This window comes from Mercenaria mercenaria, chromosome 4 (assembly GCF_021730395.1).
Source record: "Mercenaria mercenaria strain notata chromosome 4, MADL_Memer_1, whole genome shotgun sequence".
NCBI lineage: Eukaryota > Metazoa > Mollusca > Bivalvia > Venerida > Veneridae > Mercenaria > Mercenaria mercenaria.
In genome coordinates, this window is record NC_069364.1 from 100,089,190 (window position 1) to 100,153,958 (window position 64,769).

Consider the following 64,769-nt stretch of genomic DNA (forward strand, 5'->3'; position numbering starts at 1 on the left):
AAAATCAAGCATACGGGCCTATATTTTTTATTTGCATAATTTTCTAAGTATATTCTAAAGTTCTAAAAATTGGAGTTAAATCAAAATCTACATTCAAACATGCAAAATGGCCTTAAAGGTTTATTAGTATATCAGATTTTGTTTAGTCTTTAAAGTGATCACTGCAATGTCTGGGGTACAAGGTTTTAATACTGATATTGGGAGATCAGTCCAAGAATTCAGCTTTTTCATTGGTCCATTTGAAGTCTTAGCTCAAAATCAACCAATCAGTTGCTGGAGTTTTCAGACTACCCGGTAGTCTCCAAGAATTGTTTCATTGTTGGGTTAACATCATACTAATACAATTATTCAACATAAAGTGACTTTCCAGGTTTTGATGGTGGATGAAGACCCCACATGTCCATCCAGGCAATATTTCAGGCAGGAGTCGATACCAGAGTAGAACAACCATTCTTCAGTGAAACCAGACGGAGCAAAATTCTACTTCCCAAGCAAATTTCAAGTGGTGAGAGACACGTGCTTCAGTCAATGACCTTAACCTTTCAGCTCACGGAGGCCTCCAGTTTTATATTCTCCGACGAACTTTCTGTGAGAAAACTTCTGTTTATTGACTTTTAGCATACTGCAAAACACCGATCACTCATGGTTCCAAGGGAATGCACTTAATGTTACAGTTACCTATGTGTTTCACATGGTCCAAAGATAGGAAATAAACTTTTGTCTGAAAAACAGTCTGCCATTATATTTTTATCACTGAATTTAGATTTCTTTTTAGCTATTTTGGTACAGAGTACGTATATGGTTAGTTTCCACTTCAGTGATGACATTTAAGTCATTGTTACAGGAAAGACTGATGCTATTATTATTATTATTATACCAGATTTATATAGCGCCCTTTTCATGATCAATTTCACGTTCAAAGGCGCTTTACATAGTTCAAATGCAGCCACACAGGGCGCATAATTCATCCTCTACTAGTACAGACACAGAGCGATCTGACCAGAGGGACAGAGTGAGACAAAGCCCCCACGACAGAGAGATCAGAAATCAGATACAGGCTTGTCCGGCTAACTTAGCCTAGCTCGTTGCGAATAGACAGCCTGGTTCTTTAACGTGCCCAGTGTATAGCACTGATACACGCAAGGATTGATATAATTGCTCTGAATCTTACATACTTGTAAGTTAATGTCCAGTTCCTTTTTAGCTCACCTGAGCAATGCTCAGGTGAGTTTTTATTAATCGCTCGATGTCCGGCGTCTGTCTGTCAACATTTAGCTTGTGTATGCGATAGAGGCTGTATTTTTCAATTAATCTTCATGAATATTGGTCAGAATGATAACCTTGATGAAATCTAGGCCGAGTTCGAAAATGGGTCATCTCGGGTCAAAAACTAGGTCACTAGGTCAAATCAAAGAAAAACCTTATGTTTGCGATAGAGGCTGTATTTTTCAATTGATCTTTATGAATACTGGTCAGAATGATTGCCTTGATGAAATCTAGGCCGAGTTCGAAAATGGGTCATCTCGGGTCAAAAACTAGGTCACTAGGTCAATTCAAAGAAAAACCTTGTGTATGCGATAGAGGCGATATTTTCCAATTAATCTTCATGAATATTGGTCAGAATGATAACCTTGATGAAATCTAGGCCGAGTTCGAAAATGGGTCATCTCGGGTCAAAAACTAGGTCACTAGGTCAAATCAAAGAAAAACCTTGTGTATGCGATAGAGGCTGTATTTTTCAATTCTTCTGCATGAATATTGGTCAGAATGATTGCCTTGATGAAATCTAGGCCGAGTTAGAAAATGGGTCATCTCGGGTCAGAATCTAGGTCACTAGGTCAAATCAAAGAAAAACCTTGTGTATGTGATAGAGGGGGTAGTTTTCAATTGATCTTCATGAATTTTGGTCAGACTGATAACCTTGATGATATCTAGGCCGAGTTCGAAAATGGGTCATCTGGGGTCAAAAACTAGGTCAAATCAAAGAAAAACCTTGTGTATGCAATAGAGGCTGTATTTTTCAACTGATCTTCATGAAATTTAGCCAGAATGATTACCTTGATAAAATCTAGGCCGAGTTCGAAAATGGATCATCTGGGGTCAAAAACTAGGTCACTAGGTCAAATCGAAGAAAAACATTGTGTATGTGATAGAGACTGTTTTTTTCAATTGATTTTTATGAAATTTGGTCAGGATGATTGCCTTAATGAAATCTAGGTCGAATTTGAATATAGGTCATCTGAGGTCAAACACTAGGTCACTTGGTCAAATCAAAGAAAAAACTTGTGTATGTGATAGAGGCTGTATTTTTCAATTGATCTTCATGAATTTTGGTCAGAATGACTGCCTTGATAAAATGTAGGTCGAGTTTGAACATGGGTCATCTAGGGTCAAAAACTAGGTCATATCTAAGAAAATGCTTGTTTTATCGCAAGAGACCAATTTTTTGGTCCAATCTTAATGAAAATTGGTCAGAATATTTGTTTCAATGAAATCACTAGGTCAAACATGTTTTACACTGTTATGGAGTGTTTCTTAGGTGAGCGGCCTAGGGCCATCTTGGCCCTCTTGTTTAAATAGAGTCAAAAATCGTAATGAATGTCTTTGCACTTAAAATGTTACTATTTTGAATCAAGACAAGGGTTATTTACTGATAAAATTATGTACAGATACAATGGAAGAAAAGGTCATAATGTGATTACACATAACATCTGTCATAACTTCTTAAGACCAGGTTTAGTAATATACATGTACTTTTATCTTATCTTAACAGGTGGTAAGCTACACAGTCATTGACACAAAGATGTTGTTAAAAATTCAATCACTTTTTGCACCAAGGTGACGACTTATGGATTCATCAATTTGTTTGTATTCAAATTCATTTACAGTCATCACAAGATGCATAAGTGCCACTCCTTCAGAAGAACATTAGCGACTTTAGTTGGAGTAAAGAATAAAATACAAAAGATGTCCCAATTCCAGAAGCTTCTGTGGTTCTTTATTGTACCAGATGAAAAATACCCATACATAGGACTCAGTTTTTTACTTTAGTTTGAGTAGGGGGTTAAACTCATGAGCCCTGGTTTCATAGTCTTGCATCGTACCACAGGGCCGCTGTCCATTCTCAGATTCTTAAGTATCAAACTAATGTAATTAACATAGTTTTTTTTTTTTCAAACATTTACAGATTAAATTTTTTTGCAAAGAAGTTTAGTCTATGTACTGGTACTCTCGGACTTTTCTGTAAAATATCCTTGAACTGGCTAACATTTCAGCTCAAACTCAAAATTATGTAATATTTCAAGAACAACAGATTAAATTGTGAAATTCTCAAGTATATTATCACAGAACATTTCACACTATATACAAATCGTATCTTACAGCACATATCATACAAAATAAATACAATGAACACATCTGAAAAACGGGGTGCTTAACCTTCTGTACCAAGTTTCGGAATAATCATGTAAAAATACTTAGTTTCTTCAGCTGTATTAATGTATTTAATTAGTTTTTTCCCCCGTGGAAACTTTAAGCATTTAATAACATCTTTATATATATAAAGATACAAGTGAAATATGGAAGAACCATTACCTCATCACTTCAAGTAGGTCCAACAAGCGTCACATTAGCATATATCATTATAAAAATACACATGTCACATTATCTAGAAATAAGTCCTGGTTTTGATAATAACTAGAACATTACCCTAGACTTGTACAGTACAAGCCTCCCAATATATCTTGTGACTTACTTAACAAAACGTTTTGTACTAAACATTTGTATCAATATCAGATCTATTATCAAGACAGGATTCCACTTTTATAGTGAAATCACTTATGCAATATGCTGTTTATCAACACCCTTATCTGTGCAGCAGGTTTTTGTGAATGGAAGAACTTCTGACTATTTGGCTATGTTCATTTTTCTGGCTTAAATTTTTTGCAACAAAAGCAATGTTGATCCAAGTGAATTTGGCACGTTTCCTTTTATATTACAAACAATTTCATCTTCATGTAACTGTGTTTCATCAACTGCCAGATCCGGAATGTGAAGATGACCCGTATCTTCCCAGATGTTTTCCGGGCACATAGCGTACATTCTCTGGTCGTGATGTGGTGAATGATGTTGTTGGCCAGGAACCAGTTGACCCTGAAAACAAATAAACAGTATTATTCAAAATTCACATATACTTTTCAAATGAACTTGTATATTTAATAGCTGTCAAAATCATTTTGAAATTAATAATTATGAGACACAAATTTTCACTGATTTTGTGGTTGCATCAAGCCATGAAATTGAAATCCCAAAGAACAATAAATTCTTTCTATCTTTTCTTCGAATTATCAAATCCAGGAAATCATTCAGTTTGGATATCTCTTTATCATTCATTTAAATGGAAACTTTTGTATAAATTTTGTATAGACAAAACATAAGTAAGCATTTTTTAATCTGGAAGAAATAACCAATGCTTAAAATCATTTTTCTTAGGTTTTAAGCCACACCAACACAGTTCAGGTCATACACTGACTGTCTATCTTCAAACACAGTTCAGGTCATACGCTGACTGTCTATCTTCAAACACAGTTCAGGTCATACGCTGACTGTCTATCTTCAAACACAGTTCAGGTCATACGCTGACTGTCTATCTTCAAACACAGTTCAGGTCATACACTGACTGTATATCTTCAAACACAGTTCAGGTCATACGCTGACTGTCTATCTTCAAACACAGTTCAGGTCATACACTGACTGTATATCTTCAAACACAGTTCAGGTCATATGATGACTTTCTACCTTCAATGGTTCGAGGTGGGCACCCAGGTTAAACTGCTAAACCTTCGCAAGTCAGATTTCTCTCATAATTACTTAAGGATGGATTGAACCCAGAGGTTAGAGGCAAGTGATTTAGTCAACAACTTTTACCACTTGGCCACTGAGGTCTCTCTTAAAAACAACAATAGTTTTCAGATATCAAAAAGATAATGGAGCAGCAAAATCTGTATAACATCAATTTATATCTTAATTTCAACCATGAAAAACAAAGGTAGCGAGATGTAGTTTGTAAAACAAGAGCTGTCACTAACGGTGACAAATGCCCCCGCAGTGCCTTGACCTTTGACCTGGTGACCCCAAAGTCAGTAGGGGTCGTGTACTCAATAAGTACTATCAGCATGTGAAGTTTGAAGGTCCTGGGTGCAGTGGTTCGCGAGTAAAGTGCCTTCATGCAAAAAGTTAACAAACGAACGAACGGACGGACAGTTGAAAACTAATATGCCTCCCTTCGGGGGCATAATACACAAGGCAACATGCAATATTAATAAAAATTGTTGATCAAGTTGAACACTGAACTCTGACTACTCTAGAAGCAACAAACTAAACAAACATGCAACTACACAGATTTCTATATATCTAATCACAACCAAAGCTGAATGCAAACATGAGTTATTAAAAAGATCTACATTTCTGTATTCAACTGTCATAAGAAACTGAAGAAACTAAAGCAAACCTGCACCCCCATACTGTTCCTTGTCAATGAAAACATTTATTTTGTGGATTAAACCTCTATACATGTATTTTAAATGAGTTTAGTTCGATTTTGAAAGAATTTTGCTAAATTACTGCCTTTTTTGTTCCATGGAAAATTGCCTGTTGTTTTATTCACATGCAAAATTCTGGATAATGCAGGTTCCACTAGACCAAAAAGTTAATTTATTTTAAAGCACTGTCTCTAGCAATAACCTTTCAGCTGCAAACAATATATTATGTCTATACGAGCTTTTTCTCACAATTTAAACCAGCTAAGTAAGTTAACAAGTTACAAAACCATATCCAACCTAGATTTTAGTGAACTATAAAAGTAACTCCTTAAACATTTTCAACTATTACCTAGCACAAAGATCTAGCCTGAAATTTCAAACATAATGGATACAAAATTAAGTTGTAATGATTATGTATGACTTATTTGCTAAATATTATTAATATATGACTCACTTATTAACCTTTACCCTGCTAAATTCCTAAAATGGACTGGTCCATCCTTCAATTTGGACAATACCATTTATTATTAGAAGGGGTGTTCACTGAAAATTTACAGACTGAATAGCAAACAGTGCAGACCATGATCAGCCTGCACGACCAATCTTGGTCTGCACTGGTCGCAAAGGCAGAATCACTTGCCCGCAGTCGGCTGAAATTTAACTGATTTACACCATTTACAACAGAATTTCTGTTAGGCAATAGTGGATTCCTGGATTCTGTACCATTACTGAGGCAAACCTTAAAAATATCTTTGTTTCCCCTATCACAACCCTTACCATTTGAGGCCTGGTAGGTAGCTAGGGAGTATAATTTATTATATTTAGTTCTTTTTTAATTATTAATATAAACAGACTCATTTACAATAAAATACTGTTTATAAAATCAGACTTGGCCCCATACCCTGTATTTCAATAATAACAGCACTTTTTCAGTCATCAACATTCATATATTATGTTATAAACAGTTTGATTATAAAGGTAAAGGGAAGGAAAACAAAGAATATTTAGTTTTAGGCTTGACTTGTTCTCCACACATAACAATGAAAATACATGACGAAGAGGTGGAGGGCAACAAACTTCAGACACAATGTCCTCTGTTAAGGAGAATATACATAGTGACTGGAGATAGGGCTGTCATTGATTGGATCTTAGGCGTATCGACGATACCAATATATTAGAAGACAAATATCGACGATACATCGATATATTGATTATTAAGTTAGATTAACGACCTATTTGTTCATATGCATACTATATACCTTCCTGTGAATAATATTTTAAGTTTTATTGCCTACTTTCCATATTTCTGTTTGATTGTGTTGTATTTGTATTTATGAAATAAAAGAAATACATAAAAATTAATAACATCTTTCATTTTTATTTTGCCTTCACTCCTTTTTTGCATTTATCCAAATTTACAACTTTGTGAACTTTATTTGTTTTTTAGGGTCTGAGTGTTTATTTGGGTAGTTTTTTCTCTCTGTAAAATATCGATTTTTGAAAATAGGAATCGATAATCGATCGACAAAAAAATATCGTTGATACATCGATATTGTTTCTATCGATGACAGCCCTAACTGTAGATGAAACTCACAACCTCTTTTGCACTTATGACCTAGTGGGCTAACAAGGCCGCACTTTATATATCTGTATCCATTACCATAAAACAGATTTTTCATGCTATCATTTTTTAATGTTACCAGTAATGCAGAACCTGGCATATACCAGTCTATTTACATTTAATAAGAAACTTAACTAGAACTGTGTCCATTGGACAAAGATGCCCCCACATACTGTGCCATCCTCTAAATAGCAAAGTTTTTATTAAGACCATCATTACATGACGATGAAGGATGTTTGACTAAAAGTTTAAAGGTTGTGCATCTGAGCAACTTTAAATCCATTCCTGCAAAATAGTGTATGAGGAGTTGAACACACCAAATTTTTTCACTATGGCTTATTTAGTGCCAGAATTCTAGAAAATAACAGCCACAGAAAAAGTCCATTATTCATGGTCATTTTCACATGAAGGTCCCTCATCTGTGAAATTTTCAAGCATATCCTTTCATTAGTGTTTGAGGAGTTGGACAGACAAGATTTTTCTTTATGTTCTATATGGCAAAACTGTCAAAGGGCCATAACAGCAGTAAAAATAGTGACAGCAAAAGTTCCTTCCTTAATGGTCATCTGCACATCAAGCTTGTTCATATGTAGAAGTTTGAGGCAAATCAGGCTAATAGTGTGGGAGGAGTTGGACACACAAGATTTTTCTCTATATTCTATATAGCAAAACAATCAAGGCAAAAATAATCATAGAAAAAAATTCTTTCCTTTAAGGTCATATGCACATCAAGCTTGTTCATCTTTGAAAGTTTAAAGCAAATCAGGCTCAGTGTGGGAGGAGTTGGACATATAAGATTTCGGGGTGTACATATGGACATACAGACAGCAGCAACGCTATATGCCCCTAACGCTAACAGAACAGTTTTCCTATGTGCAAACAAGCTTAACGAGAATATAACTCCTAGGAAGACGGCTTCATTTTAGTGCTCATTCTTTAAGGATATCAAGTAATCTCATTATTTATATAAAGTGTACCAAAATTTCATGCAGTTACCCTACAAGTTATCTAATATTTTAGCTTTTACAGATAATCCTGCCAATATATGATGGGAGTGGATCATACTTATATACAGGAAGAATTATTACCTGATTCAGAACTATGAGAGGAGGTATCCAGGGCAGCCTTCTCTGCAGACAGTGCCTCTAACTTCTCTGTGTAAAACCCATTAAAATCCAGTCTGAAAATGACAAATAGTCTGACAGTGTAAAACCCATTAAAATTCAGCCTGAAAATGACAAAACGTCAGTGTAAAACCCATTAAAATCTATCCTGAAAATTAACAAGTAGTCTGTGTGAATTTCATTAAAATCCAGTCTGACATAGACAAGTGGTTAGCATAAAACCCATTAAAATCCACCTAAAATTGAAAAACAATTGAAAAACATAAGGCAAAAAGTAATTATGCCAGTAAAAACATCAAGAAGTGTTTTATTACAACTTGCTTTGTTACTTTCTTCTTAAACTGTCTACAGAAACGATAAAATGACTTTATTTTGAACATTCAATACCAATGTACGAAGATAAAAATTTAGTTAGCACAAGATCTTTTTGATTTAACCACCAGTATTAAAATGTGTATCTTATTTTGTGAAAAAATAAGAAGACAAAAAAACATATTAGAATATGTGAAAGCACAATTTCAAATTGGTGACAAAATGTTACAAGATGCAAAAAAAAACATTTTAATTTCTTACAGCTGACAGCAAATCTACATATATAAATGAATCTCACCTATAGAGAATATTTAGAAGTTTAACTTCAACATTACTGGTGGAGAACTCCATAATTTTCTCCAGTAGTTCCAGAAGAAGACGGGAGAAATTTGTATCAAAATTGCCTATTGTACGTTCAAAGTTCTCATTCCGCAACAGTTCATCAACATGCTCAGCAACAACCTGTAACAATATCAAAATTTGAAAACTTGAGATGTTAGCTGTATTACTTAATTTGGAAAGAAATAAATGAACTAAAAATTTGTGGCCAAACTATTGGAAACTAGAGCTATCACTAAAGGTGATGAATGTACCCCCCGCATGCACTGACACAGTACATTGCAATTTGATGCACACAAGATTGCATAATTATGTGGACTGTATGTATATAGACTGTATGTATACAGTATAGTAACAAAAAACAAAGTCCCATAACTATGCAGAATATTTATCTAAAAGAATGTAACATGCACCATGCACAACTAGGGTTGGTACTGATCACTTGTGTGAAGTTTCATTAAATTGTGTGCAAGGGTTTGGTAGATTAGGCACGCACAAGATTGCATATGCAGACTGTATGTACATAGTATGTTAACAAGAAACAAAGTCCCATAACTGTGCAATTTTTGTCGCTGAAAGAACCTAATATGCCCCATGCACAACTACTGTTGTTACTGATCACTTGTGTGAAGTTTCATTAAATTGTGTGAAGGGGATGAGGAGAGATGGTGCGCACAAGATTGTGTCTATGTATATAGTATAGTATAGTAACAAAAAAAACAAAGTCCCATAACTCTGCAATTTTTTTTTCTAAAAGAACCTAACATGCCCCATGCACAACTACTGTTGGTACTGATCACTTGTGTGAAGTTTCATTAAACTGTGTCAAGGGGATGAGGAGAGATGGTGCGAACAAGATTGTGTCTATGTATATAGTATAGTAACAAAAAAACAAAGTCCCATAACTCTGCAAATTTTTTTTCTAAAAGAACCTAACATGCCCCATGCACAACTACTGTTGGTACTGATCACTTGTGTGAAGTTTCATTAAATTGTGTCAAGGGGATGAGGAGAGATGGTGCACACAAGATTGTGTCTATATATATAGTATAGTAACAAAAAAACAAAGTCCCATAACTCTGCAATTTTTTTTTCTAAAAGAACCTAACATGCCCCATGCACAACTACTGTTGGTACTGATCACTTGTGTGAAGTTTCATTAAGTTCTGTCAAGGGGATAAGGAGAGATGGTGAGCACAAGATTGCGTCTACGGACAGACGGACAGACAGACAGACAGACAACCTGAAACCAGTATACCCCCCCTTACAACTTTGTTGTCGGGGGGTACAAATATATCAAGCTCAAAGAAATAAATTAAAATCATAATTATTCATATTTGTATTGTTTACCATAGATGCCAGCCCTATGAACTAGAAATGAAAAAGATATTGAAATACTAGAAATAAACATGCAACATCAGTATTAACAAGAGCTGTCCATAAGACAGCGCGCTCCACTATTCGGCGATTTGACAGTAAAATGAATTTAGCAATAGTAACAAAGGAAGAATCAAATGTGACTGGAGACATAGGCTTGATGTTAGCAAGATGGGCACTCTAAGATGATGTACAATGTTGCTTGTGTACATTTTTACCCTATACTTTGACTAATGGCTGAGAGAAAGAAGGAACAACTTTCCACATGACTGAAGTAATCTATCATCAGTTTCTCATAGCAGGTTTTCAGACTTCTTTTCACAACATGTACACTACATTTTCAGGGTTTCCACAAATTAACAAATACAAAATTTCCCATCTGTCATTATTTTTCAGAAACATTTCTGAATGTTTGGCTTTATCTATAGCAAAGCTTTTCAGTAGGCTGACCACTGCTGACCAGATATAACAAAATTCTAAAATTCAGAATGTCCCTGACAATTTTACAAATGCCTAAAATTTATTCACTTTCAATTTTCCCCGACTTTTCAGACACATGTGACCCCTGTTAAGTAAAATGAAGTTAGATAAATTCCATCCATTTTTTTTCCCGCAGTTGAAAAATACAAACGGACATTTTTTTGCCAATGCAACATGAATTATTAACTTTGGTCTAATAAAATACCTTAGTTTTCATTTTGTTTTTGTCTGCAATGTGAGATCTGTCAGACGCTCCACGACCTTTGGAATCCAAGATATCACTCATCTGCACCTCAGTTGTGTATCCCAATCTCTGTAAATATAGTAAGATCCTTATATATTTGCTAGTCACATACCCTTGACTAAAGATGGAGATCATGACAATGAACAGTTGTTCAGTGTTCAAAGCCACAATCATGTCAAATAGTTCTGACATAACATTGGCTTGTACAAAAACTGAACCAATTTCCAAGTCCAAAAAGGGACATAATTCAGCAAAAATACTTGACAGAGTTATGTACTCTTGCCTACAGATAGAGACTGTTATAATAAACAAGTGTTCAAAGTTTCAAAGCCACATGTCAAATAGTTTTGACAAAACATGGACTTATACCTGCCCACTATCTGTGAGCTGCACTGTTCATGAATATTTGAGAGAGGTACTGTGTGTATTAATTTCCCATTTTACAGCATATAAAAATCTGTCTGATATAGAGATAATTTTCATAGGCTATTAGCTTTGTATCGAGAAATATGCATGAGTTTTGCTGCGGAAATCTTGCACCCCATTAATGGACTAAAGAATGAAGCCAACAATTTCTTCATTACATACATATTTATACATACCGGTATCAATAGTATGAAAAAAATACTGAAGTTTTCAGCTCCACTGTAATTTAACAGAGCGTAAATAGGAATATGTAATAATAGGGCATATGGTGACTTTCCAGCTTTTGGAGAGGAAAACTTAAGTTGCCCGTCCAGGCACTCCTTCAGGTATGGGCCGGCACATGGGTATAACAACCAACTTTCCGTAAGCAAACTGGGTGGCTTCCTCACAGAGAATTCTACAATTCAAACCTACAGCAGTGAGGGGCAAGGGATTTAAAGTCAACTACCATCACACCTTGGCCAAACAGACCCTTATTATCAGTCTTATAAACTTTTGTGAAAACAAGTTCACACACTGAGGATAACTTACCATAATAAAGTTGGAGAAGGTCACACAGACCATCATAAGTTTGTGGACAATCTTCAGCAGTTGCGGGTTTGTCAACATGCAGTCCTTGAGACAGTTGTTGAGAAAATCTGTGTGGTATGCCAAAACATCATCTACATTAGATACCTGATAAACAGAAAATTGGTGAAAAAATCTGTGTGGTATGCAAAACATATGTCATGTTAGATAATTAATAGACTGTGTGTATCTGTGTCCATTCAGAAATACTTCTTCAAACACATAGATATAACTGATACAGTTGTATTTCATGTATTAAAGATTTCAAGTATATACATACTTTTCTTAGAATTATTTTAACACAGACTGTCTTTACCCAGTGCCGTTTTCATGGGCAGGTAACTCTTTTTCAATACTGGTGACCTATGACTTCTATTGCATATCTTTGTTTCTTAGATGACTGTCCTTCAATATCTAAAGTTTGAAGAAATTATATTATTGGGAAAAATTTCGCCCAGCTCATATAAAAAGACTCTAGCATACACCTTCAAAATTGGCTAACAGTTCCTCTATTACAACTCAAAAGCAGTTCATTCTACTTACAGACAGCATGTTGGTCTCAAAAACATTCCAGCTTGGATCCACAACTTCAAACATCATATAGTATTCAAAGTTCTGTACAAAGTTCAACATGCGTTGTCTGAGAGCAAATGCTGCAGAGTACCATTTAGATGACTGGAGACTGTACATCTTTGCTGACTTATTTCCTACCCACACACTGTAAAATAAAGTGTTATATACACTCAGAAAAAACCTACGTAATTTAAAACAAGCAAAACCTGTACTGTCAAGCAATACACTGTCACCTCTTCAAATCTGACTTTGAAGAGTAAATATGAGTAATGAAAACTGTCTGCATGATCTTTTTAAAATCACTCAATGCTTAAAGTATTTATTCATGAAACATACACTTTTGTCTGTCAGGTTTGAAGTTGGACTGACACAGTTCCAGGCAACTTCCCAGATTAACAGGGAAGGGAGACCAACGGTACCCCTCCAGCCATTATTTCAGGTATCAGCAGTCACCTTGGTAGAACCAATAGTCTTCCAAAAACCAACTGGGTGGTTTCCTCTTATGAAGATTTGGGTATGACTTGTGGCCATATAGGGGCAAGTGATTCAGTCAGGAACTTCAACAAAACAATCACACAGGCCCCAAACACAGAAAAAGCTTTTTTGAGTATATATATGATCCTCTGCATGTGACTTTAACTTCAAAGTTACTGGATTTGGAAGTAAAGGACCCTGGCAAAATGTCAATTATTGGAAGGCAAGTATTGTCACACAGACAAAATTGGAAACTACAACTTTCTACATCTTTTTTATTAAAACAAGGCAATTGCAGGGAAAAAATGTCAGTCAATAGTTACTCATGTCAGCTTACAGTATCAAATGTAATTAAATTTAAAGCATTAAGTAATTTTGTCTGCTTCAGGCTTTTTAGTTAAAGATCAAGTACACTCTGAGAAGGAAAGTATCCAAACTAAGAAATGGAACCAAATATAAAACTTATCTCTAAACTCTGAAACCAACCTATGACAATGCTAAAAATTTAACACTGACAAGGATGCAGACTTACCTGCAAAGTTGTCTTTCAACATGTTTTGTGTAAAACAAGTGTCTAAATAACATCTGGTATCTGGTTAATGCCTGAAAGATCAGAAACAGAAAATGTAAGTCAAGACTGGTAAGACAAACTCCTAACACATGTACACTGATTTTTAATCTCTACTCCAGTCCTAGAAAATGTCAATAACTTTACAATCTCTTGTGTCTATTTTATACCATGTACAATCAGTGTTTTTCGTGGGGGAAAATGTTAGTGGATTCTGTGACTGCATTAATCAACACATAAATTCCCAACAACTAAAAAATGTAACTGACTTTTACCTTTAAAATGAGAAAGCCCCAAAATCTTTGTCACAAAATAAATGTTTTGTTCCAAACCACAAAATTTTATGCCAGACTACATCTTATTGTCTATTCAATTAAAAACAAATTCTCCCCTGAAAAACATTTTTTCTTTTCTTCTGCTGTCATTTCTTGATGAAATCACAATGCATATCCATAACTGACATTTTAGTGTCATTTTCATTTTGAAATAAATGTAAGAAATTCATTAAAACTAGAATCTGGCCTCAATTTAAAAGCTTATTTTACATTGTGCCTGTGTGATGAAAATTCTATTTTCTTGTTTCAAGCATGATCCTGTTTAGAATTGATGCTGAACTTTTAAGTAAAATGAGTTAATTCTAAATATTTCATATAGAATAAAGGTCAGCAATTTAGTGCTGTACCCCTTAAACACCTGAACACCCTTTCAGCTGTGCATGATTCATAAATGGTTTACTCTAGCTATTAATTTTTTGTGTTAACACTGCTTTTCATCAGTTTATGACTCCAAAACATACTTACTTTCCTGTTTAAAACTAGAGAAACTGGCCACTTGACAACATAATCAAATGAGAAAGATTCTAGACCAGATAAATGTAAATCTGTAGGGTCACTACGGAACTTTTTATAATCTGGAAAAAAAAAACAGACTACTGTTTATTTGTGTGGTTAAACATCACAGTTATGTACATGTCACATATGCAGCAGTGATCTAATAAAATATTCCTAATATTGGCTTTCTACTGTACATTTTCAAAAGTAACCAACTTTCACCACTTGAGAGAAAGAAATAGAGAAATATCTAAGTCACAATGTACAGATATATTTTACTGATTTATTGTTAATTCTTTCAAAGGTTGAAACAGCCAATTCTTGAAAAATGGCCAATCTAAAAGTGAGCAAAGTGAAAGAATCAACCAAACAGATGCTCAAGCTCAGACTGCCCTTCACACTCAGCTGTATAACCTGGCATCAAATTCTGAGGTCTTGTGTATAGTTTTGATCACACCATGGTTCAATCCAGCAACCACTAGGGTGAATGGCAGCAACTTTATCCCCATATACTTCTGTCACATGAGTTAATCACTTTTTTTCAATGACCATTTTTACAAAGAAAAAACAATATAACAGTGAGTGAACTATTCCTACCTCCTTCCATACTGGTCTCTATTGACAATATTTTAAACATCTGTGTTATCAGGTCATACTGTAACAGATCCACTCTGTAATGTATAAATCATAACATTCAATTTTGTACTATGAAATTATCAATATGTGCGGGGGCCTAATTTCTATGGAATTTGTGGCTGCTTTTACAAAACTTGATCCCCACAATTAAATAAGATTCCCATCTATTGTATCATACACAAACAAAATAAATGAATTCATATTGCCCGTATGTTGCTATTTTTCTTAAAACTCAAATTTTAATGCCATCAAATTTAAATGATTTCAAAGTATTTGTATCTTTACTGTTTAATGACATGAAATTCCAGTTAAATAAGTCTTGAAAATAAACAACACTATTCAATTAATATTCTATGAGAAATGTACTCAGTTAAAAACACTCAATATTGGCAAGACAAACTCAAGAACCAGCGATCCATAGATCTATGCTCTCCTTATCAAGCTATGCAGGTGGGCTAGTTTAGATATAAATGACAAACAGATAACATACTTGAGATCATCTTTGTATGGATCTACATTGGCTGTACTGGTCCTGAGTGCAAGTTCCAGTAGAGATTCAAGCCTCTGGGGCATAATGTTCTCTATGTCTTGTTTCATCTCATCCTCTGTCATGTCCATAAACTGTACTATAAAATCCCCTTTGTCCAGCAAGAAATAATGCTTTATAGATCTAAATATAAAAGAAAGAAAATGATCATTATTAATTCAACCATGCTCACTACACTTGAGTTTTCAAGTTGCCGATTTCACAGATTACCATATATCATTTTAGTTTTTGGAAGATTGTGCAGGATACAGAAGAAGCTCCTTTCCCTAAAATTTCTAATAGTTTTTTAGTATCCTATATGCATCCATATTGTTGACACTTATCCTAGTTTAATGGGAGAAGCATGGTGACAAACTCAATATCCCTGGTATTGTAGTGGTGAGAGAGGTGATGTAGTACTTTCAAGTAAGCTATTGTCAAAATGGTATTTAAACTAACAGTCCTTAGTTCAATATCTTTTCGATTGTTTTCTAATTACCTGATACACTGTACTACCCAATTAATTGCACAAACATTATTCTTTTAATTACCTTATTCTTGCAAGAAGCTCCTTTTCTTCAATGAGTAAATCTAGCAACAGTTTACTGGCATAGCTGTATGCTCTCTCTATCTGTTCAAAATATTTCTTCTCCTTCACTGTATAAACCACTTCTTCTGCATTTGGGCATTTCACATCTCGCCCTGTGTTATATAAGCCATCATTATTTAATTAAGGTCAATATAATGCAGCCATTATTTTATCTTATAATTATGAAACATATTTTTCGTCAGCAACAAGATGGGAAAACTAAAATGTGTGTCAGATACATGGAACCCCACCCACTTCTCCAAACTTCCCTTATAAATCTCTCCTTGGATAAACATACATTATGAAAGTGGACCATGAAGAGAGAAAAAATGTGGAAATCTGCCTGAAATTCTCACCCCTGTACTAAACTGTAAGTTTTAGGACCATTGAGATTTTCTTTATGTGCCACTGCTAGAATGTATATATACTTAATAGCTCCGTAATAAAGCAATCTGACAATACATACCACACTGCCGTACAACATTCAGGTATTTTCCTGTGTTGAGGATTTTATCAGCCATCTGTTCGAGGAACACGGGTATACGTTCTCGGCATATTGTGTAATGATGTTCCCAGTAGGTACAGTATTGTTAAGGAAACTTAAGTCTTGTATAAACATGGAAGTACTAAACATTGTCAATACATTTCTCAGTACTGCAAAACATTGCTCCAAAGTCATTTTGCATTTTATAAATTCAAGTGAAACTAACTTCATTTATGCTACTATGTACAGCAAAATAACAGCAATAAAACTACCATAAGTCTGAAAATTTACTTTTCGAAGTCCTAAATACCCTTTTAAACATAGTTTTTAGAGCAATATTCTGGCATTCATAAGCCTGAAGTCAGGCCCAGTCTTGTAAAATCCCAGGGCTGACTCTCTAGTTTTTACGGTGACATCGACTTAACATGGCCAATGTGATATTATTTTAGGTGTGGGAGAACAACTTGGTAGAGAACCTTCAGCAACCCAACTGAACAGCTTCACAAAATGGAAGGAATTCTGTATCTCAGGGAGAATTTCAAACCAGAAAGTGTAAGATGCAAATACATTAAACTCAGTGAGTTTAAAATCTTCGCCACAGCCAAACCCACCCCATAAAAAGATGCAAGAGAGCTCATATAGCCAATTGTCATATTTGCTTATATAATTTGTCCCCTTAATGCAAAAAGGTACCATGAGCATATGAATAAAGAAGGCACTTGGTACCTTTTTGCATTAAGGGGGCGATATATGCAGCATCAGTCAAAGTCATTTTACACATGATTTGATTAAACAGAACACAGCTGAAAGGATATTCATCATTGTATTCTTCCTGCAGTTTCTCCTTGTTGATAGTTTCATTCTCCTCTACCAGAAACTGTCAAATTAATATAACTACATTTTAAACATAATTTTTAAACCTATTCTAACAATAAAGTTTGGAACTGTATAAATTTTATGAAAATCTGCAAAAATGTCAATTATCAATGTGAAGGATAGTATAACCTTGTAATTTCCTCAAAAAAATGAGTTACACGTAAAACTTTGCGGGATTCATACACGTTGATAACTTTGCCCTAACTTCTGCAATGAAACACTACATGTCAGATGCTTCCACTTTTGAATGAAACAATTATTTAGTATGGATACAAAGTCTTATTTCAAATCTCTGAAATAGAATTCATAGACATTTTGTTTGCTAAGATGTATGTTCATGAATTCACGCATACATAAAATACCAAAACTATTAGCCCCCAACAGATCCTAATGATTTTCCAGGATGAGAAATGAACAACGTAGGTAGTTACAGAAATAATGTAACATATCACTGGAAACCCCCTTTAAGCAACCTACCTCAGAATAGGGATCATTGATGATTCCTTTGTAAATCCATTTCTCTAAGATCTCAAAGTAGGGAACACAAGCCTATAACAGGAATGATTATAAATAATTCACAATGTGTTACTGAAATTTATCACATGTGTATTAAAGTACATATAGATCTTCGCAACCTGAAGTAGATAGATGTATATCATAAATATAATTATTATGTTGCTGAAGCCATTTCTAAAACTGTTCATGCATTTTAACACTAGTTATCATAGATCTAGGAAGAGGAAGTATTTTGAGGGATGAAATAAGGAGTGAAGGATAATTTCTCTCATAAATGGAATTTGAGTACCATATGGAAAAGACTTAGTACAAAGCCCACCTAGTAAGCTGAGTAGGCGGAGCATCAGACTACCAATCCTATCTATCTGATTCATTCGTGGAAGTTTTAACTTAAAGAGATCAAGTTCATATATATCTGATGAGAGGGAGAGAAAAATACTTACAGACTGTGTCAGGTACAGACAAAGCTCTTGGCCTTTTACATCTCTAAAAAAGATATTACGTTTTTCAGCAAAAGGATACTTCAACAAAACTTGTTTTGATCAAGACTTGTCATAAATACTGACTTAGGAATGCAAATTTAAATTAAACATACATTGTCATTTTCAAACCAAACACCAAAGCTTGCTACATTTCTAAAATGGACTTGTCCATGAGTCACTTTATCATTTGAACGGGTGTTCACTGAAAATTTATTGACAATAGCGAACAGTGCAGACCATGATCATTCAGCCTGCATGGATCCTGGTCTGTGCTGGTCACAAAGGAAGAATCACTTGTCACTGGCAGGCTAAGCTAGTTACCAAACTTATCTCAACATACCCAATAAAACTGGAAGTTTTTTCATGTAACAAACTCAGTACTGCTCCACCAATACATTCTCCCTGAAAACAACAACAGCAAGACCTTTATACAACATCAATACATAGTTAAATCACTGTTTACTTGCAAAAATTATACTCCAAGTCAAAAGATCTTCTGTCTTTTTTGTTGGGTTTAATGTCACACCGACACAATCATAGGTAATATGGCAACATTTTAGCTTCTGGTGGTGGAAGACAACCCCAGGTGCCCCTCCTATTCCATCACTGGCGGGCACCTGGGTAGAACCACCGGCCTTCATTAAGCCAGCTGGATGACTTCCTTACATGGAGAAATCAACTCCCCAAGCCAACTTTGTAGAGAGGCAAGCGATTCAAAGTAAGCGACCTTCACCACTCAGCCACATAGGCCCCTTCAAAATATCTAGACTACCCATGAGCACAAAATAAAAATAGTTCAATCTGCAGTCCAAATTTTAATTTCTGACTAAATATGATATGATCCTAATAATAATTCTCTATGTTTTTAAATGTGATGTACTTCACTATTTTGGAATTTAGAACTGCCAAAATAGAAGATAAAAACTGGCCATGAAAATCATTGCATTTGTAAAAATAGTGAATATTTTTGTATGTGAGGAAAAATTGAATAATACAGTGATATGATGCTTTTAACAGAAGACTTACTCTGTTTATTGAGTTGGCGACAGAAGCCATTATATTTAGAGTTTTCATGGAAGGTTGGATGTAAAACCATAACTTCTGCAAGGATAGGCTGCCCTGAAATACAAAACATGTCATTTAAATATCATTCAATGTACACATACAATAAATACAACAAGGGTGCCACAGTTACAAAATATGGCCGTCAAGAGCTTGTTAAGCTGTCATTCTTGTATCTGACCTTTGACCTCTAAGTGTGACCTTGACCCTAGACCTAGGGACCTGATTCTTGCGCACAACACTCCAGCTCATGATATTGAACAATTCCTCCATGCGTGAAGAAGAAATGCTCCAGACAAAGCTGTCATTCTTGTATCTGACCTTTGACCTCTAAGCGTGACCTTGACCTTAGATCTAGGGAACTGGTTCTTACGCATGACACTCCTTTTCATAGTGGTGAACATTTGTGCCAAGTAACATCAAAATCCCTCCATGCATGAAGAAAAAATGCTCCAGACAGTCATTCTTGAATTTGACCTTTGGCCTCTAAGTCTGACTTTGACTTTAGACCTGGTTCTTGGAAATGACACTCCATCTCATGATGGTGAACATTTGTGCCAAGTTACATCAAAATCCCTCCATGCATGAAGAAATAATGCTCTGGACAAAGTTTGTGGAAGCCGGCCGGCTGTCTGCCCACCAAGGGCAAAGTGAATATTGCTTTAAAGACTGAAGAGTAACCAATTATATCATATTACAGTATAACAACAAATAATCTGAGTAGGTTTCAAAATTATTTTAGTACACTGACACGTAAAACAGTAATGAAGACCTGAAATGACTGAAGCATTAACAATATTGTAGACATAAGAATGCACTCTTCACTGATTATATATCTGCATTTTTATTATGGAGTCAGTAGTGCAAGGGTAAGCAGGTTAGACTACAACCTAGTAATCCAGATTCAATATTCGGTAGTGGCTACAATGCCTGCTTGAGTTCAGAGCTGGGTGATTTACTTGAATTAGTGCTGTTTCCAGCAATATCTGCCGAGACTGGATGCAGGGGAGGTAAATATAACACCTGCCAAGGGCTCGACTGGAAATAAAGTCTTCCATCCATTCCAGGTAGAGTTCTGTCTGCTAACCATGCTAAAGAAGAAGACCTGTATCAACTTACCACTCTGAGCTGTTGCTCCAACTGTGCCACCAACACCATATAGTCCTAAAAAATAAAATATCGCAAAATTATTTTACAGATTTCTTTTCCTAGAGTTCATTATTACATCAATCTACAAATTTTATTCTCAGTGAACACATAAAATTTCCATATAAATACCGGTAGTAAATATTTAGATTCAAATTGTACAAATACAACTTGACTTGCTCAAGTGATATTGGCACCTGTGCCAATAACATGTTACTGGCCTATTTCCAAACCCTGGCAGAACATCAACATGTTCTAACGTTGACATAATATAGTAATGTGTATAATAAATAGGTGAATAAACCACTGGGTTGTGCCTTCTGGCAGCAATGGCACGCCGTCTTTCACTATGACTCTTGTGTCATTATTGCACTAGATGTGCCTTTATGGCTAGAAGGCACACTCCTGCTATAAGTCAATCTCTCTGTGTAGCTCTTACAAGACTCTTGACTTGCAGTGCAAAGACTCTGCTGAAATTTAGTTCTGTTTATGTCTGTACCAGAAGTGAATGAATAAATTCTGTGATCAATTCACAATGAAATTGTTTAGGAGATGAATCATCAGTAATATAACTTTGAAAATTACAGAAATTAATTCTAAAAATCTTTTATTATAATGGAACTTCAACCCTTTATCATACAGCAACAACTCTATTCAATCACTAGCAACAGAAAAAGTGAAAACCACAGTTCATCCAACACAACATGAATTAAATGTTGCAAGCTCAGTTTTATTGAGCCTGTTCATGGACGGTAGTGGAAATGCAAGCTACTGTCCACACTCTCTAGCCCTGGGTTGAAAAGATCTCAACATTTACTGAAATAAATTCAGAAACACCTGCAGTTGTATTCATACGGCGATGTACATGGAACCTTCAATGATACACAAGAGTGCAATTCCATAAAAGCTGTGTATGGTGAAGCATTGTTTTAACATGTTGTAATTGCCTGCAAATGATCAGTTAGTTTCAGGCTTACCTTGACAAGTGTTCTCATAGCTGAACTGAGTGCATGATTCACTAAACCATATTCAAATGCTGATTTCTCTGAAATATACATGTAAATTTTCACATGAAAACGTAAAGTATTAAAGTTTCTCAATGCAGTTAACTATTACATAATAGTATAACATTTTATTTATCTTACAAAAGACACTGGAATGAAAACTAGACACACTCAGTACAAATGACTGATGACTATCATGCTCAAGTCTTAAGAGTAGCATATCGCAAGATAAATAATGTGTTCCGCTTAACAGATAATGGAATTGACAGGTCATTTAACTCTTGTGCAGAAATTTTCCATTTAATTAACCCTGCTGAAACTTTTTTACAATACAATTCACAGTTCTACAATTTACAAACATTTCATTTTTGTCAACAGAACAATTACTAACACCATTTTCCTGTATTAATATATTCATTTTGGGTTTAGTGCCATTTTCCATCAGTATTTCAGTTATGTATCGACAGGCAGTCAACATAACCAGTGATGCAGGATTCTGTATCAGCACTAACAAGTAACTGCCAACTTCTGCACATGAATTAGAGGCAGAGGATGAATAATTTCAGACACAATGTCTGCTAAAATAATCATCACAAAAAAAAACAACATATCTCACCAAGAGATTAAACTATTTTATCTACAGAACCTTAATCAAACCATAGTGGTGGGAAACAGATGGCTTACCTTCAATAAAGCGTACCACAGTAGAGTAGTTTGAGGCCAATGGCAAGATTCTCTTTACCATCTCTAGCAGTGATGAATCTGCAAATATCACACAATTCCATATACTTCGGGGAAAACTAATAAAGCCACACATACAATAGTTTCACAATGACCTCCCTTGTTGAAACGTTAAATCACTGACTTCAAAACACTTGTATCACTCGGCTGTGGGGCTGAAATCCTGCTTTTGATTTAGAATTCCTTCAAGTTAGAAAACTATTCAGCTTGCATAAGGTCAGTGGTTCCAGCCAGGTGCCCATCTTCCCTTTAAATAATATCTGGTGGGGCAGCTGGGAAAGTATACAAATCGTCACAGCTCTAACTTGTATAGTAGCGAGACATATTTCAAATATGAAAATTTTTTAAATGATGAAATGCAAGTAGACAACACTGATGAATGTGCTGCATATGAAAATCAATAAATTATTCAAAGATAGAAGTTATTCTATACAACAATTCTATCTTGCAAGACTGCAATATTGACACATTGCTTGATTTACTATGTTTACAATCACATGTAAAATATAAGGTACAAATGAAGTAGGAGCCCAGTATTATTTCTATAGTTTACCTAGACTCTGATCAATCATAAATTCCTTAGGTGCATATCTTTCTGTCAGTGCTCTAGCCAGTATGTATTTCCCTTCAATACCCTGTCATAATCAAAATATATATTAAAATGAGTTGTTTTTTCCTTCAAAAATTAATATTCATTAGTTTATCTAAACATGCGCATATTTACCCATTAATCCTGAATAAATTTCTTGTTGAATATGAAAACTTAATGAGGTACGTGTATAATAAGCTTACAATATTCTATCACATGTTTGATATCATTAGAGTGAAATAAAACCATTACATAATTTTGGTACTAATCTAGTGTAAACACGTCAACTTTGTTTCAAGTACTGAAGACGTTGGTTGAAGACTTTGTCTATAACAGGTAAAGAAAGAAAATTATTTTGATAATTCAGCAGGAAAAACTAACAAGTGACAAAAAGAATATTACATTTTTATCTTTCCACAGAGATTTTATCAAACTTCATGAATAAACAAAAGGGTCATGATGGCCCTGAATCACTCACCTGAGTATATTGAACCACATGTTTCAAATGGCAAACAGATGCTAAAATATTAGAAAGTAGATCAGTAGGTCACATTTATGGTCACTGAAAGACAGTTTAAAGATTGGTGTGCAAAACTGTACATGTCATCCAAATTTCAAGGCTGGATCTTAGACTAGAGTGGTCACAAGCAAAAGTTAACGCACGGACACACGGACGACATAGACCTACTGACCTAGTTTTTGACCACAGCTGACCCAGTTTCAAACTTGACCTAGATATCATCAAGATGAATATTCAGACCAACTTTCATACAGATCCCATGAAAAATATCGCCTCTAGAAAGGTCAAAAGGTTTTTCTACTATTTGACCTGCTGACCTAGTTTTTGACAGCATGTGACCCAGTTTCGAACTTGAACTAGATATCATCAAAGTGAACATTCTGACCAATTTTCATGAAGCTCCATTGAAAAGTATGGACTCTAGAGAGGTCACAAGGTTTTCTATTTTTATACCAACTGACCTAATTTTTGACCGCATGTGACCCAGTTTCAACTTGACCTAGAAATCATCAAGGTGAACATTCAGACCAATTTTCATCAAGATCCATTGAAAAATATGGCCTCTAGAGAGGTCAAAAGGTTTTTCTATTTTTAGACCTACTGACCTAGTTTATGACGCAGTTGACCCAGTTTCTAACTTGACCTAGATATCATCAAGATGAACATTCAGACCAACTTTCATACAGATCCCATGAAAAATATGACCTCTAGAGTGGTCACAAGCAAAAGTTTACGGACGCACGACGCACGAACGACGGACAATGGACACCGTGTGATCACAAAAATTCACCTTGTCACTTTGTGACAGGTGAGCTAAAAAGCAGAGCATAACATTTTACTATTTTATTCAACTTGTTTAATATGAAAAGACAGTCACATAATATCCTCTATATACAGACTTCTTACTACTGAAACAAGGCCATATTAATCTGCGTGTATTGTGGTTTCCAGACAGTGTTTCAATTACAGTGTTTTTTATCCTGGATTGCATACCAATTGTTTTCCAATGTTATTGTTTAAGTTATTGACTTCAGCTAACATATCTCTGATAAAACTGTCATTTGGAACATTTATTTGAACATGAAACCCTCTATAATGGTACTCACAATCTTTAACATGATAATGCAACACCACAAGACTACACGACACCGGATCGGACAATGTGACACTTTTCCGAGATTTTCGTTTTGCAGTTAAGTATTTTCAATTTTGTTTATACACAGTGTGAATCAATGAAAACTAGATTCGAGGATAGAAAGAGGCATCTTAAGGAACGTTTTCTGAATTAAAAAGACCACCAAATAATCACACAGATGGCTAATCCACGGCCTAATTTTCATTGTTTTGGATACTGAACCAAGGACTTTTTTCTCATTTCTGAGGCAACAAGCTTGGCATTACCCTCAATAATAAGCCCAGCATTCTATCTCTTTGTCTGCCAAATATCCCAGCGAAATCTCCATTACCTCCGAAAATACAAGGTGTTCAAGTCGGATGTGTAGACCACAAATGTTCTGTCTGACACCACATGATTCGCAGGGAAGGTTCTTACTGACACCAAGTCCTGATTATATGATGTGCCGTCTGACTCCAACATTTGAGCATACCTTTTCTTGCTCGGTTTGCAGTATTTTATTGAATTTAGGCGTGTTTTTGGGTATAACAGGTTGTTAAATTCATTTTTCTAGTAAAGATTCAGGTTATAACATAGCAATTCACCGTAATTCGGTCCAAAATGTGCCTTCGTGGTGTAGTTGAAATAAGTACCCATAAAATAAACCCTCAATTTTTCATTTTTTGGCACTTTTGCGTGTAAAATGGGGGCTTCTTCATTCGCAGAATGTATTTTGAGTAAAAATAAGACAGGTTTCATGTTAAATTTTATGGCAAATGATTCAACATTTAATTTATATGAATTGGTCTTTTATAGCTCAGGTGGTGTAGGTCTTGAATATTGACCCCAACAACCCTATCAAAATGGCTCCCGAGACCCCCTCCGAGGTGCACAACCCTCAAATTGTTAGAGGATTTACTTTCTCTACACATTTAGTCATGACACCTAAAATCATGCTGAATTTCCTCTTGAAATGTAAAGGTTTTATATCAGTAAAACATTTCCCATAGGGTTCTAATGTAAATTCACCACAGTTGATTTCCATTTACTATACTTTCTAGAACTTTAACCCATAGAAACCAATATATATTGTAAACTACAAATAAGAAGCTGCCAAACTATGAAAACAAAAGGGGCTGCAGACAGATTTGTGGTGAATTGCATTACTTTCTCTTAGTAAATGAAGTATTTTGTATTCAAATTAAATAAATCACTGTCATATAGTCACCTGCATACAGCACAGAAGGTCATCCAGGATAGCCTGTTCTTGCATCATAGTTGGCAAGTTTCCAAGAGGAACAATATTCTGAAACAAATACTCATATATACAATACTTCTGTTTAGCAATTAGTGATCCTGATATGACTCATTATAATAAAGTTTATTCAATTACTTTATGGCACTACTTATACTTTTTAAAATATCTTATGTTTCTTTTATCTAAAAGCATTGATGAAATTTTAGAAGAAACACTTTCTTTCAGATCTTCTGAAATAATTGAATTTTTTTTTCCAAAGAAGACCATTCATTTGAGAAATGAAACACTAACCAAAAAATCTTAGTTGGATCAAACAAGATTTCATAGATTCTTCAAGTTAAGAATTAGAAATTCTTAAAAGTTGAAAGTTTAGTGAATGCAGAAGAAGATAAAAGTGAAATGGGTAATATTTCTTACAGAATCTGTCGGACCATCCACTCCAACAATGAAGTCCATGGTGAGAGCTGACCTTTGAAACAACCACTCTGGCTGATGGGGCAAATTTACTGAAAATATGTCAATTTACAATTTAACTGGCAATATGCATAGTGGTGCATAATAAAAGTAAATGTTAAAATTAAATACAGGCTCATTACACCAGCAGTTAAAGCACGGAAATGATTAATATCTCATGTAAATAACTGCAGTCACAGAATAAATATTTCAATCAGGAATAAAAATCTGTTTTAAAATGTATTTTAATACCACAATTTTCAAAAACACAATCATGAAAATAACATCTTTTGTGAACAACTTCTCCACTTTGTGTAACTTCTATACAGCCTGGGAGTAGGGACCATGCTTGGGACAGTCAGGAAGTGGCCATCATTTCCAGGTGATTTTTATTCAATTAAAATCAAACTGTCAATGTTTTAATTAAACTGGAAATGAAACTAGTGGTCTTTAGAGCAAGGTGGTCTCTGTTCACACATGGTTTTTACCACAAGTTTGATTGCATTTACTTTCTGTTCGTTTTTTTCTTCTTCAAAATATAGCTTACATTCAATGACAAACAAGTTACTAGGAGTTATATATCAAAGTTACAGTTACCATTTCTCTGAACTTGTTTTTCCCTTAAAGCTTTTCTCAACATCTCAGAGGACGTGATCTGTGACATGGCTGGTCCCTCCTTCAACTTCCGTAACTGCATTTGTAACTGCAAACAAAATACTGACGTTATATATAGAAAATGTGGCAAAGCACAATAACAAGAGCTGTCGGATGACAGCGCGCTCGACTATTCGAAGAATTGATTGAAGAATGGGGTCAAAATATTTCCATAGATTTTCAGACAAAAGAAAAAAATGGATTAAACAAAAAATGTTCCTGTATTTGTGGATTTTGATTAGTCTTGGACTAAGTGGCAATGTGTGACCATGATGGCAAATAAGTTATTAAATTATATGTTAGGCAAAATATGGGCTTGTATGAAAAATTTAACTAATTTCCAAGTCCAAAAAGGGTCATAATTCAGTCAAAATAGTTGACAGAGTTATATACTCTTGCCTACAGATGGAAATCATGTTGATATACTAGTGTTAAAAGTTTCAAAGCCACAGTTCAAATAGTTTTGACAAAAATTTCAAAGTCCAAAAAAGGCCATAATTCAGCCAAAATAGTTGTCAGAGTTATATACTCTTGCCTACAGATGGAAATCATAATGATAAACAAGTGTTTAAAGTTTAAAAGCCATATGTCAAATAGTCTTGACAAAACATGGACATATACGAAAACAGAACCAATTTCCAAGTTCAAAAAGGGCCATAATTCAGCCAAAAAAGATGACAGAGTTATGTACTCTTGCCTATTGATAGAGACTATAATACTGAACAAGATATAAAAGTTTCAAAGCCATATGTCAAACACTTTACACAAAATATAAACTGGTACAAAAAACTTAACCAAGATTTCTAAGTCAGAAGGGGCCATAATTCAGCCAAAATGCTTGATGGAGTTATGTACTCTTGCCTACAACTGGACATGGTGATGGTAAACAAGTGTTGAAAGTTTCAAAGCTTTATCTCGAAAGACTTTGTCAAAATGTAGACTGGTACGAAAAACTTAACCAAGATTTCTAAGTCAAAAAGGGGCAATAATTCAACCAAAATGCTTGATGGAGTTATGTACTCATGCCTACAACCGGACATGGTGATGGTAAACAAGTGTTGAAAGTTTCAAAGCTTTATCTCAAAAGACTTTGTCAAAATATGAACTGGTACGAAAAACTTAACCAAGATTTCTAAGTCAAAAGGGGCCACAATTCAATCAAAATGCATGACAGAGTTATGTACTCTTGCCTATAACTGGACATGGTGATGGTAAACAAGTGTTGAAAGTTTCAAAGCTTTATCTCAAAAGACTTTGTCATAATGTGGACTGGTACGAAAAACTTAACAGGGTGTGACGCCGACGCCGACGCCGTGGTGAGTAGGATAGCTCTACTTATTCTTCGAATAGTCGAGCTAAAAATCCAACATGAATTGCAATGTACAGAATCAAGTATAAATACTGATCTAGATCTTCTAATCTTTCAGACTGTGGTGGGGGAAGACAACCTCAGTTGCTCACCTTAACATTACTACGCATGGGCTAGCATCTGGGTAGATGTACCAACATTCTGTAAAGCAAGCTGGATCGCTTCCTTACATGAAAGAGTTTTACAATCCTATTGAGTTTTCAAACCCACAGTGCTTTTTGGCAAGTGACTTGAAATCAATGACCTTAACTGCTCAGCCACTGAGACCCCTATGCATTTGGATCTACTATGCATTTGGATCTAGAACAGAAGGTTCATTTCAAGACTTGTGAACAATAATCAATCTATTTCCTTGTCATTTAATCCTTTTAAACTTTTGTTTATGAAAGGGTTGTAACTCCAGATATTCAAATAATTTCAACTAGATGTCCACGGGCAACATGTCGAGCCCACCAGCTGTCAAAAGGACTGGGAGTTGCACGTGACACTCTGTCTCATTGCGGCAAACATTTATGCCAAATAAAACAAGAGGACCATGATGGTCCTGAATCGCTCACCTCTTTCCACATGACCCAGTTTTGAGTATGACGTCGTTTTTTCTATTATTTGACATAGTGACCTAGTTTTTGAGCTCATGTGACCCAGTTTTGAACTTGACCTAGATATTATCAAGATAAAAATTCTGACCAATTTTCATGAAGATCCATTGAAAAATATGGTCTCTAGAGAGGTCAAAAGATTTTAATAATTTTAGACCTACTGACCTAATTTTTGACCGCACATGACCCAGTTTCGAAACTGACCTAGATATCATCAAGATGAACATTCAGACCAACTTTCATACAGATCCCATGAAAAATATGGCCTCTAGAGAGGTCACAAGGTTTTTCTATTATTTGACCTACTGACCTAGTTTTTGAGGGCACGTGACCCAGTTTCGAACTTGACCTAGATATTATCAAGGTGAACATTCTGACCAATTTTCATGAAGATCTTGTGAAATATATGGCCTCTAGAGAGGTCACAAGGTTTTTCTATTTTTAGACCTACTGACCTAGTTTTTGATGGCACATGACCCAGTTTCGAACTTGACCTAGATATCATCAAGGTGAACATTCTGACTAAGTTTCATGAAGATCTTGTGAAATATATGGCCTCTAGAGAGGTCACAAGGTTTTTCTATTTTTAGACCTACTGACCTAGTTTTTGACCGCACATGACCCAGTTTCGAACTTGACCTAGATATCATCAAGATGAATATTCAGACCAACTTTCATACAGATCCCATGAAAAATATGGCCTCTAGAGAGGTCACAAGGTTTTTCTATTATTTGACCTACTGACCTAGTTTTTGATGGCACGTGACCCAGTTTCGAACCTGACCTAGATATTATCAAGGTGAACATTCTGACCAATTTTCATGATGATCTTTTGAAATATATGGCCTCTAGAGAGGTCACAAGGTTTTTCTATTTTTAGACCTACTGACCTAGTTTTTGACGGCACGTGACCCAGTTTCTAACTTGACCTAGATATCATCAAGGTGAACATTCTGACCAAGTTTCATGAAGATCTTGTGAAATATATGGCCTCTAGAGAGGTCACAAGGTTTTTCTATTTTTAGACCTACTGACCTAGTTTTTGAAGGCATGTGACCCAGTTTCGAACTTGACCTAGATATCATCAAGATGAACATTCTGACCAACTTTCATAAAGATCCCATGAAAAATGTGACCTTTTGAGTGGTCACAAGCAAAAGTTTACGGACGCACGGACGCACGACGGACACCGCGCGATCACAAAAGCTCACCTTGTCACTTTGTGACAGGTGAGCTAAAAAAGACTGCAAAAAGTTACAATATAAGTTATAGTAACAACAAAGAGAAGTAAATCTTAAAAAAACAGTAATTAAAAGAGGAGTTCAGTCTTACAAGATATGGGTATGGTAAGACAAGTGAAAATCTTTAATCCCCAATTCTGATGATGATGAGGGACAAAAGTAGCAAACCACTGTACCTCAACAACATTCTGTGGTGTGTATTTCTGCCCAGTGGGTGGCATTTGGGGTATATCATGAGGAACTACAGTAGCTCCAAGAGCCTCAGCCTTTTCCTTGAAATTCTTCTCTAGCACATCTTTTGTCTGAAAATTAAAAAATCTTTTCCTAATATAATGACTCTTTGATATTATTTCATTGCAGATATGTGGTTCAAAACTTAACAGAACAATATGTCAAGACAAAAGACCAGACATAAACATCTCTCCCTTATTACAAAGTTTCATTTGGATTCTTACAATTAATATTTTTACAATATTTTGCACTCTATCCTAAACTGAAATGAATGTTGCAATGGCTACTTGGAACAATAAGAATATGGTTAAGATGACTGCTGTGAAATCATGGGGCTTATTTTATTTAATTTCCATTAATTGTACAATAAAATTTGAAAATAAATTCATTGCCCCATCAAACACTGTGGAATCATCAATATACATGGCAGACTATATTTTCATGGATTTTGTGGTTGCATCAATTCATGAAATGAAATTCCAACGAATAAGTAAAATTCCCATTCATTCATTCTTGAAATCTACAAATTTAAATTCCCACAAAATCGCTATTTTGGACAACACCATTCAATTTCATGTCACTGAAAGTATGATTTTACAGTAATTCCCTCTCTCCCCCTGCCCGCTCCCCCCCCCCCCCCCCCCCCAAACAAACCTATTTCAAAGTATCCCTAAAATGTCATAAAAACGAGACCTACTGCATGACAAAGTCACCATTTGAATTTAACCAAATCTAAGCAGAAAACTACTTCTAAATTTTGAATTTGTATAAATATTATGTTAATTGCAGAAACTTAAACTAAAGAATTTCTTAGAAACAACCAAGTTCATAATCATATTTATCATATTTTCACTAACCTGTTCTTCTTCACTTAGTTTTGACATCAGAAAAACCAATGGGTCCAGATCTCTCACACTGAAATATTGGGACAATAGTATGACTGACTGATGGATCAGGCATTTCATTATACCGTAAATGTTTAACTAACCATTCATCAAATTCATGTTCATTTAGAAACAAGGCTATGTTACATTGTAAATGACTTGAAAGACAGAACTTCATTTCTCAGCCATATTGTGGCTTTAAAAGGACATATGCCTCCATATCAATATCAAATTTCAAGAAATTTAGAACAGATAGCATCAGATAATACAATGTATACCAACTAGAATGTGTCTGTACGACACAGGGTGTGCCCCCCCCCCCACCCACTGGTACATTTGTCACAAATAAGGGACAATAATTCAAATGTTTGCAGTCATAAGGGGGTATAGCCTCAACAAACATTTATGAAAAGGATTCATTATTCAAGGCCATATACTTTTTGAGCTATGAGTATCACAAACATAAAATCCACTATTTTGGCTATTTCAAGGACCATAATTCTGTAATAAGTGCTAAGATTCTCAAGAAGAATGCCAAGTGTGCAAGGTCACATCATGATAAAGACTCAAGCAAGGTTTCATGGATTTACGTCAAATGCTATTTTAGCTAGGCACATAATAAGGTGAAAATGTGCATCTTTTACTATTTCAGGGGCCATAACTTAAACAAGAGGGTCACGAAGGCCCTGTATCGTTTACCTGACCTACTGACCTAAAGATCATCAAGATTAACATTCTGACCAAATTTCATTAAGATACATGTATGGTCATAAATGTGGCCTCTGGAGTGTTGACAAGCGTTTCCTTTGATTTGACCTAGTGACCTAGTTTTTGACCCCACCTGACCCCAGATTTGAACTTGACCTATAGATCATCAAGATTAACATTCTGACCAAGTTTCATTAAGATATGGTCATAAATGTGGCCTCTACAGTGTTAACTAGCTTTTCCTTTGATTTGACCTGGTGACCTAGTTTTTGACCCTACATGACCCAGATTCATTCATGACCTTAAGATCATCAAGATTAACATTCTGACAAAGTTTCATGAAGATACAGTCATAAAAGTGGCCTCTACAGTGTTAACAAGCTTTTCCTTTGATTTGACCAGGTGACCTAGTTTTTAACCCAGATGACCCAATATCGAACTCATCCAAGATTTTACTGAAGGTAACATTCTGATCAAGTTTCATTAAGACTGGGCCAAAATTGTGACCTCTAGAATGTTAACAAGCTTTTCTTTTAATTTGACCTGGTGACCTAGTTTTTGACCCCAGATGACCCAATATCGATCTCGTCCAAGACTTTATTGAGGGTAACATTCTGACCAAGTTTCATTAAGATTGGGCCAAAATTGTGACTAGAGTGTTAACAAGCTTTTCCTTTGATTTGACCTGGTGACCTAGTTTTTGACCCATGATGACCTAATATCGATCTCGTCCAAGACTTTATTGAGGGTAACATTCTGACCAAGTTTCATTAAGATTGGACCAAAATTGTGACCTCTAGAGTGTTAACAAGCTTTTCCTTTGATTTGACCTGATGACCTAGTTTTGACCCTAGATGACCCAATATCAAACTTGTCCAAGATTTTATTGAGGGAACATTCTGACCAAGTTTCATTAAGATTAGGCCAAAATTGTGACCTCTAGAGTGTTAACAGTCAAATTGTTGACGACGGACGGAAGACGGACACGGCAATCAAAAAAGCTCACCTTGAGCACTTCGTGCTCAGGTGAACTAAAAATAGGGGGTGGAGCCAGATGAAAAATAGGAGGTGCACAAGTTCACACCATGATAAAGACTTACGCAAGGTTTAATAAATTTATATTAAATACTTTTTGAGCTAGGCGCGTCACTAGGTGAGAATGTGCATTTTTTTCTATTTCAGGGGCCATAACTCTAGAAATAGGGGGCGGACCCAGATTGAAAAATAGGAGGTGCCAAGTTGATAACAAAAATGATAAACAAGTATTGTTTAAATAGATCTTTGAACACAAAATTCCTTATATTTCATATCAACTTCAAGAGTGGGTCTAACGCTTCTCAGTTTTCTACATATTTTATTTACCAAAAAGAGTATTATCATATGATACAACTTTTTTTTAATGTTCTTAAAACAGCTGGAACTAATTTACAGTTCTGTTATATTTAAATCACTAAATAAAGCCTTTTCTAAATTTTGAAAAAAAAAAAAATGACAAGAATCTGGAGGTATGCAAATTATATTAATCTAATTGCAATAAATTTATTCAAGTACTGTAAAATGCTTTTTGTATTCCAAGGAAATTTTCCCCAGAAACTATTAAATTTTAGAGCTAAATAATGAGAGAAAAAAACAGTTGCACAGGTCCTCTTACACAACCAACTTCATGATAACATTGCCTATACTATAGTAAGAGCTGTGATGAAATTAACTTACTTTCTAGATTTAAGTTCATCATACTTGGCCAGGAACTCTATGGGTGTTTTTGAAGACTCGGCTATTTTCCTTTTTGCTTGATTTGCAGATACCTGTAACAAATTATTTTTAAAAAATTGATTTGAGAACAAAACAGAAAATAACTATGTGTGTAACCCAAATTTACTGCTCTTTAAGTTATCAACAACCTTCTGGAGTAGATGTATTGGCTAAAATAAAATAAATAATTTGTACCACCCAGAAATATCATACAAGCGAAATAAAATTTTAACTGCTAAAACTATCAACTTGTTCATGTTTTCTTGGGATTTAATTCACACCAACAAAATTTTAAGAATAATATTAGGGTCATAAGACGACTTTCCGGCTTCTGTTGATGGGAAAAGTACCCAAGATGTCCCTCCGGCCATCGCTTCAGGCACAGACAAGCACCTGGGTGTAACCACCAACCTTTTATAAGCCAGCTACATGAAAATATTCTAACACAATGCTAAGGTTTTTGAGTGGAAAGTGATTCTAGGTCAGCAACTTTAAACCACAACCCCCAGCCCCACCCACAGGGCTCTGTAATATCATACATCTAACAAGAAACGTTGAAATTCCACAAAAACCATGTTTTCAATTGCATCATGCTAACAGGTTCTTTAAACAAGAGCTGTCTGATGACAGCGCGCTCGACTATTCGAAGAATTGATTGAAGAATGGGGTCAAAATATTTCCACAGATATTCTTACAAAAGAAATAAATAGATTAGACAAACAATGTTCCTGTATTTCTTTGATTTCGATAAGTCTTGCACTAGATGGCAATGTATGAACCAATTTCAAAGTCCAAAAAGGGCCATAATTCAGTCAAAATAGTTATGTACTCTTGCCTACAAACGGAAATCATAATGATAAACAAGTGTTCAAAGTTTAAAAGCCATATGTCAAATAGTTTTTACAAAACGTGGACTTGTATGACAACAGAACCAATTTCAAAGTCCAAAAAGGGCCATAATTCAGCCAGAATAGATGACAGAGTTATGTACTCTTTCCTACAGATAGAGACTATTATACTAAACAAGTGATAAAAGTTTCAAAGCCATATGTCAAACACTTTACAAAAAATATCAACTGGTACGGAAAACTTAACCAAGATTTCTAAGTCAAAAGGGGCCATAATTCAGCCAAAATCCTTGATGGAGTTATGTAGTCTTGCCTATAACTGGATATGGCGATGGTAAACAGGTGTTGAAAGTTTCAAAGCTTTATCTTAAAAGACTCTGTCAAAATATGAACTGGTACGAAATATTAACCAAGATTTCTAAGTCAAAAAGGGCCATAATTCAGCCAAAATCCTTGATGGAGTTATGTGCTCTTGCCTATAACTGGACATGGTGATGGTTAACAAGTGTTGAATGTTTCAAAGCTTTATCTCAAAAGACTTTGTCAAAAAACAAACTGGTACGAAAAACTTAACCAAGATTTCTAAGTCGAAAGGGGCCACAATTCAGCCCAAATCCTTGACGGAGTTATGTACTCTTGCCTATAACTGGCCATGGTGATGGTAAACAGGTGTTGAAAGTTTCAAAGCTTTATCTTCAAAGACTTTGTCAAAATATGAACTGGTACGAAAAACTTAACCATGATTTCTAAGTCGAAAGGGGCCACAATTCAGCCAAAATCCTTGATGGAGTTATGTGCTCTTGCCTATAACTGGCCATGGTGATGGTAAACAAGTGTTGAAAGTTTCAAAGCTTTATCTCAAAAGACTTTGTCAAAATGTGGACTGGTACGAGAAACTTAACCAAGGTGTTGAAACTTTCAACACTTGTTTACCATCACCATGGCCAGTTATAGGTAAGAGTACATAACTCCATCAGGGATTTTGGCTGAATTATGGCCCCTTTCGACTTAGAAATCTTGGTTAAGTTTTTCGTACCAGTTCATATTTAGACAAAGTCTTTTGAGATAAAGCTTTGAAACTTTCAACACTTGTTAACCATCACCATGTCCAGTTATAGGCAAGAGCACATAACTCCATCAAGGATTTTGGCTGAATTGTGGCCCCTTTCGACTTAGAAATCTTGGTTAAGTTTTTCGTACCAGTTCATATTTTGACAAAGTCTTTTGAGATAAAGCTTTGAAACTTTCAACACCTGTTTACCATCACCATGTCCAGTTATAGGCAAGAGTACGTAACTCCATCAAGGATTTTGGCTGAATTATGGCCCCTTTTGACTTAGAAATCTTGGTTAAGTTTTTAGTACCAGTTCATATTTTTAGCTCACCAGAGCACAAAGTGCTCAGGGTGAGCTATTGTGAATGCTCACCGTCTGGCGTCCGGCCGTCCGTCTGTCCACACTTTCCTTTAAACAACATCTCCTCCTAAACCAACAGGCCAATTTTGATGAAACTTTACAGGGATGTTCCTTGGATGGTCTTCTTTAAAAATTGTTCAAAGAATTGAATTCCATGCAGAACTCTGGTTGCCATGGCAACAGAAAGGAAAAACTTTAAAAATCTTCTTCTCAAAAACCAGAAGCCCTAGAGCTTAAATATTTGGTGTGAAGCATTGCCTAGTGGACCTTTTTGGACTTTGAAATTGGTTCTGTTTTCATACAAGTCCATGTTTTGTCAAAACTATTTGACATATGGCTTTTAAACTTTGACACTTGCTTATCATTATGATTTACATCTGTGGGCAAGAGTACATAACTATTTTGACTGAATTATGGCCCTTTTTGGACTTTGAAATTGGCTCATATATTGCCATTTAGTGCAAGACTTATCGAAATCAAAGTAATACAGGAACATTGTTGTCTAATCTATTGATTTCTTTTGTCTGAATATCCGTGGAAATATTTTGACCCCATTCTTCAATCAATTCTTCGAATAGTCGAGCGCGCTGTCATCAGACAGCTCTTGTTATTATTATTATTATTATTATTAAGGGGGGCATAATAACCAGTTTTCTACCAAAACCTGGTTAAAAATAGTTTTCCTCACAACTTGTATTTTCTCAGCATACAAGGTACTTATTCTTACATTTGTTGTTATGTAAGGTGTTGTATTCTTCAGTAACATCTCTGTATATACCTCCGCACCAACTGTGTCAGTAGAACGGACACTGCAAGAAAATAACTCAAATTAATGGTATTATATAAAACTGAATCATTATGATAAATTTGACAACAGTGAACAACCAAGTACTAAATGCAATATGCTGTTTAAGGGAGCAAGCTGCCTCCAGTGAACTACAAAGCACTTTGCTGTTTTAGGAACAAATTGCTTCTAGTGAACAAACAAGTACTGTGCTGTTTTGGGAGGAAGGTATTTCAATAAATTGTAACTTTTCACCTGTTGTATAATACCCAACTCTACTTGTGTATCAAACAAGCTCATTCATCGTCTCAGTGACATGGTGTATAAAATTTGACGTGATCCTAGGAAAAATTGAGATAATTTTTTCATATGGGCAATATCCCCACTCGCGTCAAACACTCGAAAGACCAAAATAGTTGAAGCAATTTCTGATGAAATTTCCATCGCTGCCGACACTTTACATGGTATAGGTTTAAATGCCGATTATTTCACGAATTGGCCATAAATTCAAATAAAACTTACAGGTATCAAAAGGGGATGCAATTCCTCATTTACCTATATAAAAATTTCAAACAATATTTAAAATTACGAATTTTCTGGTGATTTAAACCGAAGTATGTACTGTACACGATTAACGTTTACCGTGTCTACACGCCAATATGCACAAGCGATAAAACCAATAACTTTACATGACTGTGTACTGTGATTCATCCTCCATTATTTTGGTCCTTTAAAGTTTTGACATTTAGATTGCCAGCTACAAATACAAAACGATCTTAACGTCGAATTATTTTGACCGACTACCAGAGAGACATTCGAGCCAATCAGGGCTCTTGATTCAACGATTCAACGAAGTATACTTACTCAAGTTGGTTCATCAGCTCACTGACATGGTGGTGTACTTTGAATTCACTCATATTGCTTAGTTGTTATATTTACACTGAAAGAAAAGAAGATAATGATATGTTATGGTTACAACACACTAGTTAGCCTGTTTGCACCTATTTTCGTGGTACTAAGGGAATAAATGAATAAAGGAAAGAAAAACGGGATCCGGACAAAATCCCCTGCGGACAAAACCCCCTTCGCTCATTTTTGCATAGGCGGACAAAACCCCCTTCGTGTTTTTTACAAGGAGGACAAAACCCCCTTCGCTGAATTTTACTAGGTGGACAAAACCCCCTTCACATTTTTTTACAAGGAGGACAAAACCCCCTTTGCTTTTTATAAGGATTCAAAAGGGAAAACATCATAATACACTTTAAGATTTATCATTTTATTTATAGAAAAAGATGTCTTGAAATTAATTATAATTAACGATTATAATATGGATAATTGATGTACTTACTCTGTTATATATAATTATTACAGTTTGTTCCATAATGACTTTGAGATTATTCAGACTATACATTATACAATTATTATAGTTTGTAGAAAAAAGTGTGAAATATCTCTTAATTAATTGACATGTTAATTTGTTAATTGTATGTTTTTTCTCACTGAACTGTTCATTAAAGTAAATTGTTAAATAACTCTCAGATAGTTTGATTAATTAAATATTATTATATAATTTGCCCTTTTCATTCTAGGATGAAGGGGTTTTTGTCCTCCCTGTAAAAAATGCGAAGGGGGTTTTGTCCTCCTTGAAAAAAGTGCGAAGGGGGTTTTGTCCTCCTTGTAAAAAACATGAAGGGTGTTTTGTCCGCCTATGCAAAAATGAGCAAAGGGGGTTTTGTCCGCAGGGGATTTTGTCCTACACTCAAGAAAAACAATTAATTTAATATTATGTTGCTATTATTTCCTATTAACTTCGTAAACCTTTTCTTTTCCACTATTATTTCAAGCAGAAAATCATTTTTCTAGTCCTTGTTTACTTTTAAACCGATCATGTTTCCGGTGCATGTGACTTTCACTTTCGCCAAGGGAGTTATGTAAATTCTAATTTCGCGGTACGGCATCCGACTTGATTAAGCGCTTCCTGTGAAAGTGTAAAATGAATAGGACCCCTAAATTTTCAAAATAGATTTCGTGAGTAAGACATTAAAAATTATTGCAATGTAAAATTAACAAAGTGGAAGGGTAATTCCGTCAAATATATTGACAACACACAATTCATTACCGATTTTACTTAGTCAAATGATCGACGAGGGCATTTAAAAATAATTGACCTACGTTTACAAAAATAGGGTGTGAAACATAATCAGCTTTCAAAGTAGGTCAAATTTGTTTACTGTAGAGAGCGCTGCATATTGTTGTTCTCGCAAAAATCAAATACCGCGAGACCAGATGTAACGCGAAAATAGCAGCAAGTGATATAATAGCTGTTCTTCTTTATTCTATATAAAATTGGCAGAGTTCCAATGGCTGCAGCACACATCAGGACCCATTTTAAATTTCTGTAACTTGTGGCAAAAAGTGTACTGACAACTGGCTAGGAAAGTAGCAGTACTCCATTTAAAAGTATCAAGAAAAAAGTCTCTTGGTTCGAACATACCCGAGTACGAATAATTTAAAAACAAAATAAATTCCCCTTGTCAGTTCATACATGTGCATTTATTTGGAGCAGGTACTGTCTTAATTATATAAGAATTGAATATGAGTAATGTCAATAAAATTGAACCTTTAAATAAGTAAGTTCAGCCTAAAAACTACGACTAGTAACTTGTTTTCATTCCCGCTGCTCGATTTTCGGCCATTTTGCTGACAGATAATCTCAAAACTACAAATTGCATCAATTGATTTTACACTTGTCGGCATTTTCATGTGAAATGTAACGAATTTTGTAAATAATATTTAAATTTTTGTATCATTTTTCAGTATCAAATAATTTCATGGAAGAATTTAATAGTTTGGTATGAGATGTTAAAGATTAAATCACCATTGTAAACAAAAAGTTGTTGCAAGACAGAACGTGAGCGATGGAAAATAATTAAGCCATTTTGAGAAAAGTTTTATGATTTAAATAAAAATGAATATTCCGACAGGTAAACAAAATCATTTGTTTGACATAAAATTCATATTTTGCTGATAAATATATCTGTAAACGTACAAATGAAACAAATAATTTTTAAAATCTGGTATTCGTACCTAAAAAGATTCGTACTAAATAGAATAGATTTGTGTAAAGTACATTAGGCTACTTTGGTGCTTTAAATTTTGAACTGCATGTAATAGCTGTATTTATTTTATATGATGTCATTTTTCTGCTATGGCTTGGTAGCTATCACTATAATATGTAAACTCATGGATCACTTTTGGGGAAAATTTTCTGAAGGGAAGACGCCGACTATCGGCGTCACTTCCTTAGTAAAAAAAGTCCTGTAAGCAAAAAATCACCCATTTTCGCAAAAAAATACCACCGAAGAAGAAATTGAAGCGTTTAGGCCAAACTTTGCTTCCAGTCGTGCGGATGAGTAGTGATGAGAATAACAAAAAGGTGGAGAAACCCCTGTTCATGAAAAAAATGCTTAATGCTCGAAATTCCAAACGAAATGCTTGTAATTGAGGGTAGGGCCATTAATGAGTTTGACTGCAAAGCTGTTTTGGCCTAATGGAAGTGTATAAAATTCAGAAAGACTAAAACATAACTGAACTTCCACTTGGACAGAGCAGCTTTGAAGTGAAACCTCAAGGTTAACTCCTTACTGAAAGGAAAAATGGTGTAGACCCTGCACTCAGGTACAACTTTCATCAACCTATTCAGGCACAGAATTTTGTGTTATGTTAAAAGTGACTCCAAAAGGAACTGTTTTGTTTATTTACAAAGATAAATTATTCTTACAAATAAACAAATGTTTGCTTTTCAGTGTAATAAAGGCTGTCTGCTGATGTAAAATCACATTATAAAAAGAAAAAATCCCATTAATTTTGTCAAAATCTCAATGATTCAAGGCAAATGGGAATTAAGAGGACACACTTTCCAGATAGTTGGGTGTGCATTCTTCCAAAAACATCACAATATAATATTGTTTCCAAGATATGCCTTTTAATTTCCAGGAAACTTTAGGCTATTGAGATTAAGTTTTCAGAAAAGTTTGAAATATCAAGATAATTGCTGAAAGTTTCAATTGCCCCCTACCAATGTGGGTTCGAGCCTTACTCGGGGCATTGAATTCTTCATGTGAGGAAGCCATCCAGCTGGCTTATGGAAGGTAGGTGCCCGTCCATGATGAAATAATGCACAGAGGGGCACCTGAGGTCTTCCTCCACCATCAAAGCTGGAATGTCATCATATGACCTATAATTGTGTCAGTGCAATGTTAAACCCAACAAAAAGTACATGTACCTACATATCAAATGTGAATTTAACATTTTGATTTTGACTGTTGTGGGAGCAACACCTGCAGTTAAGGTGGCAGCATCTCAACCTGGAGGTCATAATGTTTGAGCACACTGAGTTCATGAATGCTCTGCTTATGATATCAGTGCTGGTTGTGTATTGGCACTTTTACTACAGAATATACTAGGGTTGTTCAATAAGTACTTAGAAAAGTGCTGTCAATTCTTCAGGTGTCATCAAAATTCATTGAAACTGTTACATAATGTAGATAAGGGAATACTTAGTTGATATGTCAAAATCATATTTTCTGTGGACTATTAATAAGTAGTGCTAGTCTCCATGACAACATCGTAATTTTTCATATTACTTCATCTGGCCCAGTTTTATGTCTTTTTAGCTTGTCTGATTTTTAAAAAACAAGTACGAGGTATTGTTGTCATTTGATCAGCGGCGTTGGTTAAATTTTTTGTTTACGTCCACCTTTTCTCAAAAGCTATAACAACTAAAGCTTTTAAACTTTGCACACTTGTTTATTATCATGAGGCGACTAAGTAGGTTAAGAACCATAACTCTAATAAGCATTTTGTCAAAATTATGGCCCTTTGGTTAAAATTTTTGTTTACGTCCACTTTTTCCCCAAAACTGTAAGAGCTACAGCATTGAAATGTGTTGTTTGTCATCATTAGATGAGTAAGAAGACCAAGAACCATAACTCTGACATGCATTTTGTCAGAATTATGGCCCTTTTTGTACTTAGAAAATCTGAATTTCGTGGTTAAATTTTTGGTTAGGGCCAGTAATACATGGGCTTCAATATATTTTAGTTCATTATTATCAAATGTTATTTGGATGGAGAATACCCCTAATACTAGTAGTAATAGAGTAGAAGTCATTGTAAATTTATAATGAAATTTTCAGTTTATGATTACATATATGTTCTTTTATTCCCATTTATAACTATTTCAACATGAATTTTCAGGCTAGAAGTAACTGGTGGAGATATTATTGTTGGTTTATGTATATAGAGGAGACTAAAAGCTGTAGAGATGTTGGTAGAGAGGTACCGCCCCATACTGTACCTGCAGTATTTACTACTGTTTGTGGATCTCTTCATGAATTCATTCATTGAACTCCTCCGATTTGAAAACGTCATACTTCTAGTTCTTCTTGTGTAAGTAACAATTTGAAACTGTTTTGACATACAGTATATTTTATAGCTAATATACAATTTGGTATCGAACAGATATATTCAATAAATTTGATAAATTTAAATTAAATGGTAGCATTCTCTGAATGTGGTTCTCCTTGTTGGACCTTTGTCATTGTTTTTCATTGATCTAATTCCTACATAAAATTCAGTTTTCTGTTAAAATGGTTAAAATGTGCCTTTAATTATTAAGTACATTTATTGAGAAAACATTGATGATGTACAGTTTTAAACTTTGCTTTGTTAGACCAAATTTGTTTATATCGAAGACTGACATAGAAATGGCAGCCTCTTTGATAGTGTGTATTTGATTAATAAAATCTGTAAAAAGATCCTAGTCACCAAACGAAGAGTAGGTTTGTGTCTTGTGTCTTTTATACATAAAAAAATTGTTTCTCATGTACATGCTTGCCATGGTTTTATGTTTTAAGTTCAAACATTACTTTTATAACACTGCAAATTTCATTAACAGTGTGCAATAAATGTTTTCCAGGATCCAGGATGTGTGTATATTGTTTGCTGCCATCGTTGTCTTCCTGCTGTTCTTCAACACGTTTATATTTCAAGCAGGTCTCGTTAACATCCTCGTTAACAAGTTCAAAGTGCCAATCACTGTCATCTTTGTATACTTTGCTCTCTGTGTAGGACTTCATGTTTGGTACATGGTAAGTAAAACAGCTTGCATATTGAATAGAGACAAGTTAATAAAAATCCTGCTAAATTTGCATTGATTATGTCAAGCAATATCTTACCAAAACTAAACACTTTTCTTCAAAATAGAAACATTTGGTCTATAGTTTTCAAATCGTAATGGCAAATTTATAGTATATTTTTTCCCAATTTCAAAGCTGAAATTCCCAAAGTTTAAAAAAAGTGATACTTCTTGTTTACTTTTTTCAGCCAAGTCTGAACCTGTGAAACCAAAAACAGTTGAAACACATGGCAAATTGCTAATTAATGCATTTCTAACTATTTTTTCTTCAATGTAAATTGGACATTTTATGACAAATTCTTCCCACTTGTAAAGATCCTGGCCCTATTCCCAATTCAGTGGTAGAAGCACAGTAAATTCCCCAATACTTTGTCTTAAATATGTGGTCTTAAATAAATATAACATACGAAAGGTGCATAAATATATTACATGCAGACTTATTTTCTGTATTTCCTTATATGTTATACATAACATTTTTTATTATATACCTTTATAAATTCTTTAATAAAAAAATCGGCTTGTATTTCACAATTAAATATGGACAGGCAGAAAAAAATCCGTATTGTACCTTTTAAATTCTGTATTGTACCTTCCGTATTGTATGCTGCTGGACTAGTTTCATTAATATGCATGACCTGACACAGTTCTATAAATAGCGCACATAAAAACTTCACTTAGTTCCATTTAAATATCAATAAACATTGACGAACAACAAACAGAAAGGTAGAGGTATATAAAAAAAGGGTCAATATAACAGTAGCTAGATCTAGGATTTTGTATTCGGCTCTTGTGGATTTTGCAAGGTTGGATCACACTTGGCGCTTGTGCGCCTCGTGAGATCCGATCTGGCAAAAATCCACTCAAGTCGAATACAGCAACCCAGATCAAGCTACTGTTACAATAACCCTATTATTCACTGTATAAATGCACCAGTATGTAACAATATTTCTGTATAGTTTTAAGTTCTAAGCATGCATCATTAAAAACTGCACGGTTATATATATTATATATATAAAATAAAAACATTGTTATAATGTATGTATGTAGTAGCATCTTGATCATTTACTCTACTGTTCTCTAATCTTAACCCTCCAGTATATATTGTAGAAATGTTGATTTTATAAACAAAAAACTTCTGGTACTGCAACATGCAGCAAATTTGCAAATTACCAACAAACGTACCATACTCTTTCTGTTATGTGGTAGTTGGCTCTTCAGGTAATGTCTATTTCACAAGTAAAGTTAGAGTTGTCTGACTTGGTATTTTATTGTAATCTTGTTTCAGGGGCTCGGATTTAATCCTTTCTCTGAGAAAGATATTAGTTGAAGTTTTCCAAATTCTGTGAAAATATTATATTTGCAGTAATAATATATATTTTGTCGATAAAAATGGTCTACATTGCTCTCTTCCAAACTTGCCAAAATTACAGACATTTCTGTGTTTTCACTTTGACTTGAATTTATTTCTGCAATTCAGGAGACCACCATCATCCAGGTCCCATGTTCACAAAACAGTTTTCGTCCTCAGTGGAGTTTGAGATTGAAATTTTGATGCAACATTTTACAAGAATTTCAAGATTAACTTCCATTTGACATAGACCATCAATTCTAAAATTAATAGTCTGTTTAAAAAATTCATCACTTAACATTTAATTTTGAACATGCAATTTAGATATAAACAACAAATGAAGTTTCATTATCAAACTCAGGGGTGACTGAATTTTTGTGAATATGAGGCCACATGAGGTCTTGTAATGCATCTCTACATTTTGGCAAGTACAGTATTAACATACTGGTTTTCTGATGATGGGTGACCACTGATGTTAGCAAAGAGTAATTAAACCTGATGTTGTGCAGGTGTCCAAATTACTGAACTTAGATGGGAACCAAAATTACCTTCAGTGTATCTGTTTTAATTGTCACAACAAAGTAAAAAAAAAATGCCAGGTCATTCAGCCAACTTTACATGTACAGTGTATCTGTTGTTATTTATAATTATGACTGTTATTGTACTGTTTGTAAATTTGTTTACACTGTATGGAAAAGATGATGTCTGTTCCACATTTCTATCTCTGAAAAATAAATCAATTTAAAAACAACAAAAGTAGAGGAATACAAACTCTATATCTGTTGGTTATCACTTGTTTCAACCAAATAGACATTTTTTCATTGAAAAGAAGTTACCACTGGTAATTCGTTTTACAGTTAGACATGATTTTGGTTCAAATATTAATGCATGTAATTGTTGCAAATTCACAAGTCAGGCTATTCAAGCATATCAACAAAACTAAAATAATCATGAAAATTTCTCTATCTCCAATATGTTTTCATATCATCAAAATCTTCACAAGTACAGAGAAGCAAGATTCAAACTTTACTTTAAGTTATACAGTTAATGAAATACTGTTTTGCAACTGTTTATTTATATGCACCAGCTGTTGGCAGCTCCTACAGAATACTTGATAGTCACTGTAGTTTTGGTGGAAAGCACAATGTACAAAAAATGCTTGAGGTCACAATCATGTTTCTCCTGGTTATTTAACTTCCAAGATGAAAAGAACTCAAATGGGATTCCTAAGCGCCCTCTTCATGGGATTTTAAGTTCTGTAACATGATTCTTTAGCAGGCAGAAGTATACAAAAGTTTATGCAAAACTATACTGGAATAAACGTGATGTAACACAGTGACTAAATTTAAGCAAGTAGTTAAAACTCTCCTTATTATCGAAAGAACACTGGTATGACTATCGAACGTTTTAAATGGCACAACAGTTGCAAATCAGTTCTTGTAAATGCTTATTATGTCTCCCCCAGGAGACATTTTGTTTTTGCCCTGTCTGTCCTTCCGTCCGTCCGTCCATCCGTACATCACACTTCATTTCCGAGCAATAACTGGAGAACCATTTGACCTAGTACCTTCAAACTTCATAGGGTTGTAGGGCTGCTGGAGTAGACGACCCCTATTGTTTTTGGGGTCACTCCATCGAAGTTCAAGGTCACAGGGGCCTGAACATTGAAAACCATTTCCGATCAATAACTAGAGAACCACTTGACCCAGAATGTTGAAACTTCATAGGATGATTGGTCATGAAGAGTAGATGACCCCTATTGATTTTGGGGTCACTCCGTCAAAGGTCAAGGTCACTGGGACCTGAACATTGAAAGCCATTTCCGATCAATAACTAGAGAACCACTTGACCCAGAATGTTGAAACTTCATAGGATGATTGGTCATGAAGAGTAGATGACCCCTATTGATTTTGGGGTCACTCCGTCAAAGGTCAAGGTCACAGGGGCCTGAACATTGAAAACCATTTCCAGTCAATAACTAGAGAACCACCTGACCCAGAATGTTGAAACTTGATAGGATGATTGGTCATAAAGAGTAGATGACCCCTATTGTTTTTGGGGTCACTCCGTCAAAGGTCAAGGTCACAGGGGCCTGAACATTGAAAACCATTTCTGATCAATAACTAGAGAACCACTTGACCCAGAATGTTGAAACTTGATAGGATGATTGTACATGCAAAGTAGATGCCCCCTATCGATTTTGGGATCACTCCATTAAAGGTCAAGGTCACAGGGGCCTGAACTTTGAAAACCATTTCCGGTCAGTAACTTGAGAACCACTTGACCCAGAATGTTGAAACTTAATAGGATGATTGGTCATAAAGAGTAGATGACCCCTAACGATTTTGGGGTCACTCTGTGAAAGGTCAAGGTCACAGGGGCCCGAACATTGAAAACAATTTCTGGTCAGTAACTTGAGAACCACTTGACCCAGAATGATGAAACTTCGTAGGATGATTGGTCATGCAGAGTAGATGAACCCTAACGATTTTAGGGTCACTCTGTTAAAGGTCAAGGTCACAGGGGCCTGAACATGGAAAACCATTTCCAATCAATAACTTGAGAACCTCTTGACCCAGAATGTTGAAACTTCATAGGATGATTGTTCATGCAGAGTAAATGACCCTTATTGTTTTTGGGGTCACTCGGTTAAAGGTCAAGGTCACAGGGGCCTGAACATTGATAACCAGTTCCGATCAATAACTTAAGAACCACTTGACCCAGAATGTTGAAACTTCATAGTATGATTGAACATGCAGAGTAGATGACCCCTATTGATTTTGGGGTCAGTCTAATAAAGGTCAAGGTCACAGTGGCCTGTTCATGTAAAATCATTTTTTGGAAATAACTTGAGACCCACTTGACCTACAATGTTGAAACTTAATAGGATGATTGGACATGCAGAGTAAATGACCCCTACTTATTTTGAGGTCACTTCATCAAAGGTCAAGGTCACAGGAGCCTGAACAGTGACTTGAGAGCCACTAGGCCACTAGTGTTGAAATTTAGTGCGATGACTGGACATGCCAAGTAGATGATCCCTATTGCAGCCAACCATCAGTGTCTCTTTGACTTTCGCTCCTGACCCCTATTGACTTCCTGCCTATAGGACTTTGCATTGGGGGAGACATGCGCTTTTTTACAAAAGCATTTTCTAGTATTATAATTGTTTGCAGATTAGTTATACTTGAAATGCATTTGCTAAATTACAGTGAGGCCATGTTAAAATTGCATGTTGCATGTTTTTGTATTTTTTCAATTTCAGTTCAGTCATTTTTCATAGAAAATAGAGAGGATGTGATTTGAATATTTGTATCTGTACACATTTTTTGTGTAGTTAATTTGAATATAGAGTATAAAAGTTTGCTGAAGTGTTCCAATAAATTTAATCAGGTCATTTCCTACATGTAAATCTACACATTTTAAACTTAAAATTTTGCTTTTACGTCTATATTTTGAATGTACGGCTAAATCATGCGAGTATTGAAATAAGACATGTCAACCAACGATTGATTCTAACATATACTGGTACCCAAACAAATATGAAATTGCATTTCTACCTTTCCGATGTCTTTAAATATCAAGGTTACATCTTGTTTTTGCTTTTAGTAAAATGTATATAAACTCCTGTTGTCCCAAAGAAAGGGAATTCCACAAGGTCACAATGCTGGACCGGCTCTGTTGTTCACACAGTGGCCGACTGGTTAAGGTGGCTGACTTTGAATCTCTTGTCCTTCAAAAGAGTGGGTTAGAAACTTGGCATGTGGAATTGTTCCATGCAAGGAAAGTATCCAGCTCCCTAAAATAATACCTGTAGGAACACCTTGGGTCTTTCTCCACCACGAAAAGCCGTAAAGTCACCATGACGCCAATACAGATGTATAGATAGATCTCAAATAAATTAATTCCAAAGCAACAAGCAAATTTAAAACTTGTCTTTTGGTTCAGATTGCAGAAATACCCTAATGTCTATAGATGGAAATACAAAACTAGCCATCGTATTGAAATAAAAATAGTCAGCTTTTTAAAATACTTTTTTATTTAAGGGGGTGTGGGGGCGTATATACAGAATTTTATATAAAGAAAAAAGTAAAGCATACATTTCTAATCAGGGATCTAGCTTTGTTTAATGGGTCTTTTTGTTCCTCAAATGAATCTTTAACAGAACACAGTTTGTATTTTTTTCTAATGAAAACTAAAGAATGGTAAGGGAATAACTGTTGTCCTATTTAATGCATTTCTGAAAATGTTTTTCTTTCATTTTATTACTAACTTTATTATTTTTGAAACAACTGTATTTTAGTTGGGGTTTTTTTTGTTGTTGTTTTTTTTTTTGCATGAAATTAGAAGAAAAAGTGAACATTTTATTTTTTTTAAAGATTTAATATTTAGTTTATGTTGTTGTACACTTAAATGATAAAACTTGATGACCCAGCCCCCAGTGTTATCTGTGTTTTTTAGCTCACCTGTCACATAGTGACAAGGTGAGCTTTTGTGATCACCCTTCGTCCGTCGTCCGTCGTGTGTTCGTGCGTGCGTGCGTCCGTCCGTCCGTCAACAATTTCTTGTCTGCACGATAGTGGTTTCATTTATGATTTTATTTTAACCAAACTTGCACACAACTTGTATCACCATAAGATCACGGTTCCTTTCTTGAACTGGCCAGATCCCATTATGGGTTCCAGAGTTATGGCCCCTGAAAGGGCCAAAATTAGCTATTTTGACCTTGTCTGCATAATAGCAGCTTTATTTATGATTTGATTTTTACCAAGCTGGCACACAACTTGTATCACCATAAGATCTTAGTTCCTTTCTTGAATTGGCCAGACTCCATTATGGGTTCCAGAGTTATGGCCCCTGAAAGGGCCAAAATTAGCTATTTTGACCTTGTCTGCACAATAGCAGCTTCATTTATGATTTTGTTTTAACCAAACTTGCACACAACTTGTATCACCATAAGATCTCGGTTCCTTTCTTGAACTGGCGAGATTCCATTATGGGTTCCAGAGTGATGGCCCCTGAAAGGGCCAGAATTAGCTATTTTGACCTTGTCTGCACAATAACAGCTTCATTTATGATTTGAATTTAATCAAACTTGCACACAACTTGTGTCACCATAAGATCTCGGTTCCTTTCTTGAACCGGCCAGATCCCATAATGGGTTCCAGAGTTATGGCCCCTGAAAGGGCCAAAATTAGCTATTTTGACCTTGTCTGCACAATAGCAGCTTCATTTACGATTTGATTTTAACCAAACTTGCACACAACTTGTATCACCACAAGATCTTGGTTCCTTTATTCAACTGGCCAGATTCCATCATGGGTTCCAGAGTTATGGCCCCTTGAAGGTCCAAAATTGGCTATTTTGGCTTTTGCAGCCATATAGAGACTTCATTTATGGTTTTATTTGATACAAACTTCCAAAATACCTTCAACAACAAGAAATCTTGGATTCCACGACAAATCAGATCCAATCATAGGTTCCAGAGTTATTTTATATCTGATTACCTCCCCTGATTGTAATCAAAATGGATTTATATCAGTAAGTACTTACAGGACTTATTTGAAATTTCATTATTGTTATTAGTTGGACTGAGACAATCAGGGTAGATAACTATGGACTGATTTTATGTCAAATTACCTCCCTTTATTTCAAATTAAAATTGTTATATCTCCATAACTAATGAAGATACTGATCTGAAATTTCATTTATGTCAACAGATTTATTTGTCAGATCCTTCTTTTGTCCACTTACAATATTTTTTTTTTTAATTACTTCCCTTTTACGTTACTATAAATAGCTTATTTTTAGTAACTTTTTTATTATTGGCTGTAGGGAAAAACCGAGACCACTTTTCTGTGGTACAACATGGATGGTACCTCCAATTTTTAGGTGTATTTTAACATATCTATACCTTGTAAGATTTTTTTTTCTTTCTGGTTAAATTTCTTCCCTTTGTTGTTCCTGTCCTTTGGACTTAGATATTTTTTCTGAGGACCTTCTAGTCCTCAAGTGCAATGATAACAGGTGAGCGATATAGGGCCATCATGGCCCTCTTGTTATCTCAACTATCTGAAGTTTATACAAAGCTATATCCTACTCTACCCGCATATGAGTCGTTCTGTGTCCACGCCTTCGTTAAAGATTTTATGCACTTTCACTCTATCTCAGTTATCACCGAATGGGTTTGATTCAGACTTGAAGTAGTTGTTCCACATCATCACCCACATCATATGACACAAGGGTCATAACTCTGACACCAATTTTTCATGAGTTTTGGCCCCTTTTTACTGAGAATTTAAGGCTAATTTTGATGCATTTTCATTATATCTCTTCTATTACAGAGTGGATTTGTTTCAAATTTAAAATAATTGTTTAACATTATTACACACATCGTTTGACACAAGGATCATAACTTTGGGATCAATATTTCATGAATTATGTCCCCTTTTACCTTAAAATTTCAGGTTCACTCTGTCTCTGTTGTTACCGAATGGATTTGATTCCGACTTAAAGTAGTTGTACCACATTGTCACCCACATCATTTGACACAAGGGCTGTAATTCTTTACCAAAATATCACAAATTATGCTCCCTTTTTACTTAGAATGTCGGGTTAATATTGGTACAGTGTCCCTATAATTATCTTTGTTACAACTTAAGACTTTAAAAAGCTCTTCCACATCATGCACTGTCCTCATTATATGACACAAGGTCCATAACTCTGGTGCAAATATTTCACGAATTAGGTTCCTTTTTATGCCCCCTTTCTAAGAAGGAGGGGTATATTGTTTTGCAGATGTCGGTCGGCCGGTTGGTCGGTCTGTATGTAGACCAATCTGTTTCCAGATGATAACTCAAATACGCTTGGGCCTGGGATCATGAAAGTTGATAGGAAGGTTGGTCATCACCAGCAGATGACCCCTATTGATTTTGAGATCTGTATGTCAAAGGTCAGGTCACAGTAACCTTGAACAGTTAAATGGTTTCTGGATGATAATTCAAGAATGCTTGGGCCTAGGATCATAAAAATTGGTAGGGAGGTTGGTCATGACCAGCAGATGACCCCTATGGTTTTGAGGTCAGTACGTCAAAGATCAAGGTCACAGTGACCCGGAACAGTTAAACGGTTTCCGGATGATAACTCAAGATTGCTTGGGCCTAGGATCATGAAAGTTGATAGGGAGGTTGATCATCACCAGTAGATGACCCCTATTGATTTTGAGATCAGTAGGTCAAAGGCCAAGCTCACAGTGACCAGGAACAGTAAAACAGTTTCAGGTGTATTCGGCTGTAAGAAGTAGCATAAAAATCACTGGATTGTAAAACCACAAGTCACAAGTTTGATCCCCTTTTAAGGTGTACGAGGACTTGACGGAAGATGAAGTGTCTAAAGTCACTGATTCATGAGGAGAAGTTGTCAGTTTCTTATCATGGAGAACATTAGCCATTACTGGAGCAAAATCCAGGAACTTTGCTAACTTAAGGTTAACTGACTGTAGTTGCATAGCAGAAGTCCTGTTGAAAAAATAGTGTTACACCAAGATCAGACAAATTCATGTAAACATTTATGATCAAAAATTCTTTTTATACATGTGTCTCAGTATGTGGTTCTGTCAGTTGTTATTGAATGTTTAGCTATTTTGCTATATCAGTTTGATTCTTTGACAGGCCTGTATCTAAAAAGGATTTCTCTCTATGTGTTCTGGGGGCTTTATCTCATTCTGTCCCTCTGGTCTGTGTCTGTACTAGTAGAGGATGAATTTCGGGCCCTGTGTGGCTGCGGTTGCTATATGTAAAGCGCCTTTGAACGTGTTTATCATGAAAAGTGCGATATATAAATCGGGTATAATAATAATAATAATAATAATTCTAATATTTTTCTGAAGGCATTTTTTTTTACAGCTTTAATTAAATTTGATTAAGGTTTTACAAAAGCACTACAAAGAAATGTTATTGGATTTCAGGGCTGGATTTATTTATAGATTCTTCAATTTTCTAACAAATATTTAAATCTTTGAGTATGAAATATATGTTTTATTTTACAGACTTCAAGGTGGGATGATCCAGATGCATATATATGGGATAATGATGGTCTCAGGGCTTTATTCATTATTCAAAGAACAGGTATAATTATATTACATTAGTTCTGTACTGTGAAATATACATAACAACTCAAGTTTTCTGTTCATGTTCATATCTCTCCAATCATTTTACTTTCTTTCACATATGCAAATATTGTTTATTAATTGATAAAACTTCCATTGTTATTTCGTATTTTATGATAAATGTAGCCTAATACTGAATGTTCTCTTAAAGGAAGTTGACCTGTAATAACAAATTGCAAATTACATACCTAGTCTCCCTATGCAGTTTAGGCTTTTTTCCCCCCTTTGTTTTCCCAGAAAGTCGTGTGCACTTTCAGCTACATTCACACCCGAAGAATGCCATATTTTATGACAAGAGTACCTACTCGTATAGAAATTTCTGGGTGTTGTTATAGGTCAACTACCTTTAATAATATCAACAAAACTGAACACATCAAGTTCTCAATGTAGAAGTTGACCTTTTACATAAATAATGTCTTGTACTTTTACAAGATCATACCCGTTACAGTGTTACATCTTTTGATTTAAGTAAATTCTAATTTGACTAACAGTTGTGCGAACATTCATATAGTATAATGGAACACCTACAAAGCAATCAGTCACTGGACCAAAAGGAAACTTCCCTTTTTTCAGGGGTTACAACTTATGAGGATAGCTTGTTTGTACTCATTATGCCCCCCTTCGAAGAAGTTTACTTATGACTGGTAAATTACCGATAATTAATGATTTGAGGTCAGTAAGTCAAATGTCTAGTGCACAGTGACCAAATAATTTCTGTTCCTTGTGCAAGTACTGAATGCATCAAGGGGGGCATTTTGTGTTCTACGAGCTCTTGTTTATTCATTTATTTTAACTTGATTATGATGAAAAGTTGAGTCCGCTTCCTGGCAAAACCAGTACTGGTGTCACATGAGAAGGCATGGTCATGATCTCAGTGGTGCTCGAACCCACACCTTGGGGTTGTGTGGATGATACCTTAACCAATAGACCATTGCTCCCCATTTTATTTTGATTTGTACATAGTACATCATTGTAATTATACATGTAGTATGCAGCTGAACATGGTATCACAATATTAATGGATGATGAATTGAGGATATTAATTACATATTTTATTAATAGTATTATTTTCAGTAGAAAGAACTTACTGCGGATCAAGAGAGCTTTAAACTGTCTGAGAGGTTTCGTTATAGTGACTTCCTGTAACTGTATCTATTGTTACTATTTTCTTATTATTTTATGTGTTAAAATGCATTATTTCATGGATTAACTTATTTATTTTCAGCGGCAGTGCTTTATTACTACTTCTATAAACGGACATGTTTGAAGTTAGGAGATCCGAGGTTCTATCAGGACTCAGACTGGATAAAGAAAGAGTTTGAAAAGAGACGATAGTGTTATTAGTGTAGGATAAGAAATTTACAACAATAGACAGAGATTTTCAGTAGCAGATTCAAATTTGGAATTGTAACACAATTTTACTCTTGTAAAATGCCCTCAATTACTTGAAAAGGAAGCAGTACTATTTTATCAGCATTAAACAACTGCAAGTCAAGCGTTTCACATTGATTCCAGATGTCATGTTGCTGAGAAAGGGCAAAAATGTATGCCAGAGAACTTCAGACATTTTCAAAAGGTTTAAAAGAATTAAATAAATAGTTTGCTAAATAAATAAATGTCTGACCACTTATTTACGCAAAATATCTCTGTTTCTGCTTCAAAATACTTTGCTGCCAAATGCAGAAGCTATTGTCAATGAGTTGTTGTAGAATTTTATATTTTACATAGTTTAAATAGAATTCTTTGTCTTGGATCATTGACATACCTGAAAATCTTTTGCTTTTTTGATCAATTATAATTCCTCAATGTTGTTGACATTAAAGTTGAACTAAGATCTGATTGGGAATCTCTACTAATACTGTACACTTTTACAATGAATTCTGTACTCTTTCATGTAAGTGAAAATACCATCTTTCCTTTGAAAGCTTAATTTAAATACCATATCATAAAAAGTCTTTTAGTTTCTAACCATTATAATGAGTAAATTTTATTTTGTGTTTAGTTTGCCATGTGTCTGTGATAGTATATTTTCCGTCCTCTCACCTTAACAGAACATTTACACATTGCGCATGTGTATAGAACTTGTGTTATAAATTTGTAATATATGCACAAGAGTGTAGTACTTGAATATTAAGGATTTTTTTTTTCAATCCATACAGGTTATTTCCTTTTTACTTTCAAATTTGAAATATTTATGAAATCAGCATGCATATATTTTGTATGCTTTAGAATAACAGAATAGAAAAAAAGCATGTTTTTATTTTTTGAAAAGCTTTAATGCTAATTCCATAGCAGCTAATGTAGCACTAGAGTCTGAAGTACTCTGATCTCAAAGGTCTTTTTGTTTAGTTCTTTATTGTATTTCAATTGTTTTTACAAGGCTAACAGAATTAAATGCCATCATATCAAATTGTTGTGACGGCTTTTCTCGGATTGTGAATTTTGGAGTCAACCATAAAATTAGTTCCAATATGTTCATGACTATTCATTTGCAGTTCAGGGTTGTTTTTTTTACTTTTAAGGACTCTAATTTTTTTGTAGGTTCTTGTATTAATTCACACTGTACACTGCCTTGAAACAAGGTTTCAGCAAGAACTGGGCCTAAGATTATAAAATTGAGTATGGACCAGTTAAAAATATCAACTGATTAGTTGCTTCCATGCACAAAATACAACTTGACTGGAAAGGTTTTATATTCTGGGACTGGACTTCAACCTCAGTTTTACAACAGTTGCTTGCAAACACCTCACTGTAAGTCACTACCAGTTAGGTTTCATGTATTGTGAAATGTCTGTTCTCTAAGTTTGACCTTTGTACATGTGTATTTTCTGTAAATATAGAAGTTTGGGTATAATAAATTGTGTATGTTAGAATATCTATGTAATAAGATTTTAGTAATTTATTATAAAAGACTAAATATAGATGTTGTCTTCTTGTTTCTGTTATTCAGTAAAAGTTCCAGTCTTGCATATCTTTTTACACTGCACATTCCAAATATAACCTGCTAAAGTCAAATAGTACAGGGGTTTTGTTCTGACGATATTTCCCATTAGTGGAAGATTATTTTTTTGCCCCCCCTCCCCCCCCATGAGTGGTGGGGGCATATAGATTTGCTCTTGTCCGTGCATCCGTCCGCAGTTCGTGACACGCCTAGCTCAAAAAGTATTTGATATAAATTAATGAAACCTTGCATGAGTCTTTATCATGATATGAACTTGCGCACCTTCTATTTTTTCGTCTGGCTCTGCCCCTAATTTTAGAGGTATGGCCCCTGAAATAGTCAAAAATGCACATTTTCACCTTGTGACACGCCTAGCTCAGAAAGTATTTGATATAGATTCATGAAACCTTGCATGAGTCTTAATCATGATATGAACTTGCACACCTCCTATTTTTCATCTGGGTCAGCCCCCTATTTCTAGAGTTATGGCCCCTAAAATAGTCAAAAAGGCACATTTTCACCTTGTGACACGCCTAGCTCAAAAAGTATTTTATATAAATTGATGAAACCTTGCATGAGTCTTTATCATGGTATGAACTTGTGCACCTCATATTTTTCGTCTGGCTCAGCCCCCTATTTTTAGAGTTATGGCCCCTGAAATAGTCAAAAATGCACATTTTTACCTTGTGACATGCCTAGCTCAAAAAGTGTTTGATATAGATTCATGAAACCTTGCATGAGTCTTAATCATGATATGAACTTGCGCACCCCCTATTTTTCATCTGGGTCTGCCCCCTATTTCTAGAGTTATGGCCCCTGAAATAGTCAAAAAGGCACATTTTCACCTTGTGACACGCCTAGCTCAAAAAGTATTTGATATAAATTGATGAAACCTTGCATGAATTTTTATCATGATATGAACTTGCGCACCTCCTATTTTTCATCTGGGTCCACCCCCTATTTCCAGAGTTATGGCCCCTGAAATAGTCAAAAATGCACATTTTCACCTAAATATGTGCCTCACACAAAAAGTATTGAATATAAATTCATGAAACCTTGCTTGAGCCTTTATCATAATGTGACCTTGCACACTTGGCATTCTTCTTGAGAATTTTAGCGTTTATTACAGAGTTATGGCCCTTGAAATAGCCAAAATAGTGGATTTTTTGTTTGTGATGCTCATAGCTCAAAAAGTATATGGTATAGAATAATGAATCCATTTCATAATATTTTTTTTGAGGCTATACCCCATTAAGACTGCAAACATTTGAATGATTTCCCCTTATTTGTGACAAATGTACCAGTGGAGGCACACCCTGTGTCCTACAGACACATTCTAGTTTCACTATACTTGAATATTACGACTGATATCATAAAATCCTTGAAACTATTTTGATATACCGGTAAGAGCTAGTTATAGTAAATAGGGTGCAGGGACTCTGAACCTTCATATTGATTGCCAACACTCACTTTAGTACTTTTGAGTAACTAATCCATCGTAGTTTCTGAGGAGATGCCAGCTACCTGATATTTGATCCATCGTAGTTTCTGAGGAGAGGCCAGCTACCTGATATTTGATCCATCATAGTTTCTGAGGAGAGGCCAGCTACCTGATATTTGATCCATCATAGTTTCTGAGGAGAGGCCAGCTACCTGATATTTGATCCATCGTAGTTTCTGAGGAGAGGCCAGCTACCTGATATTTGATCAGTATAGGTTGATGATCTGGTATTCTGCATCCTGCATCCTGCATCAACATTTTTAATATTATTATACCAGATTTATATAGCGCCCTTTTCATGATAAACACGTTAAAAGGCGCTTCACATATAGCGAACGCAGCCACACAGGGTGCGAAATTCATCCTCTACTAGTACAGACACAGAGTGATCTGACCAGAGGGACAGAGTGAGACAAAGCCCCCGGAACAGATGGAGAACAGACTTGTCCGGCTAACTTAGCCTAGCTCTTTGTGAATAGACAGTCTGGTTCTTTAACGTGCCCGGTATAGCACCAATACACGTGAAGCCGTCTTTCCTGGGAAGTACCAGTACAGGCCCCTATGTTAGGTGGGAGATACTAAAGAGCATCTCAAAAATTTCCAGTGCCTGGACCGGGATTCGAACCCCGGACCTCTGGATTGACAATCAAACGTGTTACCACTAGACCATCAGCCCACCCTATAAATCTGGTATAATAATAAACATTTTTATGTAAAATATTCTCTGAAACTACTGGTCAGAATTATACCAAACTTAATATGTAGAATGGACTTTGCATGGACCACTCTCAAGTTTGGTTCAAATGGTTCCACTTAACCCCCTGTAAGTGGCCATCTAAACTTAGAATAGAAAAGAAATTTAACAACTTCTTCTGATGAACTACTTGAATCTTCACCAAACTTCATCTGTAGCATCTTTGTATGTACCCCTCTTTAATTTGTTAAAATATTTCTGTTTAGCCTCTTTAACAGGCTGTATGAACTTAAAATAGAAGAGAATTTTAACAACTTCTTCTCATAAACTGCTTGGTGAATCTTTTTGTTTGTTTCAAGTGGTTCTGTTTGACTGCACTACAGCTTAAAAAGAGTTTAGAACAACTTCTTCTCATGAATCACTTGATGGATGTTTGTTAAATTTTCTCTGAAACATCCTCTCAAATGTATACATATAGTTCCATATATCACTTTCTTTTTCATGCCGAGGTCATATCTGTCAAAATAAACAAATTTGCTGCATTTATTGATGCTATATGTTAAAGATCATCTTGACCCTCTTGTTAGCTCACCTAAGCAATGCTCAGGTGAGATTTTGTGATCACTCGATGTCCTTCATCTGTCTGTCTGTCTGTCTGTCTGTCAACATTTAGCTTGTGTATGCGATAGAGGCTGTATTTTTCAACTGATCATTATGAAATTTTGTCAGAATGATAACCTTGGTGAAATCCAGGCTAAGTTCGAAAATGGGTCATCTGGGGTCAAAAACTAGGTAACTAGGTCAAATCAAAGAAAAACCTTGTGTATGTGATAGAGGCTGTATTTTTCAATTGATCTTCATGAATTTTGGTCAGAATGATTACCTTGATGAAATCTAGGCCAAGTTCGAAAATGGGTCATCTGGGTTTAAAAACTAGGTCACTAGGTCAAATCAAAGAAAAACCTTGTGTATGCAATAGAGGCTGTATTTTTCAATTGATCTTCATGAATTTTGTTCAGAATGATTATCTTGATGAAATCTAGGCCAAGTTCGAAAATGGGTCATCTTGGGTCAAATCAAAGAATAACCTTGTGCATGCAATAGAGGCTGTATTTTTCAACTGATCTTCATGAAATTTTGTCATGTCAGAATGATTCCCTTGATAAAATCTAGGCCAAGTTCGAAAATGGGTCATCTGGGACCAAAAACTAGGTCACTAGGTCAAATCAAAGAGAAACCTTGTGTATGCGATAGAAGCTGTATTCTTCAATTGAACTTCATGAATTTTGGTCAGAATGATTGCCTTGATGAAATCTAGGTCAAATTCGAATGTGGGTCATCTGGGGTCAAAAACTAGGTCACTTGGTCAAGTTAAAGAAAAAACCTTGTGTACGCAATAGGAGCTGCATTTTACACTGGATATTCATAAAATTTAGTCAGAATGACTGCCTCAATGAAATTCAAGGCCAAGTTTGAAAATGGATCATCTGGGGTCAAAAACTAGGTCACTTGGTCAAATCAAAGAATAACCTTGTGTATGTGATAGAGGCTGTATTTTTCAACTGGTCTTCATGAAATTTTGTCAGAGTGATTACCTTGATGAAATCTAGGCCAAGTCGGAAAATGGGTCATCTGAGCAAATAAAACTTGGTCACTAGGTCAAATCAAAGAAAAACCTTGTGTATGCGATAGAGGCTGTATTTTTCAATTGATCTTCATGAATTTTGGTCAGAATGATTGCCTTGATGAAATCTAGGTCAAGTTCGAATATGGGTCATCTTGGATCAAAAACTAGGTCACTAGGTCAAATCAAAGAAAAACCTTGTGTATGCAATAGGGGCTGCATTTTACACCGGATCTTCATGAAATTTGATCAGAATGTTTGTTTGGATGAAATCAAGGTCAAGTTTGAATATGGGTCATCTAGGGTCAAAAACTAGGTCACCCGGTCAAATTAAAGAAAAATCTTGTGTACACAATAAGGGCTGCATTTTACACTGGATATTCATAAAATTTAGTAAGAATGATTGCCTTGATGAAATCTAGGCCAAGTTCAAATATGGGTCATCTGGGAAACATGTTTACACTGTTTTGATGTGTTTCTCAGGTGAGCGACCTAGGGCCATCTTGGCCCTCTTGTTTAGAGTTACAGTTGCACTAGGTGTTCCTTAAGACTATTCCAAGAAGTGTATAATCAAACAGCATTTTAAAGTAGTGCACATAATTATAATGACTATTGGTAATTTGTGTGCAGTTATGTATTCTTGTATGTTATATAGACATTTTTTGGCTGTTACTGTAGCTCCTACAAGCACATGATTTCCCGTAACAACCGGTAAATGCCAAAACCTCTGTCTAAAATGGGTCATCTGGGGTCAAAAACTAGGTCACTAGGTCGAATGAAAGAAAAGCCTTGTGTATGCGATAGAGGCTGTATTATTTTACTTATCTTCATGAAATTTTGTCAGAATGATTACCTTGATGAAATCTAGGCCAAATTTAAAAATGGGTCATCCAGGGTAAAAAACTAGGTCACTACATCAAATCAAAGAAAAACCTTGTGTATGCGATAGAGGCTGTATTTTTCAATTGATCTTCATGAAATTTTGTAAGAACGATTGCCTTGATGAATTCTATGTCAAGTTTGAATATGGGTCATCTTGGGAAAAAAACTAGGTCACTAGGTCAAATCAAATAAAAGCCTTGTGTATGCAATAGGGGCTGCATTTTACACCGGATCTTCATGAAATTTGATCAGAATTTTTGTCTGGATAAAATCTAGGTCGAATAGGAATATGGGTCTTCTAGGGTCAAAAACTAGGTCACCCAGTCAATTTAAAGAAAAACCTTGTGTATGCAATAGGGGCTGCATTTTACACTGGATATACATAAAATTTAGTAAGAATGATTGCCTTGATGAAATCTAGGTCAGTTTAGAGTATGGGTCATCTGTGGTCAAAAACTAGGTCACTAGGCCAAATCAAAGAAAAACCTTGTGTATGCGATAGAGACTGTATTTTTCAATTGATCTTCATGAAATTTGGTCAGAATGATACCTTGTTGAAATGAAGGTCAAGTTTGAATATGGATTTTCTAGGGTCAAAAACTAGGTCGCTAGGACAAATCAAAGAAAAATTGTTTTGTATGCGATAGGGGCTGTATTTTTCAATTGAGGTGACATGAAATTAGGCCAGAATAATTGCCTTGATCAAATCCAGATCAACTTTGAATGTAGGTCATTTTGGCTCAAAAACTAGGTCACTAGGTCAAATTGAAGAAAATAGTTGTTTACACTTAATAGACCACACTTGGTCAAACATGTTTTGACAGTTATGGTATGTTTTTCAGGTGAGCGACCTAGGTCCATCTTGGCCCTCTTGTTTTTAAAGACACTTTTCAATCTGGGACTTTCATTTAACCTGTCAAAGTATTCGCTGCGTCATCATTTGTAAGCATGATGTAAGCTCCATGGGCACTGATTCTGTAAGTCTGCGAGTCCTGAAAGTGTTGCAGACCAAGAAAAATTATTTAGAATGTCAGAGTAAAGAACCTTAGACATGGTGTTATCTCCCTTGGCACCAATTCCTGAAAGTCTGCGAGTCCTCCTGAAAGTGTCGTAGACAGTTCTGAATGTTTTGAAAGGACAAAGGGATTACTTGGACGGTGTTTTCACCCTTGGCACCAATTCCTGGAAGTCTGCGAGTCCTGAAAGTGTCGCAAGACCAAGAAAAATTATTTAGAATGAGTAAAGAATCTTTGGCATGATATAATCTCCCTTGACATAGATTCCTGAAAGGCTGCGAGTCCTGAAAGTGTCGTAGACAGTTCTGAATGTTTTGAAAGGACAAAGGGATTACTTGGACGGTGTTTTCACCCTTGGCACCAATTCCTGGAAGTCTGCGAGTCCTGAAAGTGTCGCAAGACCAAGAAAAATTATTTAGAATGAGTAAAGAATCTTTGGCATGATATAATCTCCCTTGACATAGATTCCTGAAAGGCTGCAAGTCCTGAAAGTGTCGTAGACAGTTCTGAATGTTTTGAAAGGACAAAGGGATTACTTGGACAGTGTTTTCACCCTTGGCACCAATTCCTGGAAGTCTGCGAGTCCTGAAAGTGTCACAGACCAAGAAAAATTATTTAGAATGAGTAAAGAATCTTTGGCATGATATAATCTCCTTTGACATAGATTCCTGAAAGGCTGCAAGTCCTCCTGAAAGTGTCGCAAACAGTTCTGAATGTTTTGAAAGGACTTAGGGATTAATGGGATGGTGTTTTCTCCCTTGGCACTAATTCTTGAAAGTTTGCAAGCCCTCCTGAAAGTGTTGCAGACCAAGAAAAAAGAATTTGAACGAGTTCAGAACCTTTGGCATGATTTAATCTGCCTTGGAACTGATTCCTGAAAGTCTGTGAGTCGTCCTGAAAGTTTTGCAGACCGTTTTAAATGATACAAAAAGAAACAGGGGGTAATAAGACTAAGTTTTCTCCCTTGGCACCGGTTCCTGAAAGTCTGTGAGTGTGCCTGAAAGTGTCGCAGACCATTCTAGATGATTTTAAAAGAATCAGGGTGGTGTTATCTCCCTTGGCATTGGTTCTTGAAAGTCTGCGAGTCCTTCTTAATGTGTCACAGACCGTTTAAAAGGACTTAAGGCGAAACCAGAGTGTTAAAATGTGGGTTTTTCCATTGTTACAATCGACTCTATGTTATATCGTTTCATGAGCCTGATGGTCGACCTCCTGCGCCACAATGAGTACACTCTCAGGCAAGAGGAGGCAGTGAGGAGGACCTCCTCGAGAAACCCATGAAAGGTACAAGGAGCCAGCTCTCAAAATCAGTCACACGTGACATAGTCCAATCTGTTTTACATCTTGTTTATTAGGGTTGTTTAAAAGTGTGGAAGTAATGTATAAGACTACCGTTTCATGCATTTCTAAACATTTGCAATGCTGAAGTAAGCGCGACTTTTTTAAAGCACTTTTTAGAAGGACATCATTTTCATGTGTGAGTAGAGGAAACAAGGTCAAAGAGGTTGCATATAAAACTTATGTTAAACCCCAGTTAGAGTACTGTTCCACATGCTTATGGCATCCATGGCAAAAATACCTAACCCACAATTTAAGTTCAAAGATCTGCAGTAAGATATGTTTATAATGACTACAGTTACACCAGTTGTTAAACGAACTAAACTGGCAAACCCTAGAACAACGTTCGCCATAAGATCAGTGCAGTTACTATGTTGTACAAGATCCAACAAGTCACCTTGTTTTTGTTGACCACAGTCTATATTTGATACCGTATTCAAAGACACACTATCATGCAAACTCCTTTTTTCCCAGAAGTATATTTCTGTGGAACAGTCTCCCTGTGTCTTTGCAAGCTAGTCCCAGCTTAGAAATATTTGCCGGGCAGCTACCACCCTTCTATCAGTTCTAATTCAACTTCCTGCTTTTACTTTTAACCTGGCCTGTAAAATAGTTCTTTAAATTTACTTTATCTTTGAGATGCACATAATCTCTGTGTTTAGCTATCCCCGACAATAAGCCTGCTAGTCATAATCGTCAATTATTGCTAAGCAATAAAACATAGACATTGATAGACATGTATCTTCATCAATTTGGTCTGTCAGATAGACAAGGTCCTCTTCATGAGTGACGAATGCCCATTTAGGCCTCTTGTTAGGCTATTGTTCTTTGTCAATTTTGGTTATTTGATATTGATATAATCTGATAATAATTATTACTTGGAGTGTGAAAATACAAGTGAAAAGATTTTTTTAAGATTTGGTATTCGCTCCAGGACCCAGTTGTGCAGGTGGAAATATGATATGACAAAGGGGATATCTTCACAAACTAAAAGGCAAGCCCCATCCATGATATACAAATACGAAATAAAAGGCAAATAAAGTGATTTAGTGTGTTATATGTTTCGCTTTTGTTAAATATGCGGAATTAGTTGTACTTTATTAAATAAATTGGAACAGAAACAAAATTGCACCGACTTGTGGATTTTTTCCCTGGAGATGACGGTATCAAGTCAACTCGTCCCCGAGTCAACTCGTCCCCGATTTGGTAATTTCGTCCCCCAAAATTGGTCATTTCGTCCCCCTCATGATAAAATTTGGTCAACTCGTCCCCCTTTTGGTCAATTCGTCCCCCTTTTAGAAATTTTGTCCCCCTTAATATTTCAGGCATTTTTGCTTTTTTGACTTTGAAAACTTTTATTTAAAATCATCGTGAGTTTTGAAGGAGTTATATTAGAAATAATTAACTTTAAATAATTAGGTTTGATAAAATAGTAAAAGAAATATACTGAAAATATAAGACAATTAACTGAAATAAAATATGAAAAAATAAATACAATGCCCTTAGTATTTTAAATATAATATATTAGAAAATCTAATTAACTTTTTAAAAATCATAGTAAGAATAGAGAGAGCAATAAATCCTTACCTCTGGTCATAATAAAAGAAAGTTTTAATTAGAAATTAAATAAAGAATAAATAAACAACTAATATCTGTCACATATGTTTTACTAAAAATAACCAACATGCTTTATATCCATTTTTGTCATTAAAATAAAAAAAGAAATACTTAAATACTTCAAAAGTAGGGAGACAGTGGTTTCTAAAAAAAGTAGAATGAGCATAAAGCTGCATACGAGGTGTTAAAGGTTATTAATCACATTAAAAGGCCTTGATTGGGCTGATTGGAAGGTGTTAATGGTATTTAATTGCATGAGAAGTTGTTGATTGACTGAATGAAATGTGTCAAAATTTTCCCCTAGTAGAATTAAATGTGTTAATAGTTGATTGGAGTGAGGAAAGTATTTGTTATAAAAAAAAGTTTAATAAAAAATGTTTAATCTTATTCAAGAGTTTGAAAATAAGCAGCATCAAATACGGACATTTAAACAGCAATCATGTTATCCAACATAGCAGACTTACAAAAACAAAGAGAAAAAAAAACA

General features: G+C 35.3%; 2 protein-coding genes across 3 annotated transcripts; one reads left to right on the plus strand and one right to left on the minus strand.

The window, feature by feature from the left end:
* Window positions 1-2,970: 2,970 nt before the first annotated feature.
* Window positions 2,971-39,682, minus strand: LOC123552529 (gamma-tubulin complex component 2-like). 2 transcript variants are annotated; one of them, XM_045342247.2, is made up of 31 exons: window positions 39,577-39,682; window positions 37,821-37,896; window positions 36,900-36,981; window positions 33,871-33,962; window positions 31,423-31,480; window positions 30,511-30,636; window positions 27,069-27,174; window positions 26,436-26,524; window positions 25,989-26,066; window positions 23,091-23,172; window positions 22,481-22,558; window positions 21,770-21,837; window positions 20,766-20,810; window positions 19,611-19,703; window positions 18,925-18,986; window positions 18,546-18,588; window positions 18,064-18,135; window positions 17,526-17,587; window positions 16,693-16,805; window positions 16,189-16,339; window positions 15,602-15,781; window positions 15,073-15,146; window positions 14,446-14,555; window positions 13,610-13,680; window positions 12,574-12,748; window positions 11,995-12,138; window positions 10,999-11,106; window positions 8,896-9,059; window positions 8,250-8,341; window positions 5,890-5,907; window positions 2,971-4,152 (listed from the first exon to the last, which is right to left on the minus strand). In XM_045342247.2, the coding sequence occupies exons 2-30, from the start codon at window positions 37,871-37,873 to the stop codon at window positions 5,903-5,905; spliced, it is 2,676 nt and encodes an 891-aa protein (XP_045198182.2). In that variant the 5' UTR covers window positions 37,874-37,896; window positions 39,577-39,682; the 3' UTR covers window positions 2,971-4,152; window positions 5,890-5,902. The 2 variants fall into 2 exon arrangements, with proteins under 2 accessions (XP_045198182.2, XP_045198181.2); XM_045342246.2 differs by lacking the exon at window positions 5,890-5,907 and having other exon boundaries at window positions 39,577-39,681.
* Window positions 39,683-39,797: 115 nt separating this feature from the next.
* Window positions 39,798-55,590, plus strand: LOC123552530 (transmembrane protein 138-like). The gene is made up of 5 exons (XM_045342251.2): window positions 39,798-39,940; window positions 42,215-42,406; window positions 42,936-43,107; window positions 52,550-52,628; window positions 53,895-55,590. The coding sequence occupies exons 2-5, from the start codon at window positions 42,282-42,284 to the stop codon at window positions 54,002-54,004; spliced, it is 486 nt and encodes a 161-aa protein (XP_045198186.2). The 5' UTR covers window positions 39,798-39,940; window positions 42,215-42,281; the 3' UTR covers window positions 54,005-55,590.
* The last annotated feature ends 9,179 nt before the right edge of the window (window positions 55,591-64,769 follow it).

Coding starts and splice junctions, on each gene's coding strand:
- LOC123552529 (XM_045342246.2), bottom strand. CDS start 37,873: ATGAGTGAATTCAAAGTACACCACCATGTCAGTGAGCTGATGAACCAA. Junction 22,559..23,090: donor TATGATTGATCAGAGTCTAG/GTAAACTATAGA, acceptor TGATATTTGCAG/ATTCATCACTGCTAGAGATG. Junction 19,704..20,765: donor TGGAGCAACAGCTCAGAGTG/GTAAGTTGATAC, acceptor TTTGTATTTCAG/GGCAGCCTATCCTTGCAGAA.
- LOC123552530 (XM_045342251.2), top strand. CDS start 42,282: ATGTTGGTAGAGAGGTACCGCCCCATACTGTACCTGCAGTATTTACTA. Junction 43,108..52,549: donor GACTTCATGTTTGGTACATG/GTAAGTAAAACA, acceptor TTTATTTTACAG/ACTTCAAGGTGGGATGATCC. Junction 52,629..53,894: donor ATTCATTATTCAAAGAACAG/GTATAATTATAT, acceptor ATTTATTTTCAG/CGGCAGTGCTTTATTACTAC.